Source organism: Tasmannia lanceolata, unplaced genomic scaffold, assembly GCF_043159265.1.
Source record: "Tasmannia lanceolata isolate RefF3 unplaced genomic scaffold, GAP_Taslan_0.1 ptg000012l, whole genome shotgun sequence".
Classification (NCBI taxonomy): domain Eukaryota; kingdom Viridiplantae; phylum Streptophyta; class Magnoliopsida; order Canellales; family Winteraceae; genus Tasmannia; species Tasmannia lanceolata.
In genome coordinates this window covers 43,388,948-43,461,036 of record NW_027518689.1, presented here as the reverse complement: position 1 = coordinate 43,461,036, position 72,089 = coordinate 43,388,948, and the positions used below count along the sequence as shown (strand labels likewise).

The 72,089-nt window shown below is 41.1% G+C and overlaps 3 protein-coding genes across 3 annotated transcripts; 2 read left to right on the top strand and 1 right to left on the bottom strand.

Moving 5' to 3' along the window:
* Window positions 1-9,402: 9,402 nt before the first annotated feature.
* LOC143888836 (uncharacterized) lies at window positions 9,403-10,673 on the top strand. Its single transcript, XM_077393232.1, has 2 exons — window positions 9,403-10,172; window positions 10,550-10,673. Exons 1-2 carry the CDS (start codon window positions 9,403-9,405, stop codon window positions 10,671-10,673), a joined length of 894 nt encoding a protein of 297 aa, XP_077249347.1.
* A 39,029-nt stretch (window positions 10,674-49,702) lies between these two features.
* LOC143888311 (ammonium transporter 3 member 1-like) lies at window positions 49,703-58,252 on the bottom strand. Its single transcript, XM_077392684.1, has 3 exons — window positions 57,000-58,252; window positions 55,941-56,226; window positions 49,703-50,401 (listed from the first exon to the last, which is right to left on the bottom strand). The coding sequence occupies exons 1-3, from the start codon at window positions 57,648-57,650 to the stop codon at window positions 49,881-49,883; spliced, it is 1,458 nt and encodes a 485-aa protein (XP_077248799.1). The 5' UTR covers window positions 57,651-58,252; the 3' UTR covers window positions 49,703-49,880.
* Window positions 58,253-64,900: 6,648 nt separating this feature from the next.
* LOC143888310 (fructose-bisphosphate aldolase 1, chloroplastic-like) lies at window positions 64,901-70,678 on the top strand. Its single transcript, XM_077392683.1, has 6 exons — window positions 64,901-65,194; window positions 68,373-68,642; window positions 68,871-68,980; window positions 69,070-69,160; window positions 69,828-70,097; window positions 70,219-70,678. Exons 1-6 carry the CDS (start codon window positions 65,039-65,041, stop codon window positions 70,495-70,497), a joined length of 1,176 nt encoding a protein of 391 aa, XP_077248798.1. The 5' UTR covers window positions 64,901-65,038; the 3' UTR covers window positions 70,498-70,678.
* Window positions 70,679-72,089: the final 1,411 nt, after the last annotated feature.

The window sequence follows — 72,089 nt, the reverse complement described above, 5'->3', positions numbered from 1 at the left end:
ACTTATAAAAGGGCTTTGAGCTAAAACAACGTGGCTTTCGGACTGTCCGAAAAATGCCCAACTTTGTTTTTTCCAAGCAAAACAGGCCAAACCCATTGAAAGTCTTACTTATTAATCTTTTCTTGTGGGCCATAATGTGGATTGCCTACAACCCAAAAATTGCATCCATCACACGTCCCCAATCATTCGATCCATCGTTGATCTTCAAGTACAGGTACAGATTACAATGTTGATTGATTTCAGATAAATTTGATGGAGGCTGAAAGTGGGCCCAACTCTATTGATGTTTTTAGGGGAGGTTGAAGCAAATGGGCCCACATTTTCAAACAAAAGAACATACATTTTCAAATTTGGCCAATTCACCAGTCTTCCCAGAAATCAAAGCAATTAACAACTTATATATACACAGAAAATTCTTGTATATATCAACATTCACACCCATATCACACTTCAACTTTCACCACCTTCTTCTTCCTATCTAGACATTCTGGGTTACACCACTAGACACCATAGTATGCATTGTCTCATCAGAATACCAACCATGTTTGGAAGAATCATACTTCTCCCCATCCCCCCACAGAGCATACGCTTCTTCGCCGTGCACTGCATCGTCCCCTATTATCAACATGTCTTCCGGCATTCGCAATGGAATCACAACCCTTATAATCCAACATATAATGGTAGTGGGGACGATATTCCAACCGATGATAAATCCGGCCCCAACTATTTGTTTGAGGAACTGAATCCCACCGTGCCCGCCATAGAAGCCGCCCCTCGAGTTGGTGACCGGCAAAAAAGAGGGCACATAGCTCCGGCTCGGCGAACAGGCCGGTGCTGACACCTCCCAAGAATCCAGCCACAGCGTGGGTGTGGAAGACTCCGAGGGTGTCGTCGACCTTTTGGAGGAAGGACCAACGTTTGTGGATGATCATCATGGTGAACCATGGGATACTACCTGAGAGGATTCCCATGATTATAGCAGCCCAACCTTGAACAAGACCTGCCATGGATGTTCACAAAAGCATAGTATAAAAACTCTACTCGATTCAACTCAACTCAACGGGTCGGTAGTCACTTAATAATAACGCAGATGTGTGTGAATTAGAACTTTTTCCATGATAGACCACAAATGCAACACATAGCCATGTGATAAGAGTGTTTATATGGGTTCAAGTCATTCCAGCAGTGTTTCGAAACGCAGACGCGGGTCAAAACGCGGCCAGAGCAAAACCTAGTCGACTCGGCATGACGTGGTCGAGTACTTGGTTGACTCACTGAGTATTTGGTAGACGCAGTTATAACTTGACTACTTGAGTGTCAAAGGAGTTTTGATTGACTTTAAAGGGTAAAACACAGACTTAGACAAGAACACGACTAAAGTAACAGGGAGTGAACTTGGGAGAGTCCACCATGACTTGGGGGAGCTTTAAAACTATGCATTCTACATTCTTTCTGTTGAAGTTTTGGGCACACTTTGGTATCGTGTCCACTCAGTCGAGTTTTGAGTTGACTCGTTAAGTATTACTACTATACACAGAAGGCAAATGTATAAAACCACTTTGCAAATAATCCTAGTGTATTATGGTCATTTTTTATCAATGAAAGGTTAAGGTTTTTTTATTTTTTTATTTTTTATTTTTTTATTGGTTAAGGTAAAGGCTGTGAAAGTAAACTCATCAAAAGTGGCCCCACTAACTTTAGACTCTTGGGTCTGTTTGGTTGCCAACAAAATTTAAAACCTAGGAAGTTTTTATTAAAATTTTCGTCCCATCCCATGTTTGGTTGCCTTTTAGCACTAGAATTTTTTTAATCCCACTCTTGTAATGATTGCTGAGTATGTGCTCCGTTTGGTTGCCAGTAAAAATTTTATCCTAGGAGCTTTTTAATCCCAACAGTGAAGTCAACGGGATTTGCTAGGTTTTTTTTTTTCTTCCTACAATTCTTAAAATTCCTGCCAAAATTTAGGAGTGTCATTACCAAATATGGGAAGGGAGGAGAGAGAGGGAAGAGAGAAAAAGAGAGAGGACATAATTCCTTAGGAAAGAAAAAGATGGGACAAGGAGTCCATGTCATACTCATAAGCAATCATTACAAGAGTGGGATTAAAAAAATTATTGTGGTAAAAGGCAACCAAACATGGGATGGGATGAAAATTTTACTAAAAACTTCCTAGGTTTTAAATTTTACTGGCTACCAAACAGACGGGGGGGATCAAGTGGGCCCCATTTCTCATAAGGTCCGACAAAAGTGGAACTTCTCTCTTGGTACATACACATGTACCTTCTATTACTGATGCTGATTTACAATGTTTATAATTTGGACCCACCAATAGCAATTAATTACAAGTAGAAAATTAAATAAAAAATGATTTCTATTTCTAGATATTAAATATTGTACTATATTAAACAATATAGAAATTTTCTATTGAACCAAGGAGAAGAGTATCTTGATCACTAACTACGAAATAAAAACAAAATTATAAAAGGAAAAACAAATATCACCTCCCTTCCAGAATCTCCACCCCCTTTTATTTGTCTTTTCCTAAAAATGACTTTGAGTTCAGGAAAAGACAAACAAAGAGAGCGTGAGTGTTGTCATCATTAGAAGAACAAATAAAGGGCTGCAAATATCATTTTCCTAGCAAAAGAGCCTTGCCACTAGTATTTAAAGTTACTGATTGTTGTTTTTGCTTTACGTTTACTTTTACAAGCAGACTTTATTCTTTTGTCACGTCTAGGCTTCAAAAAGTCTTTGATTTGGGCCCACCTTTCTTGTGTTTTCAAAGCAAGCAGGCAAGGCTAGAAGACAAATTAAATTAAAGAAGGAAAAGAGTACGGTTGATAATAGGAGTAGGACCGATTACGAATGCGGGACAAACGTTAGGCAAAATTATGAACAGGACCCATGCTTTTCAAAAATTATCTAACGAGGGACAAAAGAGGTCTTGTCAGTAAAAGCTGGACGAAAATACCCTTTGAAAATTACAACACGTTTTGACCTTGTTTTCTCCTTCTTCCCTCTTCTTTTACTTATGCATTATCACCTTTTTTATTTTTTAACCTACCAGTCATCTTCCTCTTTGTTCAGCCATCATTGTTGCCGGCAAATCTTGAAAGCTTGAATGTTGAGTTCTTATCATCTATCTCTTTGTATTTAGGTTTTTTTTTTTCTTTCTTTTTTGTTTAGGGTTTTGCACTATTTTTCATTCCTCTGTTTCTGATTTATCTTGTTAGGGTTTAAGCGATTTGTTTTTTAGGGTGAGTTCTGGAGATAATGCTTCACTCACTTTTTGGAAGACAAGTGGTTGTATAAGAAAAAGTTGATGAATACATGAATGGATGGCTACACATTTTTTTATTTACTTAATTTTTTTTTTGTAATACACAAATTGGGATGTAATACATGAAGCACATTTAATGAAAACAACATTAATTTCTTCATTATTTCTATCATGAGCAGAATTATAATGTCATTCGAAGAGTTGCTATAGGCAGGGGGTTTTGTAGCGGAAGGGGTTTATCAACTCTCTGGAACGGGGTTAGTAACTCTCAAAAGTAGGGCTACCAATTTTCGAATGGGCTTATCAAGTACTTGAAAATTGGCAGAGGGTACTGGAGTTTTGGAAGAGGGTTTTCAAGTTTCTAGGATTGGGGTTATCTAGTATAAAAAATGGGGTCACCAATTTCCGAATGGGGTGATCAAGTCCCGAAAAAATTGGCCGGGGTACTAGAGTTTTGGAAGGGGGTTTTCAAGTCTCTGGGATTGAGGTTATCTAGTATAAAAATGGGGTTACCAAATTCTGAATGGGCTTATCAAGTCCTTGAAAATTGGCCGAGGGTACTGGAGTTTTATAAGGGGGTTTTCAAGTCTCTAGGATTGGGGTTATCAAGTATCAAAATGAGGTTACCAATTTCTGAATGAGCTTATCAAGTTCCTGAAAATTGGCCGAGGGTACTAGAGTTTTGGAAGGGAGTTTTCAAGTATTTGGGATTGAGGTTATCTAGTATCAAAATGGGGTTACCAATTTACGAATGGGCTTATCAAGTCCCTTAAAATTGCCCAAGGGTACCGGAGTTTTGGAAGGGGGTTTTCAACTCTCTGGGGTTGGGGTTATCCAGTATCAAAATGGGGTTACCAAATTCCGAATGGGCTTATCAAGTCCCTTATGAACACGTTTTTACTTCCAGTTTTTTTTCACTCGTTCATTTTCACGTTTCTTTCTTTCTACCGTACGATTCATCTTCCTCATCCTCCATTGAAAGGGAGAAGGAGAAATGCAAAACCCTAAAACAAATGAAAAACAAAACCTAGATATTGAAAGTTAGATGCGAATGAACTCACGTTTCAAATTTTCGAGTTTTCCCACCTCCAATGGTGGCTAAATGATGAAGAAGATGACTGGTAAGGTTAAAAAAAAAAAAACAAAGTTGAAAATGAAAAAGTAAGAAAAAAGAGGGAAAGAAGAGAGGAGAGGGAAAAGCTTAAGAAAATGGCATTTTCGTCCAGCTTTTGAAGACAATACCTCTTTTGTCCCTTGTTGATAATTTCTGAAAAGCATGGGTCCTATTGATAATTCCACCTAATTTTTGTCCCCCATTGGTAATTGATCCATAGGAGTATTACAAAAGAAGAGTTTATATGATTCATGCGTGGGCGTGTAACTACTCAGTCCACAAAAAACATGAAGTGGGTCCCACCAATTTGATGATCTAAACCATTCATTTGTTGGTCCCCCTGTCATGTGTAAGACGTAGCTCAAAAAGCTTCTTGATAGGATGATCCTAACTCTCCGATTTGCGGAGGGTTCTAAACAGTTCAAGGGTTAGCGTCATCCTATGGAGAAGATTTTTGGGACACGAGGGTTCTAAACAGTTCAAGGGTTAGCGTCATCATATGGAGAAGATTTTTGGGACACGGCTTACTGGGGACCGACAAATGGACGGCTTAGATCAACTAAATCGGTGGGCTCTACTTTACTTTTGTATGGGCCCATATTTAAAACATCTCTAGGTCTAAGAGCAATGTCTTGATGATGGCAAAAGAAGGTCAAGCCACAAGAATAGCTGTAAAACATGTCTAGGTCAAAAAAGAAGGCGAATATGCCTTTAAAATATTTGTCAATACATGTAAATAAATGCTAAAATCTAACCCATGATTCATCATGTGTTTTATTAAGTTATACATGATCATTTAAAATAATATAAGATAAAAAAATAACATGGAGTGTTACCTAGACAAGAGCCTCAACCGCCGCTCTTCACTACCTAAGATTAAGTAAAAAAAACCCTATTTTTGTAAATTTTAGGACGGATTTGGAGCTTTTTGACATATAAGTGAATTAGATTATGAATAATGATAAGGTGATGATATTTTCACCGGCACTAGAGTACGCATTCGCCCCCTTTTAACATGATTTGACGTCAAAAAGCATTAAAGTTGCCCACTCTCCAGGCTATAAGGGGGCGAATGCGTACTGCATAGGGGTGAAAATATCATCTCCCCTCCAAAAACTATATAATATAAATGGTGATATTGCCATTGATGATGAAGCACCGTCAAACTAGATATGTAAAGGTAGAAGTGGGCCATGCCTGGCTGTCTGCCATAGTTAATTAGGACAAATAGTGTCCTTTCCTATAAAAATATCGGGAACTGATATATTTGACCCCATTGTTTCCCCAGGCCACTCCCACTAATGTATTTATTATTTTATTTTTTTTGGTATATAAGCTGGGATTGAACCTCCGACCTTTAGGTCAAAGAGCTAAGCCTTTACCGTCGAGCTAGAGGCTGAATCCCACTAATGTATTTAGAGAAAATGACCAAAAAAAAGGCCTTTATTATGATAATGACGTGTCCAGAGGGAAGATTTGAAAATGACTAATATAGAGTGACTTTGACGAGAATACCCTTCCTTACATACGTTTTTCTCTCTCCCTCTCCCTCTCTCTCTCTTCCTCTCTCTCCCCTATCAAATCAACTGAGAACTATGATGATTACTTTCAGCTGTTGGAAATATAAATTTCAGAAAACCAAAGCACTTTACCCACCCACCTCTCTCTCCCTCTCCGGCGGTCTTCTCCGGCGGTCTTCTCTACCTCTCTCGCCGGTCTTCTCTACCTCTCTCGCCGGTCCTCTCTCTCCCCGCCACCGGCACAAAAGAGGTTGGTACCCCTCTGACTGTGAGTTTATTTTTTTGAGATAGGTTTTTTTTTTTTGGAAATGGCCTCACCGTGACTTTCTCCTTCTCTTTTGTCAAAGATCAATAGGTAAAACCCAATAGAGTTTTGGAAAAAATGGTTTAAATCAATATTTGTGAAAAATCGTTTTTTAAAACCCTTAATATATTTTCTCATTTTTCAAAGATCAATGGTTTAAGAGATGGTTTAAAGCAATAGTTTGTCAGAAGTATATTTTGAAACCCATAATCTGCATGGTTTAAACCACAATTTTGTAGAAAATCAATTGGAAAATTCGTAATTTCTGCAAAATCAATGGTTTAAACCTACAGTTTGTAAGAAGTTGAGATATCATTGGTTTAAACACCTAATATTTTACAACTCAGTTGAGAAAACAGCTAATTTTTCAAATAATTTATCACAGATTATTTGAACAATCAATTGTTTAAACCAATAATGTGTGAGATATCATTGGTTTAAACCACTAATATTTTATAACACAGTTGAGAAAACCTCTAAATTTTCAAATATCAATGGTTTAAATCAATAATTTCTCACAGATTATTGCTTTACAACCCTAAAGTTTGAACAATCAATTGTTTAAACCAATAATGTGTGAGATATCATTGGTTTAAACCACTAATATTTTATAACACAGTTGAGAAAACCTCTAAATTTTCAAATATCAATGGTTTAAATCAATAATTTCTCACAGATTGTTGGTTTACAACCCTAAAATTTGAACAATCAATTGTTTAAACCAATAATGTGTGAGATATCATTCGTTTAAACCATTAATATTTTATAACTCAGTTGAGAAAACCTCTAAATTTTCAAATATCAATGGTTTAAATCAATAATTTCTCACAGATTATTGGTTTACAACCCTAAAGTTTGAACAATCAATTGTTTAAACCAATAATGTGTGGGATATCATTGGTTTACACGCCTAATAATTTAGAACTCAGTTGAGAAAACCCCTCATTTTTCAAATATGAATGGTTTAAATCAATAATTCCTCACACATTATTTGTTTACACCCCATTCCATTGCTTCCTTTGTAGGGGCATAAACCACCATTCGACTGGTTCACTCCAAAGTATCATTCTATTGCATTGCACCAATACTAACCTCCCTTCCATGAAAAGGTATGTAGTTCCCTTTCCATTCTCCTCTATTTCCATTTTTAGCACATTTAAATTGCATTAAACAACTTCTAATAAGTGTTTAATTTTGTCTTTACAGGAGAGAGGAACGAAGGGCTTCTTTTGTCTTACACATCGACGGCACTCTAAAGGATGTGCTATCATTTGAATACGTGGGCGGCAAGATGTTGCCTCTTATTGTTGGTCGGAGAGCAAAATATAGAGATTTTGAGAATCTAATTCATAGGAAAATTGGGACCAATAGAAGTGACGTTTCTCTATTTATAAAGTGTCGATATGTTTTCGACTCATCTCATATCATCTTATATGATATTCGAGATGACAACGACCTTGATCTAGTAATGATGCTCTTTGATAGTACGGTCATTAACACTGTGAGCCTATATGTAACTAAAGAGTTCAGATTCGGAGGGAACAATTCTCCGGAGCCTACGATTCCTTCCTCATTTGCAGAGGCTTCGAGGCCGAATATTAGTACTGTCCCCGTGGTTTCTGCATCACCGATTGTAACGGCCGTTGGTCGAAAAGAGAAAAGAACGCTTGGCGGTATTCATACCATACATCGGTAAATTATAGTATTGAACGTTGGGTGCGATTAATATTCATTCCTTTCATTGGATCATCAATTACTTTAACTTTAATTGGCTACCGATCTGCAGGTATGAAGTGGACTTGAATCAGGATTTTGAAGATCCCACTTTGAATGAGACCGGCGCGATTGAGACCGACTTTGAGAAAAGCCAACCAGGCATAAACGATTGGGACTTCTGTAGGGATTTTGGAGGTGATATTCATGATATTGATTTGGTTCGACCGAACGATGGCAGTAATGACGACGATGAAGAGGACTTCGGTTATGATGAAGACGACTTCGGTTATGATGAAGAGGAATTCCGTTATGATGAAGAGGACTTCGGTGACGATGATGAATTGGGTCATGAGGAGGAGGATGAACCTAGTAATTATGTAGGCGATGCTTTGGGAAATACCAATATAAGGCAGCCGATGGAAGCGGATGAAATGGTTGTAGGGGGTGATGAAGTAAATGTGATCGTGGGACCTGAGGATTTCACGGTCGGGGCAATCTTTCCAAATCTTAAAGTCTTTCAGAAGAAAGTCACAGAGTACGCAATCCGGCATCGGTTTGTGTTTGTCCCACAAGAGACAAATCCCACAAAGTACGGCGTCAGATGCAAGGATCGTACATGCCCATGGCGTATCACAGGGACCACTTATACATATTATGTTAAGGTAAAAACATTTATCCCTCAGCACACATGCTCAAGCACAATGAAAGGGAACGATCATCCCATGGCCACAGCAAAGTGGGCTGCTGAGTGCTCTCTAGCCTTATTCGAAAGCCCAGAAGATGTTAGGGCTCCTATGATAAGACGGTACATCAAGGCCCACTGGAGTATAACAATGTCGTATCGAAAAGCCCACATGGCAAAGATGATCATACAGGAAATTATGTGTGGGAATGCCGAAGCGTCATATCGCATCCTGCCTGCATATGCTGATGAGTTGGTAAGAAGGAATCCTGGCACAGTAGTGCAGTTGTGCCGAACTCGAGACCTGCGGCCAAGAGGGGATGATACATTTGGGCGTTTCTTTTGGTCATTTGGCCCTAGCATTAGTGCGTTCAATCGAACAGTTAGGCCCCTCGCCCTAATTGATGGGACCCATCTGCGGGGGAAGTACAGGGGGACTCTACCAGCCGCAACTGCGATAGATGGCAACAATGGGTTATTCCCGCTGGCACTTGCAGTAGTCGAGGCCGAGACGTATGAAAGCTGGGTATGGTTTTTGCATTTGTTCCGTCAGAATTTCATTTCGGCAGGACGAGATGTCATCACGATTGGGTCTGACCGGATGAAGGGGTTGCCTAGAGCCGTAGCGGAAGCTCTCCCAGGGTCGTACCATTTCTATTGCATCCACCACCTCAATGCCAACTTCCATGGAAAATTTAAGAGTGAAGATCTGCGGAAACTTTTTATGAATGCTGCATATTCCCTAAGGGAGGGGTTTTTAAGGATGCGATGGAGAGTATTAAAACCATGAGTAAAAGTGCAGAGAAATGGATATCGGAGATTCCTAAACAAAATTGGGCCAGCTCTTATTTTGAAGGTTGTAGATATAACGTGCTGACAACTAACGCGGCTGAGAGCTTCAATGCACTTTTAAAGGGCGCAAGGGAGCTGCCTATTGCAGCACTTGTGGAACAGACAAGATGGAAACTATCTGACTTCTTTCAGTACCGTCAGAAGGCAGGTACGAAGTGGACGACTCGTTTGACCCCAAACGCGGAAGACTGGTTGGCCGAACAATGTATTCTAGCAGGTGCTTATATGGCGCACCAGTGTGGTTGGACCGTATATGAGGTGAAGTCCAAGTACCACGTTGATGAGGTGGACTTAGAAAAGAAAACATGTACGTGTCGTTTGTTTCAAACGATGGGAATGCCGTGCTCCCATGCAATAGCAGCCATGGGACTGGACCAACGAGACCCATACAGTTACTGCGGGGAATGGTATCATGCCGATACGTATCGGAGGACTTACGATGGAGCAATTTATCCCACGTTAGACCGATCGCAATGGCCGGAGTGTACCCATCCTTTGCCGTTGGTATTGCCGCCAAAATCAAGACGACAGCCAGGCCGACCGAAAAAAGTGAGAACGGAGAGAGGGATGCAAAGAGGAGTGCACCATAAGTGCGGTATTTGCCGTCAACTTGGACATAATAAGAGATCGTGCAAGAATCCGCCCATCGTAACTCCTCAGCCAAACGTGGTCACAATCGGGCCTTCCGCAGCAATGGAAAATTGGTATGTAATTTTTAAACTTCTGTTTACTCTTATATTATGATCCTCAATACAATCCGTGCCCCATCTTGAAACTATTCTACTAAATTTGATTGCAGGCCCGTCCTATCCCGCCCGCCTCCGTTCTTTTAAGTAGGATTCTTTTGTTCTATTTTTCGGATCATTTGAATTGAAGGGACTTGGATTTCGTTGATAGAAACTGTTTCGAGGGTCGTCATCTAATGCTTTATCGAAAACTTCTGGTCTAAGGACCAATGAAGCACTGCGCAATTCAGAAGTTTGGATTCATCTGAAGATTATGAAGTTATATGGGAATGGCCTAGAATTATGTGTAGTCTATTTTTGAGAAATTTTACTGTTTGATACCCTATAATGTACAGCCTTCAATTTGTACGTACAAAATGGTTGATTAATGAAGTTTGCAACACAGGTTTCATTTTAGATGCTACTTTCATGCCATTTGCAAATGGGGGCAATTGTGAATGCAAGTTTTGTTCTGCCTAAAATGGGTATCCTTGATCAAGCACACTCACTGTCAAAAAGTATAAAGCTATATAAATATAAAGCTCCAAAAATATCCAACCATCATATAGCAGCTGTAGAAATATAAAGCTAATACAGCCCAAAACATCCAGAAAGAGACTCACAATATAGCAAAGGAGTCGGACCAAAAAAATTGAGCCATCAGCAAATAACTGCATCCATCTACTGGTCTGGAGGAGGTGGTGGCGGATAAGAAGAGGAATTGCCCGGGTGCTTACTCAACGGACCACCGGTGAGGTACTGATAAAGGGTAGAGAACTGGGCGTCAACGTGAGTCGAGAGCGATTGGAAACGCGTAGACATCTCTGTGTCAACATGGGTAGTGAGCCGCTCAAACTGCGTGGTCATAGATCGCTCAAGGGCCTCCTGCATGGCTGCGAAACCCTGAGATCTTCTTTATCATGAATAAGGATCAACGGATTTTCTAGTTCCTGCCTACATGTAAATCATAATCATTTGCATACAGAAAAGGCTCAATTCCAAGTTTAATAGAGTAGCCTTCCAACAGCCGAAGGATAAAAAAACATCCTTAAAGAAATGAGAGATGAAAAAAATAACAGAAATAATTCCTGTGAGTTCCAGGTCATCGCAATGGGGCAGCTAATGCAAAATCCTTGGACTTCTCTTTCAGTACCAATTTTCATCATGATTGAACAAACAAACATGAAGATGGCACATAAAATAATTATATAATGTATCGAGTCATCTTCATGAAATTACAGTAAACATAAATGACTCACCTATCAAGTTTCTACTCTAGCTAACATGAAATTATTGACAGGGACTTTGCATTCACTTCATTATCCATTACAATACCACAAAATTCCATAGAAAAAGAAACAATAGTTGATCATTTACGCCCGGAGGAGTTGCATCTGAACCCCTCATTTATCACATGCAGACAACATAAACTGCTGCCCAACCCGAAATAGAAATATTTACATCAGGCAAGAAACGATGTATACGCAAACCAATGGGATGTTGCAATGGAGAAAACCAATAATAAATCATGCTGAACTGTTGCTCCGTTTGGTTGGCGGAATTTTTTTGGTTCTTGGGACTTTTGTGGAATTTCCGCAGGAAACCCACGTTTGGTTGCTGGGCCCAATATAATCCCAGGAACCAAAATAACCCCGCACGAAACCCTATCCTGGAAAAAAAAACACTCCCAAGAACCAAAACAATCCCGGGAACCAAAAATAAGCTTGCAAAAGAGTTTTTTTCTTCCCAACAGTTCAAGCAACCAAACAAAGCATTTTTTTTCCCACCATAGTCCGGTCAACCAAACATGGGATTTTTATTTTACCAGGATACTTCCAGGGAGGTTTTTTTTTCCACCAATCTCCTAGGGAGTTTTTTGTTCCACAGAAAACCCAAGAACCAAAAACATTCCGGCAACCAAACGGAGGACAAGTCTAATATTTGTGCCACTGACATGTCCAAAATGCATAATGAAAGCTAGACAGCCTAATAGTCTATACTCACAAGTACAAGCATAAAAGGACAGATAACAATGTGCACATTTAGGAACTTCAAGAAACTTTAGAAAATAACAACATTATAATTTGTGAAAGTGAAATATACAGTATTATAACACATCAAGCTTCTACAATGCTTACAGCCAGATGGCAATTAATTTCATGACTATCAATTTTGAGCCTCAAAGGTCAAAAAATCCATGCTCTGACTTATAAACATTCAAAGTCTCAACTCAACAACAATGTGGTTCAAAGCAAGTTCATGGATGATAAATTATAAAAAGATTTCACTAACGACGTAAAGTAACAAAAAGAGTGGAACAGGACAGAGTTTTGAGCTCCAATCCACGCATCAACTTTTCCCCACACTGATGATCTTTGTATGCATTGCTTTTCTTTGAAGTGTTGGTAATCGTACAGCATTGCCATGTTGATGGTGTTCATGATAATAATGTTTCTCTAGATTGTGAAAAATGAACAACAACAATACCCTAATATGGAAAATTTGATGAGATATTTGATAGAGTAGAGGGCCATTCAGTCCGTTTTCATTATGCCAGGTGGTCAGGTGATAGAGAGACGGATCGGCACTAGAGTTCTTTGATTTTTCTCCCACCATGTTTGTCCTCTACTCCTCTTTCTATCCCTCCTACTTTTTTATTTTGATTGAATAAATTCTCTTAAGTTCAAAAAAAAAATAAATAATATATATATATATATATATATATATATATATATATATATATATATATATATATATATATATATATATATTTTTTTTTTTTTTTTTTTTTTTTTTTGAAGGTACCTCGTCTGTGTTCACCAATTTTATTCTCTTGATATTTTGTCGAGGAGCGAAGGTAGACATGAAGGGCTCACGTAGCCCATGCCGGATTAATCGTATTATGGGCCAGAGCAATGAACCTATTTGAACCCGACCCCAACTAGTTTTGGTAAAAAGCTTAGTTGAGTTGAGTTGAGCAAAGGTAGACATGAATAGAGGATAGCAACTTAGCAAGCCTATCCAAGGATAAAATGAACACCAGCTTCCTATTTTACGTTTGGATTGTCCAAATCAGACTCCGGAATCCATATCCTATTCCGATTCCATATGATTTCCGCATTTGGTTCAAAAAACTGAATGGGATCAGGCGGCAGAAATGACACGACACGGGGCAGAATTAAAGGGGCAAAATGCCGAATCTGATCCCATGCCAATTGGCCTAAGAAAAACTCATAAAGAGTACTTTTATTCTCTGTTATATTTGGACTTAAACTGTACATTTTTTGGCCCGGCCCAATTTTCACTAATTGAACTGATTTCTAATGAGATTTCTAGTTTATAAGGGTGTTTGCTCATCCAAATAGGAGGAATACGCTGGGCCGCCATTTAGCCTCTAAGCCCAACCTTAACAACATGACTTTCGGACGGTCCGAGAAAGGCCCATCTTGCTTTTTCCAAGCAAAACGGGCCAAACCCATTGACAGTCTTACTTATAAAAGGGCTTTGAGCTAAAACAACGTGGCTTTCGGACTGTCCGAGAAATGCCCAACTTTGTTTTTTCCAAGCAAAACAGGCCAAACCCATTGAAAGTCTTACTTATTAATCTTGTCTTGTGGGCCATAATGTGGATTGCCTACAACCCAAAAATTGCATCCATCACACGTCCCCAATCATTCGATCCATCGTTGATCTTCAAGTACAGATTACAATGTGGATTGATTTCAGATAAATTTGATGGAGGCTGAAAGTGGGCCCAACTCTATTGATGTTTTTAGGGGAGGTTGAAGCAAATGGGCCCACATTTTCAAACAAAAGAACATACATTTTCAAATTTGGCCAATTCACCAGTCTTCCCAGAAATCAAAGCAATTAACAACTTATATATACACAGAAAATTCTTGTATATAGCAACATTCACACCCATATCACACTTCAACTTTCACCACCTTCTTCTTCCTATCTAGACATTCTGGGTTACACCACTAGACACCATAGTATGCATTGTCTCATCAGAATACCAACCATGTTTGGAAGAATCATACTTCTCCCCATCCCCCCACAGAGCATACGCTTCTTCGCCGTGCACTGCATCGTCCCCTATTATCAACATGTCTTCCGGCATTCGCAATGGAATCACAACCCTTATTGTTAGACCTAAAATCGGTAACAGGTACAGCAGTGATGGAAGAGCTGAACTGGATGACTAGGGGAGCTGAGTCCTGAGGGACCGGAGTGAACGAGGAGTGAGGTGGTCGAGAAAGAGTCCTGCTATGAGGGCTGAGTCCTGCACAAGGCAAGCGAGGTCAGAAGACCAGACCGGGTTTTACTCCGGACAGGCCCTTCGACACTCAAGTCAGTATGAGCAGGAGTGAAGGGGAGATGTCTAAGAGTTTTTAGGGAGAGAAGGGATTTTTTGCATTACCCATTGGTCTGAGCTTTGATCCTCTATTTATAGGGAAAATATGGTGAGGTGTCTTGGACAGGTGTCCAGGACAGGTGGCGGCCTGTGAGAGGCTGCAGCTCACCTACTCTGGGACAGGTGGCGGCCTGTGAGAGGCTGCAGCTCACCTACTCTGGGACAGGTGGCGGCCTGTGAGAGGCTGCAGCTCACCTACTCTTGGACAGGTGGCGGCCTGTGAGAGGCTGGTGTTTTCACACCCTATCAGTTGCCCCCCAGTTTTCCAAGTCATTGAGAGACTTGGGAAAGTGTGATTAATCGATTCTCTTAATGGGTAGGCATTGTTTGGGAGTGAGTCAGAAAATTAAGTTCGGAGATCCAGTCCGGAGTTCGGCTGGAAGTTGAGTCCGGAGTCCGGTTGGAAGTTGAGTCCGGAGATCCAGTCCGGAATCCGGCTGGAAGTTGAGTCCGGAGATCCAGTCCGGAGTCCGGCTGGAAGTTGAGTCCGGAGATCCAATCCGGAGATCCAGTCCGGAGTCTGGCTGGAAGTTGAGTCCGGAGATCCAGTCCGAAGTCCGGCTGGAAGTTGAGTCCGGAGATCCAGTCCGGAGTCCGGCTGGAAGTTGAGTCCGGTTCGGGCCGGACTGCGTTTTGTCGTTTTGTTGAAACGCGTTATATCCAGTTCGGCTTTTGCCGGGCTGATTTTTGTCGTCTTGCAGCCAGTCCGGTTCGGACCGGACTGATTTTTGTCGTTTTGTTGAAACGCGTTATATCCAGTCCGGCTTTTGCCGGGCTGATTTTTGTCGTCTTGCGGCCAGTCCGGTTCGGACCGGACTGATTTTTGTCGTTTTGTTGAAACGCGTTATATCCAGTCCGGCTGGGGCCGGGCTGATTTTTGTCGTCTTGCGGCCAGTCCGGTTCGGACCGGACTGATTTTTGTCGTTTTGTTGAAACGCGTTATATCCAGTTCGGCTTTTGCCGGGCTGATTTTTGTCGTCTTGCGGCCAGTCCGGTTCGGACCGGACTGATTTTTGTCGTTTTGTTGAAACGCGTTATATCCAGTTCGGCTTTTGCCGGGCTGATTTTTGTCGTCTTGTGGCCAGTCCGGTTCGGACCGGACTGATTTTTGTCGTTTTGTTGAAACGCGTTATATCCAGTTCGGCTTTAAAGATCCAGTACGGAGTGCGGAGCATGGAGTACGGAGTGCGGAGCATGGAGTACGGAGCATGGAGTACGGAGCGGAGATGTGAATTTTCATGCACGTAGGAACACGCGTGTGCTTGATCGTATTTTTGAGTGGGAGAATGTGTCCGTCATAAATATGGGACACGTGGCGCCATTCGAGTGTCCTCGAGATGCGTGCGTCGCATTTAATGCCCCACCGCCTCTGAAAAGCTATAAAAGGAGGTTTACCCCCTTTCATTTTCTACTTTTTACTTTTCATCTTTTTTTTTTTCTTGCTCTGGGAGCTCCGACTTCTCAGTTCTCAGTTCTCAGTTCGCAGTTCGCAGTTCGCAGTTCGCAGTTCGCAGTGGGAGTTACGCAAGGACTTGACGAGCTCCACTCACCGGTATTCCTCTCAGCCCTTCTCTTTACTGCATGTTTGATAGTAATTCGAGTTCCGAGTCCGGTACGGAGTCCTCCACTAGCAGTAGTTCAGAATTTAGGCCGCCGCAGGAGCATGTAATGGCTAGGACGTCCGCTAGGATAGATCTTGTAGATAGCGACGACGGAGGGGACAGGGACGAGGTGTTTTTAGATTTGAACGCCACTCCACTCCCCACTGGTAGTCTCTCCCGAGCAGAAGGGAGTGTTGAAAGTGACGTTGCTGAGGCGTCTACAACATTCCTTCCTGGCCAGGTGGTGGAGGTAGTCGCTAGAGCGCGGATGGATGCCAACCCAAAATACAACCTGCGAGCTCTAGTCGAGGAGAACTACCTCACCAGGTCCATGCTAGGCGACATTAGGGATAAGTACTGTGTGCCTCCAAGATTTGAACTGAAGGCAGCTATAGAGGGAGACAGAGCCTGTAACGAGAGTCGAGATCTCTGTATCTATGAGGAGTCGATGAGGGCGGGACTCCGATTTCCTTTGCACCCATTCTTCGCAGCGGTGCTTCGATACTACGGACTGGCCCCAGCGCAAGTAGCTCCGAACTCATGGAGACTACTGACTGGGTTCTTGTATCTCGTCCACGGCCGGTTAGAGAGGAGCGTGAGCTTGTCGCTATTCCGTGCTTGTGCACATCTGAAGAGGCATAAGGAAGGGGGCTGGATCTACATCAGCCAGCGCCCTGAACTAAAAATCATTACCGGCATCCTCTCGTCAATACATTCATGGAAGAATAGGTTCTTCTACGTCGAGGATAAGGAGGTCAGTGAGCCCTGGCCTGTCCCTCTAGTGTGGGACACTCCGGACACTTCCAAATTAAGTCGAAAGCCGCTCCTCGAGAGTGAGGACAGAGAGACTTTCGCCTTGATGCGGAAGGAGATTGAGCAATCAGGCCTTATCCGCTGTGCAGAGTTCTCAGGAGAGGAGGTGCTAGTTGGACTGGGCGTGAGTGCCGCGACTCCAGAACGTATGTAGCTAGACTTGTCTTTAGAATATGTTTACTTTTATATGCTTGCGTCTGACTGCTCGCTTGTCTGGCAGAAATGAAGAAACAATCGACTGTCGAGAAGATAAGACAGGGAGCCCAGCCACGGGCACAGGAGGGTGCTGCACAGGCACAACAGGAGCGCCAGAAGAGAAAGGCGACTGTACTGGCGAGTCCAGCCCCATCACAGGGCACTCCTCCACCCCCATCTCAGAGGGCCAAGACTACGGTGAAGCTAATAGGCCCCTTTGCCCAGGGCGGTGGCTCTTCTAAGTCCGGTGGTGCTTCTACTGGAACCGGTTCTGGAGCTCGTCCTCCTACGGGGCTTAGTGAGCACGTCTTTCGACCCAATTGGGCCGTTCTGAAGGATGACATTGCCCTAGGCGAGAGCCGAGTAGCAGCAGAGATCATGAGCAAGTGTCTGCTGCGGAAGGACAAGCAACAGGTCCTTCACGAGCCGCCAGCTACAGGAGAGGAGGCTGTGTTATCCTCAGCTTACCAGGTAAGGAAGAGGTGATCAGTTTGCTAACTTTCTGCCCATTTCTTCCTTTGACCATACTGATGCCTGTTTCTTTCTGCAGATCTTGCTCTACTACAATGATCTCAAGGAGAAGAGTAAGAAGTTCTCCGAAGCCATTGTGGACCCCGATCCTGAGAGGACTGGTGCGGCGGGGGACGCGAGGTCCCCACAGCAATCCTCTAGATCTTCCACGATGTGAAGGAGAGCTCTGCCAAGGAACTCTCGAAACGGATGCCACCCTCACAGCATAGCACGAGTGGCGATACAAAACGAATGAGATACATCCTGATCAGGAGCCAGGGCTCGAAACCGAGATGTACCTAAAAAGAACTCAGAGTCGCCATCCATGGACAAGCCATGGAACCAAAACAAATGCTCTGTTTGCAATGGATAACCAGAGATACAAAAGGTCCGTGCCTGATGACGAATGGGGAAGGGGTTAGGCGCCCCCAATTCGCCCAAGTGCAAGCACTTGGTCTCTTATGCCATTTATTATTAACTCCAAAGAAGTTTGGGTAAAAATCATATGAAATGGGAACAATCATCAGGAATCGTCTACCTAAGCATGCATTTCCTGATGATAATATAATAAGCACACATAAAATAAAATGAAAGATGTGGCACCTAAGCATAGCTAGGTTATGAGTGACATGCCTAATGGGTGTCTAAGTTCTGATGTGCAAACACATGCAAGCTATAGCTAAAAGGTATAGGATCAGTACTAGAAAATAAGAAAAACACATCAAAACACACAATAACAATACAACAAATCCTAAGACTCTAAATTATTAGCCCGAGTCCTCGGATGGTCTGGTATTCATCCAAAGAAGCCTACGTATCCCCGCCTCCACGAGAATCAAGGCAACGTAGTTCTTCGTACCTATTCTAAGCTAGGATGCCTAAGACACCTAGACCTCTATCCTAGACTCGATCTAAAAGACCGGACTAATTATTAAAGTTTATTGTACGATTATTTAAATTCCAGTGAATTGTAGATTTTAGGACTCCCTATATGTCCTAACTAAATGCAGGTTAGCCCTAAGCTAATGCAGGTGGTTCCTACAACCTATGTGTAACTAGGCTGTGTGCCCTAAGGAAAACAATAGGATTGCTAACGTATCCAAGACCTAGTCATCAGTCGGCGATGTGAATCGCCAACTAACCGGACGGAGGCACTCCTAGCTAGGACAAACCCCTAACTCTAAAACAAACACAAACAAGCACACAACAAATCAAAGACGAACGCCTAACTCTAAAACTCTCTATCTAGGACAAACTCCTAACTCTAGAGAAAGATTTTTGTTAAAAACAAGGTCTTAAAGTTGAAGGGTTAAAGCATTTATTTACAAAAAAGTTTGGCTGGACTTGGGATATGGATCCCAAGCTGCACTACGTACCTCGTGAGAGAGGATCAAGCCAACGTAGTTCGAAACGAACTCTCAAACTACGCTTCTAAAAGAGACACTCATACTTCAGATTTTTTAAGGTTTTTTATATTTTCAAATGTTTTTGATATTTTTAAAGTTTTCAAATATTTTTGAGATTTTAAAGCTTTTCCAATGCTCTGAATCTTTAAATGTTTTCAATCTTAAAGGGAACACGCAAGAACAACCACAAACTAGGGCAAAGCCCTAAATCCAAAAGGGGAAACCCCGAATAAGCAACTAGCGTCGCAAAGAGACAAACCACAACAAGAAAGATAGCGTCCCAAGAAGAGAGAAAACGATCCAAGATCCCAAGCAAGCAAAGCTCTAATAAGACTGAGTTAGCCTCTAATCAAAAGCGAAGTAATCAACAACTCTAAAGGAGAAACTCCTAACTAAAGAAACTAAAGAGGGGAACAAATGAGTCAGAGACTCTCTAGTAACACTACCGAGAAAAAAGACTCGCTCTAAAAGAGGAGGCCACTCTAACATGAGGCTAGGTAAGCCTCCTAAAGGGGAAACTCTCTACAAGAGACAAGGCTTGTCTCCGAGACACAAATGACGTAAAAGGAATAAGAGACACTGTGCACATTTGGCAAAGGTAAAACACCCAGCCGGGCCAGACAGCTACCTAGCCCTAGGGTGCAACAAATGTGTAACCCAATACCCATAAGGGTAGGGGTATGAAGCCAAGCCGAGTAGGGTGTTCTTCCAAAACCAAATGAAGCATAAAGATTAGAACTAGTGAGAGAACGAGACCGGGCGGGTCTCCCAAACATACACAAAGATGGGCTCCAAGTAACATTATCATTGGAATTTTACAAGTGAAGCTGTTGCAAACGAACTCGAAATGAGTTGAAACTTCTTCAGCAACAAGATGTGATGAGATGTAACTTACTGGAAGATTTTTACAGATTTTTACATTAAACTCATATTTAATTTGGATTTAACAATTAATTGACCAGATTTCAAAAATAACATAGAAACTACTAGAAATAGAAATCTAAATTCCATGAAATTTCTACAGTAGTAAGATATAAGTGAAAATAGCATGATGTGAGATTTCCATGAAATAAGAAAACTATTTACTATCAGTTTCAGATTTTTTAATTTTCAGACCAGATTATGAATTAAGACTACAGCTCATATGAAATAAGATCCAAATCAATTAAAATTTTTACAAAAGCAAGAAATATAGAATTTAAGACCACTGTAAAAATTTGGAGAATTTTATCTGTGATTTGACATCAGTAACAATTCTCCCAAAATCTGATAATTTTCAAAGAAATTATAAAATAATATACCAAACCAATTCCAAATATTCTTAAAACTTCATGGTAGAATTTATCCGCATTATATTATTTTCCCACAAAATTTCATTAAATTTGGAATTCGTTTAGCATATATTTTATTTTCTTTGTCGAAAAGATATTTTTGAAGAGTTTTCTATTTTTAAAACACAATTTTCGAGAAAATTAAGACTCGGGAAAACGTCCTCCAACCTTGTTCTGATGTGATGAACACAAAAAAAATTTAAAATTCCAAAAAATAGATCATCCTGAGATGGCTATTTTTTCGAATTTCGTAATTACTCGACCCACATTTTAAATAAAATTCTACTCTTCACTCAAATTTTAGAAAACCTTTGATCTACTGTCCGATCCGATCCGATAGTCAGTTTACTCTATTCAATTAGAACATCGTATTAAATTTTGGGACGAAACGGAATTTAAACACTCATGCAGATCATGATTTTAAGCACACACATTTAATATTCAATTAAATTCAATTAATTGCTAAAAAAACCATGCAAAATTCATAAAAAATACTGAATGATCTTGGAAAAATCTGATAATCGTGTACATACCTGTAATCGAGATCCTCGCCGCATCCAAATGCCGAAAATTCTGAAAATCATGCCAACGGGCAATCCACTCGCTTTCTTTCTTTCTCTTTTTTTTATTTTTTTTATTTTTCTTTGTTATTTTTGCTGTGAATAGGAAGATAGAGATAGGGAGGGATAGATGAGAGGGAGAGAGAGATAGAGTGGGAGTATAAGAATGAGAGAGAGGGAGAAAGAGGGTGAGTTGAACTAACATAAAGAGAGAGATATAGAGTGAGAGTTGGAGAGGTGACAGTGAGAGATAACAGGGAAAAGGAGATACTCTGTTTTTTTAAGAGTGGTAGAGAGAGTGTAGAGAGAGGGCTGTTTGGAGAGCTGTTGAGAGAGATGAGAACTAGGATGGGTTGTTTGGAGAGAAATATGAGAGATGAGAGTGAGAGTGGACTGTTAAGGTGGGTATGTGAGAGATGAGAGTGAGATAGAGAGATACGTGAGAGAGGGCTGTTTGGAGGGTGAGAGAGTTTGAGAGTGAGAGTGAGAGTGGACTGTTAAGGTGGGTATGTGAGAGATGAGAATGAGATAGAGAGATACGTGAGAGAGGGCTGTTTGGAGGGTGAGAGAGAAGAATTAGAGGGATGGAGAGAGGGTAAGAGAGTGGGGTAGGCTGCTGTTGGGATAAGGAAACAGAGGGAGAGAGAGAAGAGTCATGGAGGGCTGCTGTTGGGGTGAGATATGGGTATGGGCTGCAAAGAGATGAGAGATAGAGAGAGGGAAAGGCTACTGTTAAGGATGGTGGAAAACAGAGAGAGAGACTAAGAGAGTGGGGTAGTGGGAGTGAAAACGGTGGATGCAGAGAGAGTAGCGAGGAAGGTGGTTTGCGGTGGGGTGGCCGGAGGAGGTGGAAATGGCCGATGGAAGTGGGCGGCTATGGAGAGGGAAAGGTTTGGGGAAATGGCCGAGGACGGGTGGCTGCGGAGGAGTAGGGTTGAGCTTGCCGGATTCCGGCAAGCTTACCGGAGAAGATGGAGATAGGTGGTTGAGGTTTGCAGGTTTTGGGTTTAGGGAGATGGTGGAGGTGCAGTGGTGGCTCGGGTGGAGGGTGGTGGCCGTAAGTTGCAGAGGTGGAAATGGTGGAGGAGAAAATGATGGTTTTGATTTTTTATTTTTTTTTTCTCCTCCCTCCTCTCCCCTGTTTCTCCCCACGAGAATGAGTTTTCTCCCCCCCTCTTTAGCTGCTGTGCCCACCCCTCAAAATGAAATTCACCCTCAAAACATCTTTAGACATCATCATCATCCTCTCTATTATTATAATCTAGTACCCACCAATAGTGGATGGAAACTAGACAAGAATAAGCAACCGACCCCTACCTTGCACAAAGGTCCAAATCTTTCAAAATTGGTAATATTGAGTCCCTCCTTTAAACCTTATATTATATCATCATAGCCCCATGCTAATTTGTCTAAACATGGTGATGGGTGCGCATCATGTTGAGCACATGGTAGGCCCCATCCCATGGCACATGGGCACCTTCTCATTTTAAAACCGAAATGCATTTTCCATTGCTTCACTTAAGTTTAAGAAAGATGATAAAGTGGGCCCCTCAAGTCTCTCCCATTGGCTGATCCGAACCGTTCATTTGATGGGCGACAATTGATGATCTTGATCGTTCAAATAGTGGGCTGCGATGTGATTAGTTGTACCCTTGAAATTATCTCCGTAGAATGATCCACCTTGTCCAATTGATGGGCTGCCATCTTAAGATTTTTATTTTTCATAATAATGGGCCCATGCCAGACGAAATACGCTATGCCCTTTCGGATTTATACTGCGCACCCACTCTCAGCTCGTCCTATCTGCCAAATCAAATTGGATTTTATCGAAATTTAGCGGGGACCTCGGTGGGACCATAAGTTGCTTCAGGGTTCAATTTGGGACCCCAACTCACTGATTTGACGAGACTCGCACAGACAACGCAAACTTGGGTCTGGTCAAAATGGGGTGTCTACAGATGCCCCTCTTTGGCAAAGCGTGTGTAACACGTGAATGGCAAAGCTGAACAGACAACGCATTTTGATCGACCCGAAAACAAAAGAAATTTTTTTTGGGATTTTTCGGTTCTAAGAACGATACTTACAAGGATAAAATGGATTTTGGTTTTGAAATTCAACACTCAACATGACTTATGAGTAATTTGGTAAAAGGCGGGACACATAACTCGGCAATCAAAACATAAGAGAAACTCTCACCAGACATAACATAGTAACATACCAAAGAAACAAACGCAGGCATACCTAAATCCACACGTGGGTAGCGGCGGTATACTGCAGAACAACGAATCATGTAAAACATGACCCAGGCTTTCATTACGAACAACAAAAATAACAAGATAGAGTTGCGGTCCAACTTTTTACCAAACTAGACAAGAAAGAACAACAGTTGAATGAAAATTTTGATTAAGGGTCCATGGTGATAAGCCACGAAGAGCCTTGAAAGCGGGAATCAAGGGTCCACGGTGATAAACCGCGAAGAGCCAAGAAAGAAGGAATCAAGGGTCCACGGTGATAAGCCGTGAAGAGCCAAGAAAGAAGGAATCAAGGGTCCATGGTAGTAAGCCATGAAGAGCCAAGGGAGCAAGGATCAAGGGTCCACGGTGATAAGCCGTGAAGAGCCAAGAAAGAAGGAATCAAGGGTCCATGGTATTAAGCCATGAAGAGCCAAGGAAGCAATGATTAAGGGTCCACGGTGATAAGCCGTGAAGAGCCAAGAAAGCAAGGAATCAAGGGTCCATGGTATTAAGCCATGAAGAGCCAAGGAAGCAATGATTAAGGGAAGGATCAATGACATGTAAAAGATATGAATGGAATGACTATGAATAGTGGGTCCATGATACATCTGAGAGGACACATCACGAAGAGCCACTCAGGGAGCAAGGGTTCATGGTGTACCTGACTGGTAGACCATGAAGAGCCAAGGATGAACAAGGATAATGACAAGCAATGGAGATGAATAGAATGAGTATGGATAGTGGGTCCGTGATATAACTCGAAAGTCAGATCACGAAGAGCCACTCGGGAAGCAAGGGTCCATGGTATTCCTAAATGGTAGACCACGAAGAACCTTGAATGAATATAGAGGACTAATTTATTGAATGGAGAATTGATTTTTGGATTTTTTAGATTTTTCTGGAATTAGCTTTCTCTTGCCAAGAAAATTGTGAGTATGGGTTCCTTGCTGAGGATCAGACATAAGTACTTGACGGGGCTTTCAGGTGTTTACCCTTCTTTAACAAGTGAAAAGCATTCTGCTAAGGTTTGACGGTTGTGGGAACAAATTCTAGACTCCGCTGGGTAATTGATTTTCTTTAAAAATTGACTCTTTTAAGAAAGAGGGCTCATTTGAAGAGCTCGGAGATTTGGCTCAAGACGTGCTCGCATCTCTCTTACTTCAACTTGTTGTAAACATTGGCACTGATTGCCTTTGATGCTTGATATCTTTTATGACGCAAGTCATAAAAGATGCCCCTAGTGTATTGTACTTCCATGACAAGAGTCTCAAGGAGAGTAGAACAAGGATAGATAAGGAAATTTTTGGATTTGCATAGGTTCTTTCTTGGGAGTAAAGATGGGAAAATGGCTAAGCTCAAAGACTTCTCCTCTCATTGACCACTATGTGAGGTTCGCTCTTTCCCCTACCAACTGCATGAAACTTGACATATTCAGCCTGTCCGAGTAGGATACCTAAACCAGGATCTTTCATTTTGGAAGGTATACACCCCTTCCTTCCAGTGCCATACAACTTTTTAACCTTGAAAGAAAACAAATATGAATGAGGAATAGACTCCCAAGGACTCTATCAAAGAAGGTATAGATTATTCAAGGGACTCGACTACATTTTGATTCACCTTTAGATAAAATATGTTATTTTTTTATGGTAAGGCCAGCCACTCCTACAGTAATCTCGAAAACTATGTCAAGAGGCACTTCCTTCCGTCATCGGGATTTTCGTCATGGTTATTACCCCCTTCGGATTGCTCAGTCTTAATGCCCCTAGTTTAGAAAAGTATCAAAGCAAGTCTTGCCGACACTACTCAGATTTTGGGATCCTGCCTTGTGTAGTGGTTGCTTCTCCGTCTCCTTGATTTCTCTCTTCAAAAGAAGTCACAACTCAAACTTTGAAAATTCTGCACAACTGAAGAACTTCTTCGGTATCTCATCAATTTTCAATCCAACAGACCGCTACCCTTGCCTTTGCATAAGCCAACTTCTTTGGTTAATGACTTAGCAAGCACATGATTTCATTTAGGCCGCCCTTTCGGGTTTTCAACCTAGTGGGTCTTCAGACTCTCGTTCTTTTTTCTGTTTTTGCTTTCATTTGCCTTGAATCTTTGCTTGTTTCACCAGAAGGACTTTCTAGGTGGGCTTAGGTTCAAAAGGGTGGGATATTTAAAGTTCAAACGATGGAGGATCAGATCCGCGTAGTTCACCATGGGTTAAACAAATGATGGTTTAGCTTTAAGCTTCAAAATTTTGAAAGGGGAATCATTCAGCTTTTATCCCCAAGGTTGACCGAATCTGAATTAATCAGACGCCTACGTACCCCTGAAGAGGTGGGGATCAGGTCATAACGTAGTTCAGGTGCATAAATGCCCCGGGTTTATAATGTGTTTGAAAAGAAGTATTAGCTTTAAATCGTTGGCCCAAAGGGTTCTCAAAAGGATTTTAAAACGTTAGGATTTTGGCTATTAAGGCTCAAACGTCCAATGATGGCCTCCTGATGTATTTGATGTACAAGCTCTTTTGCTTAAGGTTCAAAGCCTTTGAAAATTTTTTATTTTTTTATTTTTTTTCAAGGAGTCTGGCGGTTTTCTGGCAAAACTTCAATTACTGCGCTCCACTCCCATCTCGAAGATCTTGAATTTATGCTTAAGGTTTCACAACCCCTTGTCTTTCTTTTTTTTTTTTTTTTTTTTTAGGACTCAAATTTATCATACTTCCTTGCCAGAAACTCTTCTCTCAATATTTCATCAGCTCCAAAGGATGTCTGATGTTTCGCTCTTTAAAATCTTCACTTTTCAACTGGATGTCTAAAGCCAATGAAATCTTGCTTTGAGCAACGACTGGGCATTCCCCTGGTTTATCCTTATAGGATCAAGCAAGACTACCTTAAACCCCCCTAAACAGGTTTATCAATTCTTTGCGCTCCTCGGGAGATAAAGTTTTGTCAATCCATCTTTTCTGAGTTTCGGATTTCGATACCACTATCGATAGCTTCGATTTCTTCTTCAAGTGGCTATGCTAGACGCTCTTCCTCTCGTTTGACCTTTTCAGATCTTGAGGGGAATTTCGTCTGCAATCTCATCCAAGAGGGTGTCTTTAGTTATTTAAACATTAGATCTAAGAGTGAATCATAGAACATCAAAGATTCGAAACCAACAACTTTATTGAATTGAAGACTCTTAAGTACATCAGTAACTCTTTTTTTTTTCTCTTTTTTTTTTTGGACGCACCTCGATGGGCTCTACATTAAACTTGACAAATGACGTAAACGACAGACTCTGAATGAACACGACTGACAAACATGACACACTCTTTTTTTTTTCTTTTTTTTTGACATTAACATAGTAAGACTTACCAACTCTGAGAGAAGAAAGTTGGTACAAACTCAATGAAAGACAAACCTTAGCAACACAAGACACATTTTTTTTTTTTGATAATGACGAACTAGCACTGAAAATATATGAGTAGTACACCTTCTTCCATGATGTCGATGACTTGGGGTTCAACCCTGGTATAAGTCCTGTTGACTTGCTTAGGTGAAGTGAAAGGAGACTGGTTCAACAAATGGGTGGGGTCAATTAGGTCAGACTCCTGTCATGGAATTGACAAAAACTGACTTTAGTATGAGGCAATCTCATGAAAATGATATACACAAGTTGAAACAAGAGATAATACAAACACATCTTTCCCTTGAATAAAACTAACAGCAGAACTGTAAGAAGGATCATTGTAGGGTAAGCACATGACTTATCAATAATCCTAAAGGATAGCGATCACACTGAAAATGAGTTGAGTAAAATCCGGCAGCATGACGGCTATAAAAGGATTGTGGTAGAGTAAACTCATGGCTTATCGATAACTTTGAAAAGATAGCGATCACGCTCAAGGTGTTTATACAAAATTCGGCAGCATGACGGCTATATAGGGTGATCCCCACAACTCAACATAAGGGTAAATGAATAGAAACTCAGTAATGTAGGACTCTCAGCAAGGATACTTGCACTCAAATAATGATGGCAAGATAAGCACACAATCAGCAAGCAGAGTATGGTCACCACGGAGATATAATCACATGAGGGATTGACCATGAATGACGACGCTTGGTCATGGGTTGGATTTGCGACCAAAAGATATATCATGGCTATAGAGACACCGAACAAGCCATCGACCAGATCTAAGACACAACAAAGAATGGATATACAATCAAAAGGGCAGCAAGTAGACTGTGGCCATAAGAGTGACAAGTACAGGCCACCCGTCAGGTGAATCCGAAAGAATGCACATATAATTGATTAAGCCAGGAATCCCCACTAGAAATGGGTCCTAATCTAATCAACCGACAGAATCATATACACACAAGAGATATGTACAATCTGAGGACGAGATGACAGATTATGGTTTCAACAATGGCAAGGGAAATGACACCAACCAAATCAAGAGAATATAGATAGGATGAATTAGACCAGGAATACCCACTGAAAATGGGTCCTAATCTAGACAATCAACTTAACAAATGGTGTAGGTACAAGAAGGTAACTAGAAATCGACTCAGCAAATAAGTTATGTACAAAGGAACGACACAATTATACACTCGAGAGACAAAAGGCAGACCATGGTCAGAATAATGATAGAGGAAAATTATTGACCAGGTCCGAAGGCTGGGGAATGAAACAATGTGGCTAATGGATAGACCAGAAAACTTCATTGATAGACAGGCCCTGGTCTAACAGCTAGCAAGAAGAATGGATAACAAAGAATCAAGAAATGAACACAGGCCATAAAAGGTGGTGAACAAGAATCATCAGCCTGATCCAAGAAAGAAATAGTGAACAAACTCTAATCGGTGATAATAGACCAGAAAACCTCAGTGGAAAGTAGGCCCTGATCAGACAGCCGACAAAACGGATATAAATCCGAGATACAGGAATAATCATATGATAAAGATGACAGGGTAGACCGCGATCTGGATGATGACCAAGCAAGAGCAAGAGTCATTGACCGGGTCTGAAAGAATGGTATGACTGAAATAGATAAAGAAACCTTATTCGAAAGGATAAGCCCTAATCTGAGAATAATACAATATACATACATATATATACATATATATACACCCTAACTAGGGGCACCAGCCCTAATCTATCTAACGGAGTCGAGAAAGTCTCGACTCGCGACAGACCAGTGAGTGTACTAGGACCGCGCTGTAGCCACATAAAGTGAGCTACCCTAGTCTACAAATGGGACAAGGCTCCTAACTCTAAGCTTCACATGTGTGAGCAACACATGTTCAACCCCATATGAATGCAATATACTTATATAAACACGGGTACTTCCTAGTTGGATTTCACTAAGTCAATACGTATATACATAATATATAAAACAAAGTAGGGCTCCGGACTCAATCTAATGGGTACTATGCGTATGAAACATACTTAATATGTATAACAAAAGTACGCCCAATGTTATACATAGTATGCTTCATTGCTCATCGGCTGCTGTAAACACAAGTACGCCCAGTGTTTACGGCTGCAGCACCGGCGCATAGCTTGGAAATAGATTCAACAGTACCATCAGGGTGTAATGACATCCCAGTCGGGCACGCATTCAATCTATCCCGTGGAGCCAATAATAATGAAAAACAATGAAATAAGTAAAGAATAAACAATATGATAACATATGATGTGCAGTGTGTGAATCCCTTGTTTTAATTACGCACCTATCTGGTGCCCCTGGATTCTAACGATAGAATTCCCATTTAAAATGATTTTAGCTCAAATTTCTCCGAAGTTAGCAAAAATGGCATTTATATAGAGTTAGGCAATATTTCAAGAACTCCCCAGCAGAGTCGCCAATCTGTGGACCCCGATCCTGAGAGGACTGGTGCGGCGGGGGACGCGAGGTCCCCACAGCAATCCTCTAGATCTTCCACGATGTGAAGGAGAGCTCTGCCAAGGAACTCTCGAAACGGATGCCACCCTCACAGCATAGCACGAGTGGCGATACAAAACGAATGAGATACATCCTGATCAGGAGCCAGGGCTCGAAACCGAGATGTACCTAAAAAGAACTCAGAGTCGCCATCCATGGACAAGCCATGGAACCAAAACAAATGCTCTGTTTGCAATGGATAACCAGAGATACAAAAGGTCCGTGCCTGATGACGAATGGGGAAGGGGTTAGGCGCCCCCAATTCGCCCAAGTGCAAGCACTTGGTCTCTTATGCCATTTATTATTAACTCCAAAGAAGTTTGGGTAAAAATCATATGAAATGGGAACAATCATCAGGAATCGTCTACCTAAGCATGCATTTCCTGATGATAATATAATAAGCACACATAAAATAAAATGAAAGATGTGGCACCTAAGCATAGCTAGGTTATGAGTGACATGCCTAATGGGTGTCTAAGTTCTGATGTGCAAACACATGCAAGCTATAGCTAAAAGGTATAGGATCAGTACTAGAAAATAAGAAAAACACATCAAAACACACAATAACAATACAACAAATCCTAAGACTCTAAATTATTAGCCCGAGTCCTCGGATGGTCTGGTATTCATCCAAAGAAGCCTACGTATCCCCGCCTCCACGAGAATCAAGGCAACGTAGTTCTTCGTACCTATTCTAAGCTAGGATGCCTAAGACACCTAGACCTCTATCCTAGACTCGATCTAAAAGACCGGACTAATTATTAAAGTTTATTGTACGATTATTTAAATTCCAGTGAATTGTAGATTTTAGGACTCCCTATATGTCCTAACTAAATGCAGGTTAGCCCTAAGCTAATGCAGGTGGTTCCTACAACCTATGTGTAACTAGGCTGTGTGCCCTAAGGAAAACAATAGGATTGCTAACGTATCCAAGACCTAGTCATCAGTCGGCGATGTGAATCGCCAACTAACCGGACGGAGGCACTCCTAGCTAGGACAAACCCCTAACTCTAAAACAAACACAAACAAGCACACAACAAATCAAAGACGAACGCCTAACTCTAAAACTCTCTATCTAGGACAAACTCCTAACTCTAGAGAAAGATTTTTGTTAAAAACAAGGTCTTAAAGTTGAAGGGTTAAAGCATTTATTTACAAAAAAGTTTGGCTGGACTTGGGATATGGATCCCAAGCTGCACTACGTACCTCGTGAGAGAGGATCAAGCCAACGTAGTTCGAAACGAACTCTCAAACTACGCTTCTAAAAGAGACACTCATACTTCAGATTTTTTAAGGTTTTTTATATTTTCAAATGTTTTTGATATTTTTAAAGTTTTCAAATATTTTTGAGATTTTAAAGCTTTTCCAATGCTCTGAATCTTTAAATGTTTTCAATCTTAAAGGGAACACGCAAGAACAACCACAAACTAGGGCAAAGCCCTAAATCCAAAAGGGGAAACCCCGAATAAGCAACTAGCGTCGCAAAGAGACAAACCACAACAAGAAAGATAGCGTCCCAAGAAGAGAGAAAACGATCCAAGATCCCAAGCAAGCAAAGCTCTAATAAGACTGAGTTAGCCTCTAATCAAAAGCGAAGTAATCAACAACTCTAAAGGAGAAACTCCTAACTAAAGAAACTAAAGAGGGGAACAAATGAGTCAGAGACTCTCTAGTAACACTACCGAGAAAAAAGACTCGCTCTAAAAGAGGAGGCCACTCTAACATGAGGCTAGGTAAGCCTCCTAAAGGGGAAACTCTCTACAAGAGACAAGGCTTGTCTCCGAGACACAAATGACGTAAAAGGAATAAGAGACACTGTGCACATTTGGCAAAGGTAAAACACCCAGCCGGGCCAGACAGCTACCTAGCCCTAGGGTGCAACAAATGTGTAACCCAATACCCATAAGGGTAGGGGTATGAAGCCAAGCCGAGTAGGGTGTTCTTCCAAAACCAAATGAAGCATAAAGATTAGAACTAGTGAGAGAACGAGACCGGGCGGGTCTCCCAAACATACACAAAGATGGGCTCCAAGTAACATTATCATTGGAATTTTACAAGTGAAGCTGTTGCAAACGAACTCGAAATGAGTTGAAACTTCTTCAGCAACAAGATGTGATGAGATGTAACTTACTGGAAGATTTTTACAGATTTTTACATTAAACTCATATTTAATTTGGATTTAACAATTAATTGACCAGATTTCAAAAATAACATAGAAACTACTAGAAATAGAAATCTAAATTCCATGAAATTTCTACAGTAGTAAGATATAAGTGAAAATAGCATGATGTGAGATTTCCATGAAATAAGAAAACTATTTACTATCAGTTTCAGATTTTTTAATTTTCAGACCAGATTATGAATTAAGACTACAGCTCATATGAAATAAGATCCAAATCAATTAAAATTTTTACAAAAGCAAGAAATATAGAATTTAAGACCACTGTAAAAATTTGGAGAATTTTATCTGTGATTTGACGTCAGTAACAATTCTCCCAAAATCTGATAATTTTCAAAGAAATTATAAAATAATATACCAAACCAATTCCAAATATTCTTAAAACTTCATGGTAGAATTTATCCGCATTATATTATTTTCCCACAAAATTTCATTAAATTTGGAATTCGTTTAGCATATATTTTATTTTTCTTTGTCGAAAAGATATTTTTGAAGAGTTTTCTATTTTTAAAACACAATTTTCGAGAAAATTAAGACTCGGGAAAACGTCCTCCAACCTTGTTCTGATGTGATGAACACAAAAAAAATTTAAAATTCCAAAAAATAGATCATCCTGAGATGGCTATTTTTTCGAATTTCGTAATTACTCGACCCACATTTTAAATAAAATTCTACTCTTCACTCAAATTTTAGAAAACCTTTGATCTACTGTCCGATCCGATCCGATAGTCAGTTTACTCTATTCAATTAGAACATCGTATTAAATTTTGGGACGAAACGGAATTTAAACACTCATGCAGATCATGATTTTAAGCACACACATTTAATATTCAATTAAATTCAATTAATTGCTAAAAAAACCATGCAAAATTCATAAAAAATACTAAATGATCTTGGAAAAATCTGATAATCGTGTACATACCTGTAATCGAGATCCTCGCCGCATCCAAATGCCGAAAATTCTGAAAATCATGCCAACGGGCAATCCACTCGCTTTCTTTCTTTCTCTTTTTTTTATTTTTTTTATTTTTCTTTGTTATTTTTGCTGTGAATAGGAAGATAGAGATAGGGAGGGATAGATGAGAGGGAGAGAGAGATAGAGTGGGAGTATAAGAATGAGAGAGAGGGAGAAAGAGGGTGAGTTGAACTAACATAAAGAGAGAGATATAGAGTGAGAGTTGGAGAGGTGACAGTGAGAGATAACAGGGAAAAGGAGATACTCTGTTTTTTTAAGAGTGGTAGAGAGAGTGTAGAGAGAGGGCTGTTTGGAGAGCTGTTGAGAGAGATGAGAACTAGGATGGGTTGTTTGGAGAGAAATATGAGAGATGAGAGTGAGAGTGGACTGTTAAGGTGGGTATGTGAGAGATGAGAGTGAGATAGAGAGATACGTGAGAGAGGGCTGTTTGGAGGGTGAGAGAGTTTGAGAGTGAGAGTGAGAGTGGACTGTTAAGGTGGGTATGTGAGAGATGAGAATGAGATAGAGAGATACGTGAGAGAGGGCTGTTTGGAGGGTGAGAGAGAAGAATTAGAGGGATGGAGAGAGGGTAAGAGAGTGGGGTAGGCTGCTGTTGGGATAAGGAAACAGAGGGAGAGAGAGAAGAGTCATGGAGGGCTGCTGTTGGGGTGAGATATGGGTATGGGCTGCAAAGAGATGAGAGATAGAGAGAGGGAAAGGCTACTGTTAAGGATGGTGGAAAACAGAGAGAGAGACTAAGAGAGTGGGGTAGTGGGAGTGAAAACGGTGGATGCAGAGAGAGTAGCGAGGAAGGTGGTTTGCGGTGGGGTGGCCGGAGGAGGTGGAAATGGCCGATGGAAGTGGGCGGCTATGGAGAGGGAAAGGTTTGGGGAAATGGCCGAGGACGGGTGGCTGCGGAGGAGTAGGGTTGAGCTTGCCGGATTCCGGCAAGCTTACCGGAGAAGATGGAGATAGGTGGTTGAGGTTTGCAGGTTTTGGGTTTAGGGAGATGGTGGAGGTGCAGTGGTGGCTCGGGTGGAGGGTGGTGGCCGTAAGTTGCAGAGGTGGAAATGGTGGAGGAGAAAATGATGGTTTTGATTTTTTATTTTTTTTTCTCCTCCCTCCTCTCCCCTGTTTCTCCCCACGAGAATGAGTTTTCTCCCCCCCTCTTTAGCTGCTGTGCCCACCCCTCAAAATGAAATTCACCCTCAAAACATCTTTAGACATCATCATCATCCTCTCTATTATTATAATCTAGTACCCACCAATAGTGGATGGAAACTAGACAAGAATAAGCAACCGACCCCTACCTTGCACAAAGGTCCAAATCTTTCAAAATTGGTAATATTGAGTCCCTCCTTTAAACCTTATATTATATCATCATAGCCCCATGCTAATTTGTCTAAACATGGTGATGGGTGCGCATCATGTTGAGCACATGGTAGGCCCCATCCCATGGCACATGGGCACCTTCTCATTTTAAAACCGAAATGCATTTTCCATTGCTTCACTTAAGTTTAAGAAAGATGATAAAGTGGGCCCCTCAAGTCTCTCCCATTGGCTGATCCGAACCGTTCATTTGATGGGCGACAATTGATGATCTTGATCGTTCAAATAGTGGGCTGCGATGTGATTAGTTGTACCCTTGAAATTATCTCCGTAGAATGATCCACCTTGTCCAATTGATGGGCTGCCATCTTAAGATTTTTATTTTTCATAATAATGGGCCCATGCCAGACGAAATACGCTATGCCCTTTCGGATTTATACTGCGCACCCACTCTCAGCTCGTCCTATCTGCCAAATCAAATTGGATTTTATCGAAATTTAGCGGGGACCTCGGTGGGACCATAAGTTGCTTCAGGGTTCAATTTGGGACCCCAACTCACTGATTTGACGAGACTCGCACAGACAACGCAAACTTGGGTCTGGTCAAAATGGGGTGTCTACAGCCATCACTGCATCTGAAGAGGTGAACGGAAAGTTGGCCACTGAGGTGCAGGAGCTTCAAACGAGCATCGGGCGAGTACAGGAGGAGAAGAAGTTGTTGATGGAGGATCTGGCCTCAGAGAAGAAGAAACTGGTCAAGGCTGCCGAAGCCATGGAGGCCCAAAGAGGAAGAGCCAAAGAGAGGCAGGAGACGGCAGTGAAGGAGGCCACAGAGGCGAAGGAGGCTGAACTTTTCAGCCTGTCGAGCGAGGCTTATAGTCTTGGATACTACGACTGCCTCCAGGAGCTCCAGGCCTGCAATCCAAACTTAGTGATGCAGAATATGACTCTCCCTGCCAGGCCGAAGATTACTGATGAGGAGCCAGATGCTCCTACTGATGCTCCTGCTGACATCACCTCTCTTCCAGATGCTTAGTATTTTTTTTTTGTTTATTTTGACCTCATTTTGTAATGGTCCTTGAGACCCTACAGCTCTTAGCAGCCTCTTTAAAATGAATTTTGTAATGGCCCTCGAGGCCCCACATATTCTGATCAATGAAATCACATTTGTCCTTCTGTCTCTGATATCTCTCAACTGAGTGATTTGCTAGACTTGTCTTTTTAATTTTGATAACCTGGGACTGAGGCTGTTGATAGTCGAATTGTGACGAGCTGGTCTTCTAACAAGTACCCAAGTTTAGGAACAACAAGTACCCAAGTTTAAGAACTGGGTTTCCAGTGAGTACCCAAGTTTTGTGAACTGGGTTTCCAATGAGTACCCAAGTTTTGTGAACTGGGTTTCCAATGAGTACCCAAGTTGAAGAACTGGGTTTCCAGTGAGTACCCAAGTTTAAGAACTGGGTTTCCAATGAGTACCCGAGTTTTGTGAACTGGGTTTCCAATGAGTACCCAAGTTTTGTTAACTGGGTTTCCGATGAGTACTCGAGTTTTGTGAACTGGGTTTCCAGAGAGTAAGAGTGAAACAAAGTCTGCAAAAAAGATTATTTATTTATAACAACAAATTTACAAATTTACAAAGTCACCTTTTTACGCCGTACATTTTGTCTATTGATAATATCTCCTGAGATTTTTGGAGTTCCATGCGTGAGGTAATAAGTGCTCCTCCAGTGTCTCCAGCTTATAGCTTCCTGGCCGGATAACTTCTTTCACTCGATATGGCCCTTCCCAAGTCGGGGAGAGTTTCCCGACTTTCGTCGGTTGGGAGACGGCTGCCTTTCTCAGGACCAAATCTCCTGTCCTGAATTCTCTGGGGCGAATCTTGGAGTTGTGATAATTTGATACCCTCTGCTTATAAGCGGCGACCCGGATTCGAGATTCTTCCCGGGTTTCTTCTAGTAAGTCGAGATCGGCACGGAGCCCGTCGCCGTTAAGCTGCTCGTTGAAGCTGGTGATTCTGGGAGACGGAGCGCCTATATCGACTGGTATCACAGCCTCAGTACCAAAGGAGAGGTTGAATGGCGATTCACCAGTCGTCGTGCGAGGAGTAGTGCGGTAAGCCCACAGAACGTGATAGAGCTCATCTGCCCATCGGCCAGCTTTTTCATCCAGCCTCTTCTTTATCCCCTGAAGCAGGATTCTATTAGTTACTTCCGTTTGCCCATTGGTCTGGGGGTGAGCAACCGAAGTGAATCTTTGTTCAATCTTTAGGTCCGAGCAGAAATTTCAAAAGTTCCGGCAGTCGAACTGTTTGCCGTTGTCTGTGATCAAGATACGGGGAATCCCAAATCTACAGACTACTGCCTTCCAGAAGAAGTTCTGCACATTCTGCTCAGTGATCTGGGCCAGAGGTTCTGCCTCCACCCACTTAGTGAAATAGTCGATCGCCATTACCACGAACATGCGCTTTCCATAGGCCGGTGGGAAAGGGCCCAGGATGTCCATCCCCCATACTGCGAAGGGAAGCGGACTAATAATTGGAGCCATTGCTACGGCGGGCTGGTGGATGGTAGGAGAGAACTTCTGACACCTCTCACACCTTTTAACCAGATCCAGGGCATCCTGCCTGATAGTAGGCCAATACAGTCCTCTGAGCAGCACCTTTATCGCCAGAGCTTTGCCCCCCAGATGTTCTCCGCAAATTCCTTCATGAGTCTCTTGTAGTGCATACGCGGCGTCGCTCGGCCTCAGACACTTCAGATATGGGAGAGTATATGACCTTTTGTATAGATTGTCACCACTGAGGGAGAATCGGGCAGCTCTCTGTATCACCTTACGAGCTTCATTCTTATCCTCCGGGAGTCTAGCATCGCGCAGATAACCCATGATCTCATCCATCCAGCACGGCTCATCTTCCACCTGCATGACTTCCATGGCTTTACTGTCGATGCTGGACCTTTGTAGAAACTCCATGTGTATGCTTCCGAGAGTGGTATATCCAGAGGCAGCCAGTTTTGACAGCACGTCAGCTTTGGCATTTTCTGTTCTTGGTACTCTGATGACCTCGAAACTTGCAAACCGGCTGGAAAGTTGGCGAACCTTGGCGAGGTATTTAATCATACGCTCGTCTCGGGCTTCGTAGACCCCTTGGATCTGGTTTGCTACCAGCTGCGAGTCGCAATATGCTTTCAATTTTTGGGCGCCGGTCTGAATCGCTAGGCTCATTCCGGCAAGGAGGGCCTCATATTCCGCCTCATTATTTGATGCACGGAACCCGAATCTCAGGGCGTAATCCGCAGTGAACTCATCAGGCTCAGTGAGGATGAGGCCAGCTCCACAGCCGTTTTTATTTGAAGATCCGTCGACCTATACTTCCCAAGTCGGTGTGCTGGTTATGGAGTCCTGTCCGGCTGACGGTGGCCTGATTTCCGTCCGAATTTCCTCTGTCATACGCTCTTCAGGGACTACTTTCTCTACAACTGGGAGCTGCAATGCTTCAGGGTCAGCGACCTGCTGGGGGATAGTGCACTCGGCTACAAAATCTGCCAGTACTTGGGCCTTGATAGCTGGCCTGGGTGCGTACTGAATATCGAACTCGCTTAGCTCTACAGCCCATTTCACAAGTCGCCCGGAGATATCTGGTCGATGGAGAACTTGGCGAAGTGGCTGATCAGTCAAGACCTTTACAGTGTGAGCTTGGAAGTACGGCCTTAACTTCCTAGCGGCCATTACCAGCGCGTAAGCCAATTTCTCGACCCGCTGGTACCTTGTTTCTGCGTCGTGAAGAACCTTGCTGACATAATAAATAGGTTTTTGCTGGCGGTGCTCTTCACGGACGAGGACAGCTGCCAGAGCCGTGGAGCTGATGGAGAGATACAAAAATAGCTCCTCGCCCGGCTCCGGCTTTGTTAATAATGGCGGAGAGGACAAATATCTTTTCAGCTCTTCGAATGCGATCTGGCATTCTTCCGTCCAGGGCGCAGTCTTGAGTCCCTTGACCGCGCTGAAAAAGGGCAGGCACCTTTCCGCTGATTTGGAGATAAAGCGACCCAACGCCGCTATCATTCCCGTGAGCCGCTGGACTTCCCTGATGGTTTTTGAAGCAGTAAGCTCCATCACGGCTCTGATCTTTTCTGGGTTTGCTTCTATCCCTCGCTGGCTCACCATGAATCCTAAGAACTTCCCCGAGTTGACACCAAAGGTGCACTTGGTGGGGTTAAGTTTCATGTTGTGCTTCTTCAGGACCTGGAATATTTCTCTGAGATCAGACGCATGATCCTGCGCACTTCGACTTTTGACCAGCATATCGTCTACATAGACTTCCATGTTACGGCCGATCTGGTTCTGAAAAAGTCTGTTCACAAGCCTTTGGTAAGTAGCTCCGGCATTTTTGAGGCCGAAGGGCATAACTCGGTAGCAGTAAGTCCCTTGATCTGTGACGAAGGAGGTCTTTGGTATATCCGACTCGTACATCCTGATCTGATTATATCCGGAGAAGGCGTCCATGAAGCTCAACAGTTCATGACCCGCTGTGGCGTCAATGAGTTGGTCGATCTTCGGGAGTGGATAGCTGTCCTTAGGACAAGCCTTATTCAGATCGGTGAAGTCGACGCAGGTCCTCCATTTCCCATTAGTCTTCTTGACTAGGACTACGTTTGCCAACCAGTCCGGGTATCGAATCTCGCGAATGAAGTCAGCCTTCAGAAGCCTCTCCACCTCTTCTTTTATTGCCTGCCGCCTTTCGAAGGCGAAATGTCGTCTCTTCTGCTTCACCGGTCTACAGGTTGAATCAACACCGAGCCTGTGTGTGCTGATCTCTGGATCAATGCCGGGCATATCGGCAGGAACCCATGCAAAGACATCTGCATTGTCCTGGAGAAAATTGGTGAGCTGGTGCTGAATGCTGGTGCTGAGGGAGGAACCGATCAGAGCGACTTTCTCACTGTCCTCTGGGCACATTGGGATGGAGAGGAGGTCTTCAGCAGGTTGAGTCCCTCTGAGCTCGTCCCTTACATCGAGCAGTTCAATTGGCAGTGATTCCACTGCATTTTTGCCTTTGAGTGCCATTGCGTAGCACTCTCTGGATTGAGGCTGATCTCCTCGAACTTCCCCCACACCATTGGGGGTTATGAACTTCATTTTTTGGTGGTAGGCCGAGGCTACTGCACAGATGAGGTTCTGGCCAGGCCGTCCCAAGATAGCATTATAGACCGAAGTGGCCCTTACTACCAGAAAGTTGACCATGGCGAAAGCTTGACAAGGTGGATCTTCGACAAGAACAGGGAGCTCGATCTGCCCCACCACTTTCACGACCTCTCCGGAGAAGCCAAATAAATCTGAGTTCGCCGCTTCAGACGGTCGTCGCCTATCATCATTTTCTCAAAGGCGTGGTAGTATAGAATGTCCGCCGAACTCCCATTGTCTACGAGGATTTTCTTCACCTCCCAGTTGGCAACGAGCATGGTTAAAACCAGTGCATCGTCGTGGGGCAGGATAAGATTATCCGGATCTGCATCTGAGAAGGAGATCTCATTCTCCGTTCTCGTCTTTTTGCTGGTTGTGTGCACGGCGTTAACTCGCCGTGCATATGCTTTGCGAGCGGTAGAGGAGGTGCCCCCAGCCGCAGGCCCACCCATAATTGTACCGATGACCCCCCTTGGCTGAGATTGGGGTGCCTCAGGCTACGCATTGGCCAGCTGAGGGGTTTTGTCCCGAGCAGGGGGCTGTTGTGATCTTCGAGGGCTGCGGCCCTGAGGGCTCTTTCCTCTGCGCTCTTGGTTGCGGCTGTCAGTTCGGATATACTTTTTCAAATAGCCCCGGCTGATGAGTTCCTCAATTCCTGCTTGAGTTGCCAACAATCATCTGTGTCGTGGCCGTGGTCCTTGTGGAACCGACAGTACTTTGAAGGATCTCTCCTGTTTCCCTTGGAGATCATTCTAGCAGGCCACTTCACGAACTCTTCTTCGCTAATCGCCGCCAGTATGTGCTTTCTGGAGGTGTTGAGAGGCGTGAAGTTTTCTTCTCTTCTCTGAGGAGGCGGAGACTTCTCTCTCCTAGGAGGTTTATCCTCCCTGCGCTGCTTAGGGAGATTCTTCTCTTTAGAGGTTATCCTCCGATTTGAATTAAGAGCTGCCAGTGTTTCTTCCACCGTTATGTACTCTTCTGCCCCGGCCATAAGATCCGCTAGTGAGTGCGGATTTTGTCGAGCCACCGCTCGACGGAATTCATTAGACCTGGCGCCTGCGAGGAGCGCATTCATTGCTGCTGAGGGATCTAGATTTGGCACTTGAAGTGCTTCCCTGTTGAATCGGCGGACGAACACCTTCAGAGGCTCGTTGTCGTCCTGTCGCAAGGCCATCAGGGAAGCTGTTGTTTTCCTTGGCCTGCGGCTGCTCATGAAGTGGCGGACAAGATCCTCTCCAAAATCATCAAAATTGTTGATGGAGTTCGGTTTGATCCTGGAATACCAGTCTCTTGCCGCGCCAGTTAGCGTCGTTGGAAACGCTCTGCAAAGAAAGCCGTCGGAAGCTCCGTGGAGGAGCATAATTGTTCTGAACGTCTCCAAGTGGTCCACGGGGTCTGTAGTGCCGTCATACTGAGGGACGGCGGGCATTTTAAACCCTCTGGGTGCTGGGGCACCCAGAACATCATCAGTGAATGGCGTCCTGCTTGAGAACGCCCTGGAAACGGGCCGGCTCTGGTCCTTCGCCAGTTCCTCTATCTGATGATCCATCTCCTCCATTCTCTGTAGCAGCGGATCCGTCCTGTGGTCCAAGGACCTGATCCTTTCCACAGACTGGCTTGCCGCGGAGCCGGATTGGCTCTCCCGACTCATACGACGAGATCGGCGTTTCGCTGGTGGCGCACGATCTTCATGAGCTCGGCGCCTCTGTGCGGAGGGGGAACGCGACCTTTCACGGTGATGAGGCTCTGTTTGGGCATGCCTCATCGCGGGGTGAGGGACTTGTCTGGTGGAATGATGAGTTCGGCCCTCACCCTGGTGTGATGACTCTCCCCTGTGGACGTCTGGCCTTCCTTGGACAGATCGCGGAGCCTCTGGGGGAGGTTGAGGGGGCACTTGAAGTAGTTGATGGTACTGCCCAACGAGGGCTGTCATCTGCTGAAATAGAGCTTGAACCTGCTCCGGGGTGGGCAAGGGATTCAGATGTTCTGAGCGAGCCGGGCTCTGCTCTGCTGTAGCAGAAGCTGCTACTACTAGTGATGCAATTCGCTCGCTCCGGGTCCTGCGGGGTAGCGCGGTTTGGGTAGTCCGCGCCCGCGCAGTAGGCATCCGCGTACTCTTGCGTCCTGCCATTTTTGTGAGTGGGATGTGTAAAGACAGCTTTTAGTTCTGGGGTCCCACGGATGGCGCCAATCTGTTAGACCTAAAATCGGTAACAGGTACAGCAGTGATGTAAGAGCTGAACTGGATGACTAGGGGAGCTGAGTCCTGAGGGACCGGAGTGAACGAGGAGTGAGGTGGTCGAGAAAGAGTCCTGCTATGAGGACTGAGTCCTGCACAAGGCAAGCGAGGTCAGAAGACCAGACCGGGTTTTACTCCGGACAGGCCCTTCGACACTCAAGTCAGTATGAGCAGGAGTGAAGGGGAGATGTCTAAGAGTTTTTAGGGAGAGAAGGGATTTTTTGCATTACCCATTGGTCTGAGCTTTGATCCTCTATTTATAGGGAAAATCTGGTGAGGTGTCCTGGACAGGTGGCGGCCTGTGAGAGGCTGCAGCTCACCTACTCTGGGACAGGTGGCGGCCTGTGAGAGGCTGGTGTTTTCACACCCTATCACTTATAATCCAACATATAATGGTAGTGGCGACGATATTCCAACCGATGATAAATCCGGCCCCAACTATTTGTTTGAGGAACTGAATCCCACCGTGCCCGCCATAGAAGCCGCCCCTCGAGTTGGTGACCGGCAAAAAGAGGGCACATAGCTTCGGCTCGGCGAACAGGCCGGTGCTGACACCTCCCAAGAATCCGGCCACAGCGTGGGTGTGGAAGACTCCGAGGGTGTCGTCGACCTTTTGGAGGAAGGACCAACGTTTGTGGATGATCATCATGGTGAACCATGGGATACTACCTGAGAGGATTCCCATGATTATAGCAGCCCAACCTTGAACAAGACCTGCCATGGATGTTCACAAAAGCATAGTATAAAAACTCTACTCGATTCAACTCAACTCAACGGGTCGGTAGTCACTTAATAATAACGCAGATGTGTGTGAATTAGAACTTTTTCCATGATAGACCACAAATGCAACACATAGCCATGTGATAAGAGTGTTTATATGGGTTCAAGTCATTCCAGCAGTGTTTCGAAACGCAGACGCGGGTCAAAACGCGGCCAGAGCAAAACCTAGTCGACTCGGCATGACGTGGTCGAGTACTTGGTTGACTCACTGAGTATTTGGTAGACGCAGTTATAACTTGACTACTTGAGTGTCAAAGGAGTTTTGATTGACTTTAAAGGGTAAAACGCAGACTTAGACAAGAACACGACTAAAGTAACAGGGAGTGAACTTGGGAGAGTCCACCATGACTTGGGGGAGCTTTAAAACTATGCATTCTACATTCTTTATGTTGAAGTTTTGGGCACACTTTGGTATCGTGTCCACTCAGTCGAGTTTTGAGTTGACTCGTTAAGTATTACTACTATACACAGAAGGCAAATGTATAAAACCACTTTGCAAATAATCCTAGTGTATTATGGTCATATTTTATCAATGAAAGGTTAAGGTTTTTTTGTTTTTTTATTGGTTAAGGTAAAGGTTGTGAAGGCAAACTCATCAAAAGTGGCCCCACTAACTTTAGACTCTTGGGTCTGTTTGTTTGCCAGTAAAATTTAAAAGCTAGGAAGTTTTTAGTAAAATTTTCGTCCCATCCCATGTTTGGTTGCCTTTTAGCACTAGAATTTTTTTAATCCCACTCTTGTAATGATTGCTGAGTATGTGCTCCGTTTGGTTGCCAGTAAAATTTTTATCCTAGGAGCTTTTTAATCCCAACAGTGAAGTCAACGGGATTTGCTAGGTTTTTTTTTTTTCTTCCTACAATTCCTAAAATTCCTGCCAAAATTTAGGAGTGTCATTACCAAATATGGGAAGGGAGGAGAGAGAGGGAAGAGAGAAAAAGAGAGAGGACATCATTCCCTAGGAAAGAAAAAGATGGGACAAGGAGTCCATGTCATACTCATAAGCAATCATTACAAGAGTGGGATTAAAAAAATTATAGTGGTAAAAGGCAACCAAACATGGGATGGGACGAAAATTTTACAAAAAACTTCCTAGGTTTTAAATTTTACTGGCAACCAAACAGACGGGGGTGGGGTGGGATCAAGTGGGCCCCATTTCTCATAAGGTCCGACAAAAGTGGAACTTCTCTCTTGGTACATACACATGTACCTTCTATTACTGATACTGATTTACAATGTTTATAATTTGGACCCACCAATAGCAATTAATTACAAGTAGAAAATTAAATAAAAAACGATTTCTATTTCTAGATATTAAATATTGTACTATATTAAATAATATAGAAATTTTCTATTGAACCAAGGAGAAGAGTATCTTGATCACTAACTACGAAATAAAAACAAAATTATAAAAGGAAAAACAAATATCACCTCCCTTCCAGAATCTCCACCCCCTTTTATTTGTCTTTTCCTAAAAATGACTTTGAGTTCAGGAAAAGACAAACAAAGAGAGCGTGAGTGTTGTCATCATTAGAAGAACAAATAAAGGGCTGCAAATATCATTTTCCTAGCAAAAGAGCCTTGCCACTGGTATTTAAAGTTACTGATTGTTGTTTTTGCTTTACGTTTACTTTTACAAACAGACTTTATTCTTTTGTCACGTCTAGGCTTCAAAAAGTCTTTGATTTGGGCCCACCTTTCTTGTGTTTTCAAAGCAAGCAGGCAAGGCTAGAAGACAAATAAAATTAAAGAAGGAAAAGAGTACGATTGATAATAGGAGTAGGACCAATTACGAATGCGGGAAAAACATTAGGCAAAATTATGAACAGGACCCATGCTTTTCAAAAATTATCTAACGGGGGACAAAAGAGGTCTTGTCTGTAAAAGCTGGACGAAAATACCCTTTGAAAATTACAACACGTTTTGACCTTGTTTTCTCCTTCTTCCCTCTTCTTTTACTTCTCCATTATCACATTTTTTATTTTTTAACCTACCAGTCATCTTCCTCTTTGTTCAGCCACCATTGTTGCTGGCAAATCTTGAAAACTTGAATGTTGAGTTCTTTTCATCTATCTCTTTGTATTTAGGTTTTTTATTTTCTTTCTTTTTTGTTTAGGGTTTTGCACTATTTTTCATTCCTCTGTTTCTGATTTTATCTTGTTAGGGTTTAAGCGATTTGTTTTTTAGGGTGAGTTCTGGAGATAATGCTTCACTCACTTTTTGGAAGACAAGTGGTTGTATAAGAAAGAGTTGATGAATACATGAATGGATGGCTACACATTTTTTTATTTACTTAAATTTTTTTTTTTGTAATACACAAATTGGGATGTAATACATGAAGCACATTTAATGAAAACAACATTAATTTCTTCATTATTTCTATCATGAGCAGAATTATAATGTCATTCGAAGAGTTGCTATAGGCAGGGGGTTTTGTAGCGGAAGGGGTTTATCAACTCTCTGGAAGGGGGTTAGTAACTCTCAAAAGTAGGGCTACCAATTTTCAAATGGGCTTATCAAGTACTTGAAAATTGGCCGAGGGTACTGGTGTTTTGGAAGAGGGTTTTCAAGTTTCTAGGATCGGGGTTATCTAGTATAAAAAATGGGGTCACCAATTTCCGAATGGGGTGATCAAGTCCCGAAAAAATTGGCCGGGGTACTAGAGTTTTGGAAGGGGGTTTTCAAGTCTCTGGGATTGTGGTTATCTAGTATAAAAATGGGGTTACCAATTCTGAATGGGCTTATCAAGTCCTTGAAAATTGGCCGAGGGTACTGGAGTTTTATAAGGGGGTTTTCAAGTCTCTAGGATTGGGGTTATCAAGTATCAAAATGAGGTTACCAATTTCTGAATGAGCTTATCAAGTTCCTGAAAATTGGCCGAGGGTACTAGAGTTTTGGAAGGGAGTTTTCAAGTATTTGGGATTGGGATTATCTAGTATCAAAATGGGGTTACCAATTTACGAATGGGCTTATCAAGTCCCTTAAAATTGCCCAAGGGTACCGGAGTTTTGGAAGGGGGTTTTCAACTCTCTGGGGTTGGGGTTATCCAGTATCAAAATGGGGTTACCAAATTCCGAATGGGCTTATCAAGTCCCTTATGAACACGTTTTTACTTCCGGTTTTTTTTCACTCGTTCATTTTCACGTTTCTTTCTTTCTACCGTACGATTCATCTTCCTCATCCTCCATTGAAAGGGAGAAGGAGAAATGTAAAACCCTAAAACAAATGAAAAACAAAACCTAGATATTGAAAGTTAGATGGGAATGAACTCACGTTTCAAATTTTCAAGTTTTCCCACCTCCAATGGTGGCTAAATGATGAAGAAGATGACTAGTAAGGTAAAAAAACAAAAACAAAGTTGAAAATGAAAAAGTAAGAAAAAAGAGGGAAAGAAGAGAGGAGAGGGAAAAGCTTAAGAAAAGGGCATTTTCGTCCAGCTTTTGAAGACAATACCTCTTTTGTCCCTTGTTGATGATTTCTGAAAAGCATGGGTCCTATTGATAATTCCACCTAATTTTTGTCTCCCATTGGTAATTTAGCCATAGGAGTATTACAAAAGAAGAGTTTATATGATTCATGCGTGGGCGTGTAAATACTCAGTCCACAAAAAACATGAAGTGTGTCCCACCAATTTGATGATCTAAACCATTCATTTGTTGGTCCCCCCGTCATGTGTAAGACGTAGCTCAAAAAGCTTCTTGATAGGATGATCCTAACTCTCCGATCTGCGGAGGGTTCTAAACAGTTCAAGGGTTAGCGTCATCCTATGGAGAAGATTTTTGGGACAAGGCTTACTGGGACCGACAAATGGACGGCTTAGATCAACTAAATCGGTGGGCTCTACTTTACTTTTGTATGGGCCCATATTTAAAACATCTCTAGGTCTAAGAGCAATGTCTTGATGATGGCAAAAAGAGGTCAAGCCACAAGAATAGCTGTAAAACATGTCTAGGTCAAAAAAGAAGGCGAATATGCCTTTAAAATATTTGTCAATACATGTAAATAAATGCTAAAATCTAACCCGTGATCCATCATGTGTTTTATTAAGTTATACATGATCATTTAAAATAATATAAGATAAAAAAATAACATGGAGTGTTACCTAGACAAGAGCCTCAACCGCCGCTCTTCACTACCTAAGATTAAGTTAAAAAACCCCTATTTTTGTAAATTCTAGGACGGATTTTGAGCTTTTTGACATATAAGTGAATTAGATTATGAATAATGATAGGGTGAAATATTTTCACCCGCACTGGAGTACGCATTCGCCCCCTTTTAACATGATTTGACCTCAAAAAGCATCGAAGTTGCCCACTCTCCAGGCTATAAGGGGGCGAATGCGTACTGCATAGGGGTGAAAATATCATCTCCCCTCCAAAAACTATATAATATAAATGGTGATATTGCCATTGATGATGAAGCACCGTTAAACTAGATATGTAAAGGTAGAAGTGGGCCATGCCTGGCTGTCTGCCATAGTTAATCGGGAACTGATATATTTGACCCCATTGTTTCCCCAGGCCACTCCCACTAATGTATTTATTATTTTATTTTTTTTGGTATATAAGCTGGGATTGAACCTCCGACCTTTAGGTCAAAGAGCTAAGCCTTTACCGTCGAGCTAGAGGCTGAATCCCACTAATGTATTTATGACTATTCATTTTACACTACAAGTTGGTGGCCCGGGAAGAAAAGGGGGCAATATATCATTTCCAAAATATCCACACATGGGTCCCATGCGCATTAATATTAAGTCTTTCGATTCGTTTTGAGTGAGACCTTTGAATAAGTTATTTTACACACTTAAGGACCATTTAATATTAAGACCATTACCTTTAAAGCCAGCTCCATTATTTTGACAAGAGAATCCAAGTCTGATATCTTCTTTATCATGAATAAGGATCAACGGATTTTCTAGTTCCTGCCTACATGTAAATCATAATCATTTGCATACAGAAAAGGCTCAATTCCAAGTTTAATAGAGTAGCCTTCCAACAGCCGAAGGATAAAAAAACATCCTTAAAGAAATGAGAGATGAAAAAAATAACAGAAATAATTCCTGTGAGTTCCAGGTCATCGCAATGGGGCAGCTAATGCAAAATCCTTGGACTTCTCTTTCAGTACCAATTTTCATCATGATTGAACAAACAAACATGAAGATGGCACATAAAATAATTATATAATGTATCGAGTCATCTTCATGAAATTACAGTAAACATAAATGACTCACCTATCAAGTTTCTACTCTAGCTAACATGAAATTATTGACAGGGACTTTGCATTCACTTCATTATCCATTACAATACCACAAAATTCCATAGAAAAAGAAACAATAGTTGATCATTTACGCCCGGAGGAGTTGCATCTGAACCCCTCATTTATCACATGCAGACAACATAAACTGCTGCCCAACCCGAAATAGAAATATTTACATCAGGCAAGAAACGATGTATACGCAAACCAATGGGATGTTGCAATGGAGAAAACCAATAATAAATCATGCTGAACTGTTGCTCCGTTTGGTTGGCGGAATTTTTTTGGTTCTTGGGACTTTTGTGGAATTTCCGCAGGAAACCCACGTGTGGTTGCTGGGCCCAAAATAATCCCAGGAACCAAAATAACCCCGCACGAAACCCTATCCTGGAAAAAAAAATACTCCCAAGAACCAAAATAATCCCAGGAACCAAAAATAAGCTTGCAAAAGAGTTTTTTTCTTCCCAACAGTTCAAGCAACCAAACAAAACATTTTTTTTCCCACCATAGTCCGGTCAACCAAACATGGGATTTTTATTTTACCAGGATACTTCCAGGGAGGTTTTTGTTTTTTCCACCAATCTCCCAGGGAGTTTTTTGTTCCACAGAAAACCCAAGAACCAAAAACATTCCGGCAACCAAACGGAGGACAAGTCTAATATTTGTGCCAGTGACATGTCCAAAATGCATAAAGAAAGCTAGACAGCCTAATAGTCTATACTCACAAGTACAAGCATAAAAGGACAGATAACAATGTGCACATTTAGGAACTTCAAGAAACTTTAGAAAATAACAACATTATAATTTGTGAAAGTGAAATATACAGTATTATAACACATCAAGCTTCTACAATGCTTACAGCCAGATGGCAATTAATTTCATGACTATCAATTTTGAGCCTCAAAGGTCAAAAAATCCATGCTCTGACTTATAAACATTCAAAGTCTCAACTCAACAACAATGTGGTTCAAAGCAAGTTCATGGATGATAAATTATAAAAAGATTTCACTAACGACGTAAAGTAACAAAAAGAGTGGAACAGGACAGAGTTTTGAGCTCCAATCCACGCATCAACTTTTCCCCACACTGATGATCTTTGTATGCATTGCTTTTCTTTGAAGTGTTGGTAATCGTACAGCATTGCCATGTTGATGGTGTTCATGATCATAATGTTTCTCTAGATTGTGAAAAATGAACAACAACAATACCCTAATATGGAAAATGCAGCTACAAGCAAACTTGATTGTAGATTTTATATGGTGTTCAGCTGTGAAGTCTAGTGTGGTGACACCATAAAAGTACCACCACCCTTTATGGCGAACACGGAGATGTATAATTATTATAGTGGAAGGAGTCTCTTAATGTTATCAAGTGGCTTGAAAAGAAATATCCCCCCTCCATGAAGAGTTTTAGAGTTCTTTGATGAGATATTTGATAGAGTAGAGGGCCATTCAGTCCGTTTTCATTATGCCAGGTGGGCAGGTGATAGAGAGACGGATCGGCACTAGAGTTCTTTGATTTTTCTCCCACCATGAAATTTATTTGTCCTCTACTCCTCTTTCTATCCCTCCTACTTTTTTATTTTGATTGAATAAATTCTCTTAAGTTCAAAAAAAAAAATTTATTTTGAAGGTACCTCGTCTGTGTTCACCAATTTTATTCTCTTGATATTTTGTCCAGGAGCAGAGGTAGACATGAAGGGCTCACGTAGCCCATGCCGGATTAATCGTATTATGGGCCATAGCAATGAACCTATTTGAACCCGACCCCAACTAGTTTTGGTAAAAAGCTTAGTTGAGTTGAGTCGAGCAAAGGTAGACATGAATAGAGGATAGCAACTTAGCAAGCCTATCCAAGGATAAAATGAACACCAGCTTCCTATTTTACGTTTGGATTGTCCAAATCAGACTCCGGAATCCATATCCTATTCCGATTCCACATGATTTCCGCATTTGGTTCAAAAAACTGAATGGAATCAGGCGGCGGAAATGACACGACACGGGGCAGAATTAAAGGGGCAAAATGCCGAATCTGATCCCATGCCAATTGGCCTAAGAAAAACTCATAAAGAGTACTTTTATTCTCTGTTATATTTGGACTTAAACTGTACATTTTTTGGCCCGGCCCAATTTTCACTAATTGAACTGATTTCTAATGAAATTTCTAGTTTATAAGGGTGTTTGCTCATCCAAATAGGACGAATACGCTGGACCGCCATTTAGCCTCTAAGCCCAACCTTAACAACATGACTTTCGGACGGTCCGAGAAAGGCCCATCTTGCTTTTTCCAAGCAAAACGGGCCAAACCCATTGACAGTCTTACTTATAAAAGGGCTTTGAGCTAAAACAACGTGGCTTTCGGACTGTCCGAGAAATGCCCAACTTTGTTTTTTCCAAGCAAAACAGGCCAAACCCATTGAAAGTCTTACTTATTAATCTTGTCTTGTGGGCCATAATGTGGATTGCCTACAACCCAAAAATTGCATCCATCACACGTCCCCAATCATTCGATCCATCGTTGATCTTCAAGTACAGATTACAATGTGGATTGATTTCAGATAAATTTGATGGAGGCTGAAAGTGGGCCCAACTCTATTGAAGTTTTTAGGGGAGGTTGAAGCAAATGGGCCCACATTTTCAAACAAAAGAACATACATTTTCAAATTTGGCCAATTCACCAGTCTTCCCAGAAATCAAAGCAATTAACAACTTATATATACACAGAAAATTCTTGTATATATCAACATTCACACCCATATCACACTTCAACTTTCCCCACCTCTTCTTCCTATCTAGACATTCTGGGTTACACCACTAGACACCATAGTATGCATTGTCTCATCAGAATACCAACCATGTTTGGAAGAATCATACTTCTCCCCATCTCCCCACAGAGCATATGCTTCTTCGCCGTGCACTGCATCGTCCCCTATTATCAACATGTCTTCCGGCATTCGCAATGGAATCACAACTCTTATAATCAAACATATAATGGTAGTGGCCACGATATTCCAACCGATGATAAATCCAGCCCCAACTATTTGTTTGAGGAACTGAATCCCACCGTGCCCGCCATAGAAGCCGCCCCTCGAGTTGGTGACCGGCAAAAAGAGGGCACATAGCTCCGGCTCGGCGAACAGGCCGGTGCTGACACCTCCCAAGAATCCGGCCACAGCGTGGGTGTGGAAGACTCCGAGGGTGTCGTCGACCTTTTGGAGGAAGGACCAACGTTTGTGGATGATCATCATGGTGAACCATGGGATACTACCTGAGAGGATTCCCATGATTATAGCAGCCCAACCTTGAACAAGACCTGCCATGGATGTTCACAGAAGCATAGTATAAAAACTCTACTCGATTCAACTCAACTCAAGGGGTCGGTAGTCACTTAATAATAACGCAGATGTGTGTGAATTAGAACTTTTTCCATGATAGACCACAAATGCAACACATAGCCATGTGATAAGAGTGTTTATATGGGTTCAAGTCATTCCAGCAGTGTTTCAAAACGCAGACGCGGGTCAAAACGCGGCCAGAGCAAAACCTAGTCGACTCGGCATGACGTGGTCGAGTACTTGGTTGACTCACTGAGTATTTGGTAGACACAGTTATAACTTGACTACTTGAGTGTCAAAGGAGTTTTGATTGACTTTATAGGGTAAACGCAGACTTAGACAAGAACACGACTAAAGTAAAAGGGAGTGAACTTGGGAGAGTCCACCATGACTTGGGGGAGCTTTAAAACTATGCATTCTACATTCTTTCTGTTGAAGTTTTGGGCACACTTTGGTATCGTGTCCACTCAGTCGAGTTTTGAGTTGATTCGTTAAGTATTACTACTATACACAGAAGGCAAATGTATAAAACCACTTTGCAAATAATCCTAGTGTATTATGGTCATTTTTTATCAATGAAATGTTAAGGGGTTTTTTTTTTTTATTATTGGTTAAGGTAAAGGCTGTGAAGGCAAACTCATCAAAAGTGGCCCCACTAACTTTAGACTCTTGGGTCTGTTTGGTTGCCAGTAAAATTTAAAACCTAGGAAGTTTTTAGTAAAATTTTCGTCCCATCCCATGTTTGACCGCCTTTTAGCACTAGAATTTTTTTAATCCCACTCTTGTAATGATTGCTGAGTATGAGCTCCGTTTGGCTGCCAGTAAAATTTTTATCCTAGGAGCTTTTTAATCCCAATAATGAAGTCAACGGGATTTGCTAGGTTTTTTTTTTCCTACAATTCCTAAAATTCCCGCCAAAATTTAGAAGTGTCATTACCAAATATGGGAAGGGAGGAGAGGGAAAGTGAGAGAAAGTGAGAGGACATCATTCCCTAGGAAAGAAAAAGAGGGTACAAGGAGTCCATGTCATACTCATAAGCAATCATTACAAGAGTGGGATTCAAAAAATTATAGTACTAAAAGGCAACCAAACATGGGATGGGACGAAAATTTTACAAAAAACTCTAGGTTTTAAATTTTACTGGCAACCAAACAGACAGGGGGGATCAAGTGGGCCCCATTTCTCATAAGGTCCAACAAAAGTGGAACTTCTCTCTTGGTACATACACATGTACCTTCTATTACTGATGCTGATTTACAATGTTTATAAATTGGACCCACCAATAGCAATTAATTACAAGTAGAAAATTAAATAAAAAATGATTTCTTTTTCTAGATATTAAATATTGTAATATATTAAACAATATAGAAATTTTCTATTGAACCAAGGAGAAGAGTATCTAGATCACTAACTACGAAATAAAAACAAAACTATAAAAGGAAAAACGATATCACCTCCCCCAGAATCTCCACCCCCTTTTATTTGTCTTTTCCTAAAAATGACTTTGAGTTCAGGAAAAGACAAACAAAGAGAGCGTGAGTGTTGTCATCATTAGAAGAACAAATAAAGGGCTGCAAATATCATTTTCCTAGCAAAAGAGCCTTGCCACTGGTATTTAAAGTTACTGATTGTTGTTTTTGCTTTACGTTTACTTTTACAAACAGACTTTATTCTTTTGTCACGTCTAGGCTTCAAAAAGCCTTTGATTTCGGCCCACCTTTCTTGTGTTTTCAAAGGCAAAGCTAGAAGACAAATTAAAGTAAAGAATGAAAAGAGTACGATTGATAATAGGAGTAGGACCAATTACCAATGCGGGACAAACATTAGGCAAAATTACGAACAGACCCATGCTTTTCAAAAATTATCTAACGGGGGACAAAAGAGGTCTTGTCAGTAAAAGCTGGACGAAAATACCCTTTGAAAATTACAACACGTTTTGACCTTGTTTTCTCTTTCTTCCCTCTTCTTTTACTTCTCCATTATCACATTTTTTATTTTTTAACCTACCAGTCATCTTCCTCTTTGTTCAGCCACCATTGTTGCTGGCAAATCTTGAAAACTTGAATGTTGAGTTCTTATCATCTATCTCTTTGTATTTAGGTTTTCTTTTTCTTTTTTTTTTGTTTAGGGTTTTGCACTATTTTTCATTCCTCTGTTTCTGATTTATCTTGTTAGGGTTTAAGCGATTTGTTTTTTAGGGTGAGTTCTGGAGATAATGCTTCACTCACTTTTTTGGAAGACAAGTGGTTGTATAAGAAAAAGTTGATGTAATACATGAATGGATGGCTACACATTTTTTGATTTACTTAAAAAAAAAAATTTTGTAATACACAAATTGGGATGTAATACATAAAGCACATTTAATGAAAATAACATCAATTTCTTCGTTATTTCTATCATGAGCAGAATTATAATGCCATTAGAAGAGTTGCTATAGGCAGGGGTTTTGTAGTAGAAGGGGTTTATCAACTCTCTGGAAGGGGGTTAGTAACTCTCAAAAGTAGGGTTACCAATTTTCGAATGGGCTTATCAAGTGCTTGAAAATTGGCCGAGGGTACTGGAGTTTTGGAAAAGGGTTTTCAAGTTTCTAGGATTGGGGTTATCTAGTATAAAAAATGGGGTCGGTTGAAAATTGGCGGAGGGTATTGGAGTTTTAGAAGGGGGTTTTCAAGTCTCTAGGATTGGGGTTATCAAGTATCAAAATGGGGTTACCAATTTACGAATGGGCTTATCAAGTCCCTTAAAATTGCCCAAGGGTACTGGAGTTTTGGAAGGAGGTTTTCAAATCTCTGGGGTTGGAATTATCCAGTATCAAAATGGGGTTACCAAATTCCGAATGGGCTTATCAAGTCCCTTATGAACACGTTTTTACTTCCTATTTTTTTTCACTTGTTCATTTTCACGTTTTTTTCTTTCTACCGTACGATTTATCTTCCTCATCTTCCATTGAAATGGAGAAGGAGAAATGCAAAACCCTAAAACAAATGAAAAACAAAACCTAGATATTGAAAGATATATGGGAATGAACTCACGTTTCAAATTTTCGAGTTTTCCCACATCCAATGGTGGCTAAATGATGAAGAAGATGACTGGTAAGGTAAAAAAAAACAAAGTTGAAAATGAAAAAGTAAGAAAAAAGAAGGAAAGAAGAGAGAAGAGGTAAAAGTGTAAAAGCAAAACGTGTTGCTTAAGAAAATGGCATTTTCATCCAGCTTTTGAAGACAAGACATCTTTTGTCCCTTGTTGATAATTTCTGAAAAGCATGGGTCCTGTTGATAATTCCACCTAATTTTTGTCCCTGATTGGTAATTTATCCATAGGAGTATTACAAAAGAAGAGTTTATATGATTCATGCGTGGGCGTGTAAATACTCAGTCCACAAAAAACATGAAGTGGGGATCTAAATCATTCATTTGTTTGTCCCCCCGTCATGTGTAAGACGTAGCTCAAAAAGCTTCTTCATAGGATGATCCTAACTCTCCGATTTACGGAGGGTTCTAAACAGTTCAAGGGTTAGCATCATCCTATGGAGAAGATTTTTGGGACAAGGCTTACTGGGACCGACAAATGGACTGCTTAGATCAACTAAATCGGTGGGCTCTACTTTACTTTTGTATGGGCCCATATTTAAAACATCTCTAGGTCTAAGAACAATGTCTTGATGATGGCAAAAAGAGGTCAAGCCACAAGAATAGCTATAAAACATGTCTAGGTCGAAAAAGGAGGCGAATATGCCTTTAAAATATTTGTCACTACATGTAAATAAATGCTAAAATCTAACCCATGATCCATCATGTGTTTTATTAAGTTATACATGATCATTTAAAATAATATAAGATTAAGTAAAAAAAAACCCTATTTTTGTAAATTTTAGGACGGATTTGGAGCTTTTTGACATATAAGTGAATTAGATTATGAATAATGATAGGGTGATGATATTTTCACCCCCAGGGCGGAATGCGTACTGCATAGGGGTGAAAATATCATCTCCCCTCCAAAAACTATATAATATAAATGGTGATATTGCCATTGATGAATGAAGCACCGTTAAACTAGATATGTAAAGGTAGAAGTGGGTCATGCCTGGCTGTCTGCCATAGTACTTAGGACAAATAGTGTCCTTTCCTATAAAAATATCGGGAACTGATATATTTGACGCTATTGTTTCCCCAGGCCACTCCCACTGATGTATTTATTATTTTATTTTATTTTTGTTATATAAGCTGGGATTGAACCTCCGACCTCCAGGTCAAAGAGCTAAGCCTTTACCGTCGAGCTAAGGCTCAATCCCACTAATGTATTTATTACTATTCTTTTTACACTACAAGTTGGTGGCCCGGGGAAGAAAAGGGGGCAATATATCATTTCCAAAATATCCACACATGGGTCCCATGCGCTTTTATATTAAGTCCTTCGGTTCGTTTTCAGAAGGTTTACAATCTTCTATTGCCTCATACTCAGACCGAATTGCAAAAATCAATGCAAATTTTTAAAAAATAGGAGGAGTGTATTTACCATAATAGTGGGGTGTGAATATCAGATACCCCTGCGTATTCCAACGGAAAAGCAGCGGATCATTCACAGCAAGCACCACAAAAAATTTAATACGCACGCTTACCGAGGAAGACTTTTCAAAGGGTATTTCCGTCATTTTAAATGTGAACTGTATTTAAGTAAAAAAGGGAGAGATTCTTACTTTGGACAGTGTGTGGAAGAATTTATTGAAGTTTGACTATTGCCATCCAGTTTTTTTAATAGGAAGGAAAATGATATTTCCACCCCTTCTGTTTGCCTTTCCCATTCCTAGGGAATCACAACGCAAAGGACAAGTAATGCTATAAAACGAGTGGGAACATCATTTTAGTAACCATAATGATAATTATTATTATTATTTGGGGAGTGATAAATCGACCCCCTAATTTATTAAATACACCCCATCTCTCTCTCTCTAAGCACTGCCCTATATGGGGGTCGATTTAAGATAGATGAGGGTCAACTTATCACTGCCCAAATAATGATTATTAGGGATTTGCAAGGCAGTTTTGCCGAAAACAATTTTACAGGAGAGAAAATCCACCTCGTTGCAGATTTTGTCTTATTCAAGTAACTCCTGCAAAAGTGATCCACAAATGGCCTAGTTATTAGAGATTTGCTAAGAATGCATTTCGCATGCCAACTGTTGCATGAGAGAGCAGTCACATAGGCTCAAATTTTGTCTTATTCATTTGATTCATATGAGGAGGCTGCTCTCTCATGCAACATTTGGCCAATGAAATGCCCTCTGCGATTGTCCCTAGCAAATCCCATATTATTGTTAGGCAATTTGGCAAAAGCAATTTTGTGGCCCCTCTTTTTTACAAGAGAAGAACCACCCCATGTGAATCAAATGACTAAGATAAATTCAGCTATAAGGTGGAACTTCTCTTCTGAAAAAGAGGTACAGATAAATGGGTTTGTGCGAAATTGCCTAGACACTCCTTTATTACATTTAACATACATATATAAGATATATTTACCTGCACCAGGGGTTATGCAAACCAACCCTGTGATCATGCCCTGAACCGCGCCAATCACTGAAGGTTTCTTGAAGAAGATGACATCTAGACAAGTCCACACGAGAAGGCTCGTTGCGGCACATATGTTTGTGTTCAAAACAGCCATAGAAGAATCAATGTTGGCCGCGTAAGGATCCCCACCGTTGAAACCGGCCCAACCCATCCATAGGATCCCCGCGCCCGTTAACATCAATAGAACATTGTTAGGAGGGAACCTCTCTCGATCCTTAGTCGATCGGGGTCCAACCTAAATCCATCATAACCCAAAACAAAATAAATTAACCCTTCTAATTGTAATTAGAGTTAATTAAGATTATTACAATCTAATTTAATTTGTAAATTTAAATTTGGCACTAAGGCTGCAATGGATTGCCAGAATCAGGAATTGGAATCGACATCATAGTCTGATCCTCCCTTGAAAGGGAAAGATAAAATAAAATAAAAATAAAAAAATTAATTAAAAATATAATAAAAATTCCATTTTGATGTGGACAAAATCAGAATACCACCTCCCTTAAATGTAGAGAGAGAAAAACTTTTAACTAAAAATTTCAATTGAAAAAAATATAATAAAAATTCAATTTCGATCGGGGCGAAATCAGAAAACCACCTCCTGGTGTGGGAAACAGATTCCAGCATCTTCACCCTCTAATTCTGACCCGTTGTTGATTCCAACCTTGTCATTCCAATTTTTTTCTTGAAACAAATGGGGCAGAATCGGAATCAGATACCGATTCCAGCACAAGGTTCCGGCAATCCAAATACACCCTTATAGCTCATTGGAAGCCATTAATCACTTTAGGACTAATAATAACAATTATTTGCTAATAATCTTATGAACTTCAAAAGCATTTTCATCTAAAATAAATGAAAATAAATTTTAGAAATATCCAAAGAACCCCTAAAATTAAATTAGAGAGGGAATTAAACCACATGAATCTTTCTGCTAATTACGATTCAAGCAAAAAAAAAAATCAAAATAAGCACTTGAATTTTCTCTTGAATTATATTTCTACTAACCCAATAAGCAGCAACGAATCCAGAAATTCCCGAAGAGAGATGAATAACATAACCTCCCGAATAATCAATAACACCCCAATGAAACAAGAACCCACCTCCCCAAAGACTAAAAGCTCCAATAGTGTAAGAGAAAGTAAGCCAAAGGGGAACAAAAACCATCCAAGCCTTAATATTCATCCTTCCTAACAAAGACCCAGCTAACAAAATCAGTGTTATGGCTGCAAAAACACACTGAAAGTATACCATAGAAGCCATAGGATAATAAGGTGTAGCCATGGCGGTTTCAACCCCACCCTTGTGATAATACTGCGTAGTTTCGGGCAAAGCGGCTTGCTTGAGGAGGAATTTTTGGCCTAGGGCAGGTCCAGCCTTGCCCCAGAAGGGGAGGAGTTTGTCTCCGAAGGACATCTTATAGGCCCAAGTGACCCAACATATCCAAACTGCGGCGAAAGCGTATAAGGCCATGAAAGCTGAATTAACTGCCCATTTTTTCTTGACTATGCTCCCATAGAGGATCACTAGGCCTGGTACACTTTGGAGGCCGACGAGGGTGGCCGAGATCATTTGCCATGCGTTATCGCCTTTGTTTAACCAATCGGTCACGGCCAAGGAGGTGTTGCCTTGGTAGGCTATTGGGACAACACTAGCCATGGTGATTGAGAGACCAAGGCTAGTTAGTAAAATAGTAGTTACTAGTTCAAAGGGTGATTCTTCTTTAGGGAGGAGAGAAATGGATTGTAACAAGTTGGAGAAAGTTAGATATATAAGAGTAGAGGAGGAGGAGGAGATAATCTAGGGTTTATTTATTGAGTAACAAGTCACATAAGATTCTAGGATTGGAGGAGCGAAATTGACAAAAAAGGGGGTCGGAAAAAAATTTCACGGGGTTTTTTTTACATGAAACTGTTTGAAGGAGGAGAGATATGGATTGGAAGTGGGTTGGGGAAAGTTTGTTATATAAGAGTATAGAGGAGAGGAGGAGAGGAGACGAGAGCTTCTAGGGTTTCTTTATTGAGTCATAGGATAAAAGATTTTTAGGATTGGAGAGGGGGAATTGAGAAAAAAAGGGTTCTATGGAAAAAAAATCATAGGGTTTTTTTGTTTTACATGAAAGTGTTTGGATTGTAGGAAAAAATTCAGAAAAAAAGGGGGTTTTGGTTGCTTGGCCTACAGAATCTCGGGAAAAAAAATTCATGATTTTCTTCTCTTTTTTTTTGCAGGAGGGCTATGTTTGGCAGACATGGAAAATGATTCCATATAATATTCATGGGCCCGACTGTATGAGAAGTGCTGAGAAGGAAAGGAAGGGAATGAAGAGAAATTGTGTGGGTGGGAGTACGGGAGTATGGATAGCATAAAAAATTACTTAAAAACTAGTGAAAAAAGGGAATTGCTAAGGAATTTCACGGGAAGCCACCTAAGATGAATTATAGATGAATAAGACAAAATCTGCTAAAAAATCAGCTGCAGGATGCCTTTCCAAAATTCCCTTGCAAACCCGAAAAAGAAAATACCTATTTAGAATTGATTTTTTGTTTCCCTGAGTTTAGGAGCTCCCCGGTTCGCTCCTACGATCTCAACTCTTTCAATGTCCAATCCATCTCTCATAACTGGCCTCACAAATATTACATCAAATAGTTTTTCATGGTCGTCAAACATGGCTGAAAAGAAAATTCCCAGGGTGTAATTGGGTTGAAATTTTCATAGAAATTTGAAAATTTTTCGATTTTGAATAAAAAAAGGACCTCTGACGGATAAAATCCCCCACTTTAACATTATTAGTTAAGTTCTAAAGGAAAAGAAAAACTTTAAATGGGGTGAATTTATCCTCAAGCATTCTCACAGAAAACCATTAAAGGGGGGATTTTATCCCCGGGAGGAGGCTCAGAGGGACATATAGCATCAGCCTCCCCCGGGATGAGGCACGTATAGCATGAGCCTCCCTCCCGCCCAGTGGTGGAGCCAGGAATTATGCATAAAGGGGGCAAGCTTATGCAGGGTTATACATAAGGGGGGCAGGCCTTCAAATTTTAAAGGAGGCTGGGCCCAATTGAGTTGGGCCAAATCCTTATTTGGCCCAACTCAATAGGGGAAACTACCCCCCTTATGCTACATGTAGCTCCGCCCCTGCCTCCCCCCACCCACCCACCCACCCACCCAATGACTTGCAAAATCCCTTTAAAGGTGCATGTATAGACGCATGCTTAGGTAGTTTAGTGGTCATGCCCTCCAGTGACCAATGTAGGCAAGTGTAAATTAGTCCGGCCCCCAAGTAAAAATTCCTGGCTCCGCCTCTGGTTTTATCTGTTTAGGGAGGGAGGTGGGGTGGGAATCATTTCCCCAAAAAAAATCATGAAAAACTAGATAGTCAAGGGAAAATTTTTCCTTGCATCAAACAGAGTAGGTCTTTAGACCTTAGAAAAAGGATGGAAATGTGTGGAAAGCTAGAAACTCTTCTGGGGTGAAAATGTGAAAGAGGGGAGAGAATCCCATGTAATTTAGGAGAAGATTCTGCACGTTTAGGTTCGTTGTATCCCTTTCGTTCCCACTTGATTCTTTTTTCCAAACGTTGCTGTTTTGGGTGGATTTTACGAAACTGCCCAGAGAATTGTCAAAGTTGTCCTCGTAATTTAAGGCAAGGGTGAGTGGTAGTTTTGTCATTTCATTTAGTAAGACCTACGTATCTAGGCTTTCCTCCAGCTCATCACCAGCTAGGTTTGACTATTCTCGAAGCCGAAGGAAGATTAAAAATATGATAAAGAAGCCAGGGTGATGATAAATTCGCATCCCTTGTAGGATAATTCGCCCCCCTTTAAACGATAAAAAAAAAAAGAGGTTAAACTCTGCCACTTGCCGACAGGTATTTTGGAAACTGAAAATGACTTAAAGAAGCTGATGTTCACACTTCCCACACCTCTCTCTTTATTTTGAGGAATTATTGAAGAAAATATTACCAGCACAACCATATTTTGATATCTGCACAAACTACGCAGTGGCACCATGAGGGATTCGAACACTCACTAGAAAGCAAACCCGTGACTTTATGCCGAAGAGCCACACCCGTTTGGGCTCTTTAATTAGCTTGTGAGAGCTTTTTGAGAAATGTAATAACCTTTTGACAGCTGTTTCGATACTAAATGCCAAGATGGTTTGTGCAAATATCAAAATATGGTTCTCCTTTCCATTGTTAATTCTATTATGTGGGCCCTATTTTTTTCAAAAAAAAAAACAAAAAAAAACAGGGAAATGCACAAGTTGGTACGACCTTTTCAGTGATCCAAACCGTTCATCTGTTCACATCATCCGGTAGGCCATCCCTCCAAAATCTTTCTAGTTGGATGATCCTAGCCTTTAAAAATGGAAGGTAGAGAAAATAATAAGATAATGGTACAAAAAGGTCCAGAAAATTGGAGTGTTGGAATTGTCCTATATAACAGATTTTTCGGCATATGACCCATCCGTTGTAGGGTCCACTCATTTATATTGAGATTTCTTGTCTAATTCCTTACAGCTGTCAACACCCAATCACATAAATCTAAAATTAACAAATGGTGTCAATGTCAACCCACTATTATAAAAAATGAAAAATCGGTTGGTTACCATTTTGATATAGGGTGGAAAATTAAGTTCATCGCAAAAGGCATTTTGCGGAGAGTATGTTGCATGAGAGAGTAGCCACCTCATGAATAATGACAAAATCCGTTGAAAGGTGAGCCTATGTTGTGGCTGCTCTTTGATTGAGACGTTCCGCAAAATGGTTTATGCGATGGACCCTAGCAAATCTTTTTCTTATTTCAATTTACGTAGTAAATACCTTAAAAACATATTCTATGGAGAAATTATATGGCATTTGATTTAGGGGCTTTCTAGAAAAGACAAACAAAAGGGGGTGGAAATGGTAGAGAAGGGGTGGAATTATCATTCCTCTTTAATATGATTAAATTCAGTGAGGTTGACAACGACTTTTTGAAATCTTCACATGATTTACGGAGCTTAGCATGTGACTTGAGTCCGCATGATGGGGATGATGCAACCTTTTTCTCTGTGTTTTCTCGAGTAGTGAGAAATTGAGGCCATGTTTGGCCACCATGATTTTTTTTTTCATGATAAACTAGTTTCTCAAGTGGTGAGAGAGGGGGTAAAGAGGGTGGAAGATGGAGAGACTTTGAGAAGGCATGGCAGGATGACTAGAGGGGGAGAAGTGGCTAAAAACCAAGGAAAAAATAAATCCTATTTTTGAGGGAGCTATTTGTTTTCTTGTTTTCCAGTTATTTGTTTTCTTGTTTTGCACCTCTAAATATATGGAGTGTAAAATGGTGGGCCCCACCCTATTGCAAAGGTTTGGGTAGAGATGGTGGACCCATCATTAGGGTAAAATGGTGGGCCCCACCTTTATGCATATGTTTGGGTAGAGATGATGGGCCCCACACATCAAAACCTGATGTGTGAAATGGTTGGCTCATCCCATAAAAAAACAGTGAGAGTAAAACGGGGGCTCATCCCATAATAACACGAGGTATAAAATGGTGGGGCCCACCCTATGGATGGTTTTGGGAGGAGATGCTGGCCCACCACATCAAAACAATTGAAGTAGAATGGTGGGATCCACACATGCTAGGAATTGTTATAAAACGTTGGGCCTCACGCACCATATGCATGGGTTTAGGCAGAGATGGTTGGCTCACCGGATCAAGTGTAAAAAGGTGGACTCCACCATGCTACTTGGGTATAAAATGTTGAGCCCCACCCAATTAAAAAATCTTGAGGTATCTCTTCGATATTTCTTCTTTATCTTTTTTTTTTATGTTTCGGGTGTACGCCGTTGCACATATTTTTCAAGAGAGAAATAAAACACTACACGAAGTATAAATAAAAGCTTTTCTAAAACATGCTCGGTATATATTATAAATGAGAGAACGGTTTCTACACACGTGTAGACAACTTATCTACACACTAGCTTAAAATACAGTGGAGGGCATATTGTTTGGGTGATCCAAACCATTCATTTGATTGGCCCTCACTTAGATAGGGTGTCCATAAAAAATCAGCTCCAACCCTATGATTTGTGGAGGTAAAATGGACGTGTATAATCCTTCACAAATTTGTCCATTTTTTGCCTCCACGGTTCGAAGGGTTAGGATAATCCTATGGAGCTGATTTTTTGTGGACACCCTATCTACGTGAGGGCCAATCAAATGAATGGTTTGGATCACCCAAACAATATGCCCTCCACTGTATTTTAAGCTAGTGTGTAGAAAACTTCTCTACACGTGTGTAGAAACAGTTTTCTCATTATAAATATATGAAAATGATATTTTCACCTCTTCTCTAGCTTTTCGTTATCAAGTTATAAAACAAAATACAGCTAGTGTCGTCTATTTGCTATTGTCTAACAAAACATCACCATAAGGTTGTTGAGTGAATGATATATGTATAAAACTATGGGGTTTAGTGCCTACATATGCAATTAAATAGTATATAAGGCTTTAAGAAGCAACCCTTATAGTCGGTAGTGAAGGTCTTAATCATAAGCGACAAGGTATACAAGTTTTTTTAATAGCAAGTTATCATCTTAAACCTTTAAAGACAACGTGTAGAAGTTTCACAAGTGGCACGTCGTCTTATTAAACTATACACTTCTATTACAATTATTTAAAGAACATATTGTTGTTTAGTTATTGTGATGTTGCCCCCATTTTCTTTCTTCAAAAAAAAAAATTCCTTCACCTCATAAAAAAATAATACTCTCTCTCTCACTCACTCTCATGGTTTTTCTCCAAGAATTCCATTGAGAACCTTGTTTAAAAACCCGCATCATCTTCAAACTCTACACTGATTTTTTGGCGAGGCTATGCTTCTTTCATTTATAAAATGGACGCAAAACAAAATTTACGCCCATTTTTCCACTGAAAAATGGGCATAAAATTTGTTCTGCGCCCATTTTACAGAGAAAGAATAAAATGGGGGCATGTTTAAGCGGAAAAATGGGAGTAAAATTTATTTTAAGCTTGTTTTATGTCGAAAGAAATGGAGCTTGAGGATCATGGCTATTGGTATCATTCAGAAGAAAGTGACGCATCGAAAAAGTTGGACTAGTCTCATGTTTATAAAGTTGGACTACTCTATTTTGATGATCTCACTCCTCACTTTATTAAAAGTACGGTATGGCCTGCACCATAGGATGATCCAAACCGTCCATTAGGGCCACAGCCTAAATAGGTTGTGCCCCAAAAATTATTTCCATAGGTTGATCCTAATCCTCCGATCTATAGAGGGTTAGGATCAACACTCTAACATTCATATCGGAGGGTTAGGTTCAACCTATGGAAAAGATTTTTGGGACACAACCTATTTAGGCTGTGGCCCTTCTAATGGACGTTTGGATCATCCTATGGTGCGGGCCATACCATACTTTTAATAAAGTGAGGAGTGAGATCATCAAAATACAGTAGTGCTGATAACATTTCCCAAGATTAATACCAAATAGTTGTAGAGGTTGTTTCACCTCTATGTGTTGCCCAATAATCAACCATGCAGTTTCTTGTGAAAGACCAGATTAATTACACTAAAAAACATGCTTTTTAATCTCAGCCCTTGACTAATTTCTGGGCGATGCGCTTAGTTGGACAAACTGGCTAATAGTTTTGATTGTTGTGTTTATACAATCTTATAGATAAAGGATTGGTTTAAATGACCAATAGTGCTGGCTAATAGTTTTGATTGTTGTGTTTATACCATCTTATATGGATAAAGCGTTGGATTAAATGATCAAAAGAGAAACAATGACGCCCATAACTTAGACCACATTAAGACAGAAAGGAGAAGAAAACTCTAGTAGGGGTGTCAACAGGCCCAGGCGTTCTGATGGATCTAACGGGCCCTCTAATGGACCTTAACGTTAATGGATCGGAACTATACCATGGGATCCAAAATCCGATGTAACGTCCTAGATTTGAATGGGGCATGCCCATGTACAAAAACATCCTTCATATTTTTCTTTATTTATCTCTACTAGTGGGACCATCTGTGCGATACACGGTTTGAAAAAAAAATGTAATATAAAAAAGTTAAAATCAACATGAAAAAATGAATGATAAAGAGAAGGGAAATGATTTCAGGGCTTCAATGTTTTGATAAACATGCGCTCTCATGCTTGTCGTATAGTATTTAAAGGGCTGTCAGTAGAATATTACAGTTCTCAAAAAGCTCTTAAAGCCCTTTAAATACTACACAACAAGCATAGGAGCGCATGTTTATCAAAACATTGGTGGGCTGAAATCATTTCCTGAAAATAATCCTCGCGGAAGATAGAGAACATAAAATTACTAATAAGAAAAGACACCAAAAAGATTTAGGATGAAAGAAATGAAGAGAAGAGAAGACAAATCACACTCTTAGAAATTTTACACAAATCTAAAGGCCTCTGAATCTACTTTTATAGAAAGTTAAAGGACATGAAAGCACCCATAATTAACCAACTTTCCCCAACATTAGGAAAAACCCATCGTAGAAGAAATCCTAAATCACAAATGAAGGATACATTGGCCGGAAAAAAAGGTAGAATAATTATTACGGAATTGCTAGCGTCCATCGCAAAAGGCATTTCGTGACTGGTCTGTCACACATCAGACCAGCCACCTCGTGTTGTCTCCATTCACGAGGTGGCTGGTCTGAGATGCGATAGATCAGCCGAGAAATGCCTTTTGCAATGGACCCCAGCAAATCCCTAATTATTATAGGGTGCAAAGGTAACCCCAAGATGAAGACAAAGCAAATACCACTTAAAAAACGGGGAAAACAGAGAGATCTGCCAAAGATTAGGCAGCTCCTCACCTCTCATCCATTTCCACCATCCAAATTTTCAAAGCCAGTCTCCACCGCTCATGTGATATCCTTCTTGTACAGCCTCACCTCACCTTGTTAGGCATAAAAAATACTGTGACACCCATATTCCCCTCCAAAGAAAACTCTACTACAAGTCCGAGAGAGAGAGAGAGAGAGAGAGAGAGAGGCACAAAGGACCCTATCCTCACTCTGCAATGGCTTCAACAACTCTCCTTAAGTCATCTTTCCTTCCCAAAAGATCAGAATGGTTTTCCGGCCATTCACTCCCTCATTCTTCCCATTCTCAGCCCTCTGTTGTCACCTTCACTGTTCGTGCAGGGGGCTACTCCGAAGAGCTTATCAAAACTGCGGTACGTTCCTTTCTTGCTTAACTCACTTAATCTCTACTTGTTTCTCACAATCCAAAAGAGCATTCCTTTCTCTTTCCATTCATTTGAAACATCCGTGAGTTGTAGTTGGGGGTGCCAATGGATCTAGACAGTGCAATGGACTATCCGAATCCGAAGTTTCAGGACCTAGACACATTACTAGGATCCATGGACATATTTCGGATCCTGATCATAGGACCCGAAAAAAATAACTATCTGATCCGGACAACTAATAAAAGCCCACATGACAGTCCGAAATCCGATATTATTATATTATTTTATGAAATACCCTTCAATTTTGATAACATTAAGCATTATTTCAATGGTATTTTAGTAAAAATAAGCCTTATCTATTTTTCGATAGATTTCTATTTTTAGTTTTTTGTCATTGATCTCTCTCTCAACCTCTTTTCCTTTTCTAACTACTGACTTTAAGCCTTTAATTCGTCATTGCAACTCACCCTCATCCTCTTCTGAAAATTTTAACTCTGTACAACATAAGTGAGAATTTTAACTCTGTACAACATAAGTAGGACCTACTAAGGACACTCCGATGGACGGTCCGATTTGTCGTGAATAAGAAATAGAAAGTAGGATCTGAAGAACAATCGAATCTGATCTGACCGATAAGGGATTTGAATGGATCATGACTGGGACATAACTGGATCCAGTCCGAAGTGGATCCCTCGACACCCCTACTTGTAATCAAAACTCAGTGCCTTGAAAATGAAGATAGGAAATTCAATGGAATCGGCCGAGTAGGCTAACTATCCTGGTTTTGCTGTGTCTTACTAAAACTCGAAGTGTCGAGACAACCCACTGTAATTTTGAAAAATACAGTGGCCCAACAAATGAACGGTTTGGATCACCCTATCAAGTGGGCCGCACTGTAATTTTGAAAAGTATTGGACTATACGTGCACACACCATATACAATCTAGCCGTAATGTCCAATATTTTTTGAAAAGTACCGTGGGGCCAACGTCTTAGGATGATCCAAACAGTTCATTTGTTGGGCCACAATATAAATAAGCTATTACCTTGAAGAAAATAATGTCCATAGGATGAACCTAACCCATCCTATGGAGATGATTTAGGGGAGAACCTATTTACGAATTACGATGTAGCCCAACAAATGAATAGTTTGAATCATCCTACAAAGTGTGCCCCAAGTAGGGATGCAACTTGGGTCGGGCTCAACCCGAACCCGACGGGTTCAACCTGATTTTGGATCGGGTTGGGTTGGCATTTCCTCGGGTTGGGTTGGGTTGGGTTAGGGTTGGTTGTTCCCAACCCGATTTAATTTCGGGTTGGGCTGGGTTAGGGTTGAGGCCTTGGCAACCCGACCCGCCCTCCATCCTTTAATCTTATCTTGATTTTCTTTGTGTTATTGTATTTTTCTATTTGGCCCAAAGTGAACCCGAACCAACCCGACCCGATTTTGGGTAGATGGGTTGGGTTAGAGTTGAGAGATTTAGAGGTGGGTTGGGTTGGGTTCCAACCCGACCCACGTTGCACCCCTAGCCCCAAGGTACTTTTTGAAAAATATTGGACATTACAACCACACCATATAAAATCTCGAACATTAATTCACCAACTTAAAAATAAAATAACAAACAAATCCAAAGTAACAATGGAAACTTACCTTAAGCGCAGAGCACCCCTCAACCCTGTGAAAAGAATTTCAAAATAAAATCCAAACCAACAAAAGCACTAAGAAAGAAGCAACGTAGAAAAAAATAAAGTATTAAACTAAAAAATTAATCCAAAAAAATGTAGTAGAAAAAAACCAAGAACAGTAATTTACCAACTGAAAACGAAAATCAGAAACAAATCTAAAACAACAACAGAGAATTAACCTGAGCACCCATCAACACTTTAAAAATGAAATTTAAAAGTAATCCAGCACAAAAAGAAATACAATAGGAGAAGAAAATTCAAGAACATTAATTCACCAAATTATGAAATTGCAGTTGCATCGATGGATATAATATCAATGGCAATGATGAAAGAGGCAACATACAAGAAATCCACTGAAAAGAAACCAAAAAATCCAACAAAAAATAAATACAGCAAGAAATCCATCATCAATTATAGGTAGGCACACTTAGGCCCTGTTAGTTTTAGATTATGAAAACCGATTGTGAGTGCTAAACCGATTATTGGACTCAAATTTACACCTAATTTTGCATTTAATAATAGGTTCGACACTCACAATCGGTTGACATAATCTTAAATGAACAGGGCCTTAGGTACAGCTTGTTTCAGATTGTGACAACCGATGGTGAGCTCCCAAACCGATTGTTGGACTCAAAATTAATGTAATTTCAGTCCAACAATCGGTTTGTTGGCTCACCATTTGTTGTCATGATCTCAAACGAACGAACTGGGCCTTAATGGATGTTCGACTGATCGTTGAAATCCGTAGATCGGCCCATTTTCCATGAGTAAAAACACCTGAATCTGATCACTGCATGTCTCCCACGCCCAGGGATTAGAGATCTTCCAGAAAATTGGATTTAAACAGGAATGAAAAAAAAAAAAAAAAAAAAAAACGGATAAGAAGAAACTCTTAAATCCCAACAGAAAAGGACAGAGCCGACGTCTGAAGGGATCATCATCTCCAGTCGAGTAGATGAAGAACTCATTCGTGGTAGCACTTGTTTCTGATCACCTCTTACAAGGCACACCAAAACCAGTTTCTCAATTTAAATACAAAATTCAACACAATAGGGCCCTGAAAATATGAGATCTGGAAGTAATTACCATGATCGATGCTTGACTGGTTCTTGGGTGAGTTGATTTTTGGGTGATGGACCTTCCAGCGCCTTAAGCTTTGTGTGTCTTAGGTGATACTTGTCATCAAGAACAAGAGATTAACACTGCAAACAGAAGAAAATAAGAAAGAATTAGAAATCATCAGGAAGACATTCAGATCAATATGTGAGCAGAATTACAGAAAGAAATCACAACCTTCACAATACGATAATAAGGATTCAGTGAGTTTCTAGTGGTCCACACATTAATATAGTTGCAGACTTCAGTGCTGTTCATGTTCTCAACAAAACACAGTTTATGGTGTTTTTTATTGTCATATGTATGATCATTTACTGGTTTATATAGTACATAAAAGGACCACAATTTTCATGTTGGATATGCAGAAAAGCATTGCATCACCAGGTAGAGGTATATTGGCCATGGATGAATCCAATGCCACCTGCGGGAAGCGACTCGCCTCAATAGGGCTGGAAAACACAGAGGCTAACCGACAGGCTTACAGGACCCTCCTTGTCTCTGCCCCAAGCTTGGGTCAGTATATCTCTGGTGCAATTCTCTTTGAGGAAACACTTTATCAATCGACCATAGATGGGAAGAAAATGGTCGACGTTCTTGTCGAGCAGAATATAATGCCTGGGATTAAGGTCGATAAGGTAAGCAATGCTCTCCATGTGACCAATACAGTTAGCTTTGCATGACATTCCACTCCATGTTGTTAAAATCGTACGATTTACGGTTTGAATCATACGATTCAAATCGAATCGAGGGTTGAACGATTCAAATTGGATCAAGTGACTATATGCATATATTTGGGTCTAAATGCATGGAGAGATAGAGAGAGGCTTCTAATTTGACAAATGCGAATGTGTGTTGATTCTCAGGGCCTCGTACCGCTTGCAGGGTCGAACGATGAATCATGGTGTCAAGGATTGGATGGCTTGGCATCACGGTGTGCAGCTTACTATCAGCAAGGCGCACGTTTTGCTAAATGGTAAAATCAGCCTGCAACTGTAAGCCTTTGGGAGTGGTCTATTTAGTTTTGCTAATACTTATTCTCTCTTTCGTATTTTGGCGTCATAGGCGTACGGTGGTCAGTATTCCAAATGGGCCATCAGCTCTTGCGGTGAAGGAAGCTGCTTGGGGCCTGGCTCGATATGCTTCAATATCACAAGTAATATGGATATCTTTTCTTCTTGACTTAATTTTGTAATCAGTCAACATGATAAGGTAGATCAACTAGGAGACCCCCACAGTAAAATGGCACAACAAAAAAAAATTCATTTTTTAAGATGGAAAATATAAAAGAAAAAAAAATGCATTCCATGTTGTGCATTTTTAGGTTTCTTTTCAGTGGAGAAACAGAGATGTTGGCCTTCCTTCTCTTTCTCATTTAGAAGATGAATATTATAGAGCAACTCAATCCAATGCAAGCAAAGTGCAGTGGTAGATTATATTGGTTAATTTGACCACTTCTTCAAAGATGAGTACATTCGGGGAATATCTAATAAACTCACTTCTTCAAAGATGAGCACATTCTGGTAATATCTAATAAACTTTAACTAATGATTTTGAGAAAATATTAAAAAAGCACTTTATCTTCATCACTCAAATCAGTTTCGGAATACAAGAGGCAGATAAACAGTGACCAGAAGAACCCAGGAAATGAGTTCTAAAATTCATATAGCTGATATAGTGAACTAATAGTACAACCAAATTTAAGGGAATTAGTTTTCAATATAGAGCCAAATGAAAGCATATAATTAAGTCATGCATGCATACAAGAGCTTTCATGTAATGGCAGATTGTAGGCAGATTCATGAACTTTCATGTAATTGCAGGACAATGGTTTGGTGCCTATAGTTGAGCCTGAGATATTGCTGGATGGAGAGCATGGAATAGACAGGACCTTCGAGGTGGCCCAAAAAGTGTGGGCAGAGGTCTTCTTCTATTTGGCTGAAAACAACGTCATGTTTGAGGGTATCCTGCTCAAGCCCAGCATGGTCACCCCAGGTGCTGAGTGCAAAGAAAGGGCCACACCAGAGAAAGTAGCGGAATACACTCTCAAACTCTTGCAAAGAAGAATCCCACCTGCCGTTCCTGGAATAAATGTAAGCTCACCAACCATCTTACAAAGTTCATGCACTTAAATAAGCATGGTATGAGTTTTCTTTCCAAAAATTTAGAGGAGATATTGAGTTGTGAAATCTGAACCTTGTCTGTGCCAAACAGTTCCTTTCTGGTGGCCAATCCGAAGTGGAGGCAACGTTGAACTTGAATGCCATGAACCAGGGATCAAACCCATGGCATGTCTCATTTTCATATGCAAGAGCACTGCAGAACACATGCCTGAAGAAGTGGGGAGGAAGGCCAGAAAATGTGAAAGCTGCTCAAGAAGCCCTCCTGGTGCGGGCAAAGGCCAACTCACTTGCTCAACTTGGGAAATACACAGGAGAAGGCGAGTCGGCGGAGTCTAAGGAGGGGATGTTTGTCAAGGGATACACATATTGAGTACCCCAAGCTATTAACTCCATTTTTATATACCAGGCTTTGAAACACTGCTTTATTTTAGGGCACAAAATGTAGAATAGAGTGGTTAATTTCAGGACTTGAATGAAGACCTAGTACACATGTAGTGTAGTATCAAGAAATTGTATTCGTAATTGATTGATAAGTTTAAGACCTTAGTACTTGAGATGCTTGCAATGATGATTTGTAGTAATCTTCCATGAGCTTCTAAATCCACTTAATAGCCATCATATGCCTCAAAGATGTATGCAAAAGGAAACACATATTATCTAAGTAAAATATAAAAAAATGAATAGAGAGCTTAAGGATTAGTTAAAATGACTACAATGTACACTTTGAATTGGGGTAGGCTCCTAATGTCGAAACCGTGACCAGTGATCATCTCTTTTGATTCCCATTAGGACCAGTATCCCACAGACACATTCTTCGGTCCTAGTTGAGAATTGTGTCATCGACGGGCGCTGACCCAAGTTTGGTGTATGTTGTTCATGATGGATTTTTTATTTCACGACACTCGCTTGTGCATATCTGAGGAATCGTTACGCAAGAATCTTATACACGGGCCACCTTGGGCAAGTGAAGACCATAGCTCTAGTAGAGCAACAGTTCTTTCAAGGGCCAAGCCCAAAGTAAAAGGGTATTTTTTCTTCGCAACCTATTCCTAGAATACCATGAGAGGATGTTAGCATCGACTTTGTCACAGGTTTACCCCAAACCGGTAGGAAGTTTGATGCTATCTTTGTTGTTGTAGATAGGTTCCCAAAATGTCCCATTTTATACCATCTCAAAAAACATCATATGTGTCACATGTTGTTGAGTTGTTCTTTAGAGAGGGATGGACGCATGCATGGAGTCCCTAAGTCATTCATTTCTAATCGAGACACTAGGTTTCTGGGTCATTTCTGGAGAACTTTATACAGCAAAATGGGGATAACACTTCAGTTTAGCAATGCTTACCATCCTTGACTAATCGACAGATGGAACTAGTCAATTGCAGCCTTGGGAATTTTCTAAGATGTTTGACTGGCGAGAGATCTCATCAATGGGACTTAATTTTGCCCCAAGCAGAATTTGCATACAATAGTTCCACCAATCATTCCATTTGAAAATCACCTTTTGAGACCATTTACAGATACTCCATTCCCCACCTTTTACATCGTCCCCTTTGTCCTACTCCGGTCGGTGTAGTGTTGAAGCCGAGGATATCTTTCATCATATCAAGGAGGTACAACAAGAGGTGTTGGAGCAACTGCGCAAAAGTAATGAGAAGTACAAGGTAATTACTGATCAGCACTAAAGAGATCTGTCATTCAGTGTTGGGGATTTGGTAGTGGTCAAGGGCTCAAGGCTTTGCTCTTCAACCTTGAGGTCGGAGGTTCAATCCCAACTCACCTACCAAAAAAAGATTTGGTAATGGTCTACTTCTAACCAGAGCGATTCTCAGTTGGGGCATTACCCAAGTTGAATCGGAAGAAGTTCAGACCTTACAGAATCCTCAAGCGGTTGGATCCTAATACCTATCTGTTGGACCTCCACATCGCTGTCAATTTTGTTTCATTCGACGTTTCATTTTG

What these genes read in the sequence shown, in the direction of transcription:
- LOC143888836 (XM_077393232.1), top strand. Translation starts at nt 9,403, where the DNA reads ATGAGTAAAAGTGCAGAGAAATGGATATCGGAGATTCCTAAACAAAAT. An exon ending in TCCGCAGCAATGGAAAATTG is followed by an intron (nt 10,173 to 10,549) that starts GTATGTAATTTT and finishes TATAATGTACAG; the next exon opens with CCTTCAATTTGTACGTACAA.
- LOC143888311 (XM_077392684.1), bottom strand. Translation starts at nt 57,650, where the DNA reads ATGGCTAGTGTTGTCCCAATAGCCTACCAAGGCAACACCTCCTTGGCC. An exon ending in GATTCGTTGCTGCTTATTGG is followed by an intron (nt 56,227 to 56,999) that starts GTTAGTAGAAAT and finishes TGATGGATTTAG; the next exon opens with GTTGGACCCCGATCGACTAA. An exon ending in TTGCATAACCCCTGGTGCAG is followed by an intron (nt 50,402 to 55,940) that starts GTAAATATATCT and finishes CATCCATGGCAG; the next exon opens with GTCTTGTTCAAGGTTGGGCT.
- LOC143888310 (XM_077392683.1), top strand. Translation starts at nt 65,039, where the DNA reads ATGGCTTCAACAACTCTCCTTAAGTCATCTTTCCTTCCCAAAAGATCA. An exon ending in AAGAGCTTATCAAAACTGCG is followed by an intron (nt 65,195 to 68,372) that starts GTACGTTCCTTT and finishes TTGGATATGCAG; the next exon opens with AAAAGCATTGCATCACCAGG. An exon ending in GGCGCACGTTTTGCTAAATG is followed by an intron (nt 68,981 to 69,069) that starts GTAAAATCAGCC and finishes TTGGCGTCATAG; the next exon opens with GCGTACGGTGGTCAGTATTC.